Source organism: Heptranchias perlo, chromosome 2 (assembly GCF_035084215.1).
Source record: "Heptranchias perlo isolate sHepPer1 chromosome 2, sHepPer1.hap1, whole genome shotgun sequence".
Classification (NCBI taxonomy): domain Eukaryota; kingdom Metazoa; phylum Chordata; class Chondrichthyes; order Hexanchiformes; family Hexanchidae; genus Heptranchias; species Heptranchias perlo.
The window spans coordinates 108,506,012-108,578,100 of record NC_090326.1 but is presented as its reverse complement, the minus strand read 5'-3'; the positions used below and the strand labels follow the sequence as shown (position 1 = coordinate 108,578,100).

General features: G+C 45.2%; 1 protein-coding gene across 1 annotated transcript; it reads left to right on the top strand.

Annotated features, from left to right (window-relative positions):
- The first annotated feature begins 29,022 nt into the window (after positions 1-29,022).
- Positions 29,023-64,418, top strand: LOC137334162 (uncharacterized). Its single transcript, XM_067998721.1, has 4 exons — positions 29,023-29,124; positions 56,599-56,684; positions 58,473-59,264; positions 62,556-64,418. Exons 1-4 carry the CDS (start codon positions 29,100-29,102, stop codon positions 62,607-62,609), a joined length of 957 nt encoding a protein of 318 aa, XP_067854822.1. The 5' UTR covers positions 29,023-29,099; the 3' UTR covers positions 62,610-64,418.
- The last annotated feature ends 7,671 nt before the right edge of the window (positions 64,419-72,089 follow it).

Genomic DNA, 72,089 nt, shown 5'->3' with positions numbered 1-72,089 from the left:
AGTACAGCTTTCATGATGGAGAAAATTGAATGAAAGTGAAATAATTGTCCAGATTATCATTAGCATAAATCTGTTGAGCCATGTTCAGCAAGATATCCAATTGAGCAAACTGAGCACGAAATCTCTTATTTTCATGTTATGGCAGTGCCAATATTTATATATTGTATTAAAATATACATTTTGTACGGGAAGTTTTCAGTACCTGTGAAACTTACCCTATACTTCTCAGTCAATGAGGCAAAAGATTAAGAAGACATAATTACAACAGAGGCAAATTATAAAATGAGTTCGTCAATCATCCTTGTCAACTGTATTTTGTAAAGGTGATTCCACGATCCGGTGCTCTTAGTGGGAAGCAGTGCTCACAGGGAGTGCATCTCAGGAAATTGTGAGATCACATAATTTTACATCCATTAAAATTTGACCTGACATTTTCTAGGATGGGCTTCTTTCAAGTACCATTCCCTATGGCAGCGTTGGATCACAGAATCACCCACAATGTTTTAAAACTGCTGCTAAGAGGCAGCTGCGAGTAATATCTGGGGTGATTTTAACCCTACCCACCCAGTGGAAACCAGGAGACTTACCCACCTACTTCCTGCACCATTCTCACTCTCTTCTCTTCTAACATCCTCTTCTGAGCAGGTGGCAAGGACACCATCTGAGGCCAGTGAGGTCCTTCTTTAAATATGCAGCTCAGAGTCCAATGACATCATTGGTTCCCTACTACAATTTTAACTGGCGGCCTAAGCTGGGAAGGAATTGTGTCTTTCCTGTCAAGTGAAGATACGGGATCAGAAGGGGCCCAGACAGGTGAGTTTATTTTTTACTTTCCTTCTGGGGCCAAGAATCCCCAAAACAGATTAACTGGTCATCCATTTCATTTGTTGCTGCATTTGTATTTCCCTACATAACAACAGTGAATTCACTTCAAAAGTAATTAATTGGTTGTGAAGTGTTTTAGGAAATCCTGAGGATGTGAAAGGTGCCATATAAATGCAAGTTCTTTCTTTACTGTTAATTTTTGAAAAGCCCATTTTAAAGGATATGTCAAAAATGAGACACAATGCATGGAAATCCATAGGTGGTTAGTACAGGCTATAAGGTATGATTTTTTTTGAAGCTGGAGCTTTGCTTTTCAAATCCACCAGCACGGGTGTCACTGTTGCTGAAGCCTGGTACTTTATCCCCGTTGCATTCTATATCAGGTGCAATGGTTTGTAAGGGTTTTGATGGAATAAGCTCAGAACTTCCTGTAACTGCGAGATGGGCAACGTAGGGCGTAAATTTTGCCGACTGGCACGCTGATCTCGGCAATGATAACTGATATTTTCCTGCATTTCTAATTCGAATACACCGCAGCAGGAAAAGCAGCGACTCAGTCAATATCCAGTGCCAAATGTTTTCTATCAATTCCGATTTCGATCACATGAACAGTATCGCAGTGTTCACCCACGTTTTATGCTGGTTTATAAAAGCGTGTGTTTGACCTGTGATTTCCCATTTGGAGAACTTACCACAAATCTGTTGATGTGGAGATGCCGGTGATGGACTGTGGTGGACAAATGTAAGGAATCTTACAACACCAGGTTATAGTCCAACAGTTTTATTTGAAAATCACAAGCTTTTGGAGCTTGTGATTTTCAAATAAAACTGTTGGACTATAACCTGGTGTTGTAAGATTCCTTACACAAATCTGTTAGTCAGGTTATTGAAGTTGTGGAAATATAATTCCTGGGTGTAATATGGGCAGCTCGTGTGGCTGTAGGTACCTGAGCTAATTAAAGGCTTCGAAATTATAATCGTTTTCAGATGGTGGGCAAATTCATTTCAAAGCACGGGTCTTGTGTTTTGCAAGGAGGAGAAGTATATTAGAAACTCAATGCAAGATCTGTAGGTAGTAATTATTTAATAATTTATTTTTCAGACATCACTGCCTTTAAAATCAGAGCAGCTACACGGTCTCTAATAGCGTTTAAATAGACCTATTTCACATTTATTCCCCCAATAAATTATTTACTGATGCAGTATCCCATTGATGTGGGATTGAATGTATTTATCAATATAAATTTGAAAGTAACATGTATACGGATCGATATTCTCTGTTAAAATTAGCAATTGACACTGTTAAGGGACCAGAGATCAGCGAATCGATACAAACATTAAGTAGCTTTCAAAAATTCAATTCCATTTAACAGGGAACTTTCCAGCCAGCTAGTATATCCGAAAGCCAATTATTTTTCCATTAGTTAAATAAATCGGCAAAGATTGGTAAAAAGACATCGGACCAGATTTTGCTGTCAAAATAACAGTGAGGCGATTGGTGCTCGCTGTTATTTATGCATAAATGGTGCAACTGCGCAGTTAAATTGTTTTTTCAAAAAATATACTTTATTCATAAAATTTGCAACAAAACATACAATGCAGTTGTCATATCTTATTCCAAACATACACAATACAGATTATACAATTTGCAGGTTACATCAAGTACAGTTCAATGAACACATTGGACATAATTACAGTTCATGATGCTCTAGGGTGCCTCATTGCATCACAATCAATACAGGTGATTCATTACAGGTACATTACAGGTGATTCATTACAGGTACATTACAGGTGATTCATTACAGGTACATTACATTTCATTACATCAATTTGAATTTTACATTCTGCCCGGGGGGGGTTTTCCCTGATTTCAGCCCCTCGGTATACAGTGGCGGGAAGGCTCTAATTGGTTGCCTTTCCCCACAGAGCCTTTGCGGTGGCCGCACCCATCCTCAGTGCATCCCTGAGCACGTAGTCCTGGACCTTGGAATGTGCCAGTCTGCAACACTCGGTCGAGGACAGCTTCTTGCACTGGAAGACCAGCAAGTTTCGGGCAGACCAAAGGGCGTCTTTCACCGAGTTGATGGTCTTCCAGCAGCAGTTGATGTCTGTCTCAGTGTGCGTCCCCGGGAACAGCCCGTAGAGCACAGAATCCTGTGTTACGGAACTGCTCGGGACGAACCTGGACAGATACCACTGCATCTCTCTCCAGACCTTCTTTGCAAAGGCACATTCCAGAAGGAAATGGGTGACAGTCTCGTCTCCACCGCAGCCTCCTCGGGGACAGCGCGTGGTGGCGCTGAGACTCTGGGAGTGTATGAAGGATCTGACGGGAAAGGCCCTTCTCACCATCAGCCAAGCTAAGTCTTGGTGCTTGTTTGAAAGCTCTGGCGATGAGGCGCTCTGCCAAATGACATTGACAGTCTGCTCGGGGAACCAACCAATAGGATCCACCATCTCCTTTTTCCGCAGGGTCTCGAGGACGTTACGTGCGGACCACTTGCTGATCGCCTTGTGGTCAAAGGTGTTTTTCTGCACAAACTTTTCCACGAAGGACAGGTGGGGCAGAACGGTCCAACTGGATGGAGCGTTCCGTGGCAGCGTGGCCAGGGCCATCCTTCTCAACACCAGGGACAGGTAGAACCTCAGCATGTAGTGACACTTTGTGTTTGCGTACCGAGGGTCTATGCACAGCTTGATGCAGCCGCACACAAAGGTGGCCGTCAGGATGAGCGCCACGTTGGGCACGTCTTTCCCCCCTTTCTCTGGAGATTTGTACATCATGTCCCTGCGGACAAGGTCCATTTTTGATCTCCAGATAAAGTGGAAGATGGCTCGGATGACTGTCACAGCGCAGGAGCGAGGTATGGGCCAGACCTGCGTCACGTACAGCAACACCGAGAGCACCTCGCACCTGATGACCAGGTTTTTGCCCACGATCGAGAGGGATCGTTGATCCCACAATCCCAGTTTCTGCTTGACCTTGGCAATACGCTCCTCCCAGTTTTTGATGCACGCCCCGGCCCCCCCGAACCAGATCCCCAGCACCTTCAGGTAATCCGACCTGACGGTGAAGGGGACAAAGGATCGGTTGGTCCAGTTCCCAAAGAACATGGCCTCGCTCTTGGTACGATTTACCCTGGCCCGAGGCCAGTTCGAACTGGTCACAGATGCTCATCAATCTGCGGACCAACAGCTGATCCGAGCAAAAGACGGCGATGTCGTCCATGTACAGGGAGGCCTTGACCTGAGTGCCTCCGCTGCCTGGGATCGTCACCCCTCTTACGCCCGCATCCCTCCTGATGGACTCGGCAAAGGGTTCAATGCAGCACACAAATAAGACGGAGGAGAGAGGACAGCCCTGCCTGACTCCAGATTTGATCGGAAAGCTTTCTGATTCCCACCCATTGATTGAAACGGCGCTACTGATGTCTGTGTAGAGCAGTTGGATCCAATTGCGGATTCCCTCCCCAAACCCCATTTTGGAGAGCACGTCCATCATGTACATGTGGGATATTCTGTCAAAGGCCTTCTCCTGGTCCAGGCTGATCAGGCAGGTGTTCACCCCCCTGTCCTGTACGTAGGCGATCGTATCCCTGACTAGCACCAGGCTATCAGAGATCGTCCTGCTGGGTACGGCGCAGGTCTGATCGGGGTGGATCACCACCTCCAGGGCTGACTTGACCCGATTGGTGATGACCTTGAACAGAATTTTGTAGTCCACGTTAAGTAGTGAGATGGGTTGCCAATTTTTGATTTCTTCCCTCTCCCCCTTCTGCTTGTAGATGAGGGTGATGATGCCTTTCCTAATGGAGTCTGACATGCTGCCTGCCAGAAGCATACCCCCGTACACTTCCAGCAGATCTGGGCCCATCCAGTCCCACAGAGCCGAGTACAACTCCACCGGTAAGCCATCGCTTCCGGGAGTCTTACTCTTCTGGAAGGAACAGACGGCCTTTGTCAGTTCGTCCAGAGTTAGCGGATGATCCAGACTCTCCCTCTTGCTGTCGTCTAGAACCTCCGTGATAGACGACAAGAAGGACTGGGAGGCTGCGCTGACTGTGGGCTTCGCGTCGTACAGTCTGGCATATAAGGATTTGCAGATCCTCAGTATGTCGGGCTGAGAGGATGTGACCGAGCCATCCTCTTCCTTCAGGCTGCTGATCACAGAGCTCTCTCTGTGCACCTTTTGGAAGAAGAAACGCAAGCAAATCTCGTCCTGCTCCCAGAGGGTCGTGAATCTGTGGAGCTGAGTTAGACAAATTTTTGATCAGCAAGGGAGTCAAAGGATATGGGGAAAAGACAGGAAAGTGCAGTTGAGGTAAAAATCAGATCAGTCATGGTCTCATTAAATGGCGGAGCAGGCTCGAAGGGCCAAATGGCCTACTCCTGCTCCTATCTCTTATGGTCTTATTACAAGCAGAGGCTCTAGATCGATGGAAGGCCTGTGCAGTTGAAAGTTGTTTCACTTATTATGAGTTGGGATGGGTGAGTGTATTGGTAAGTTGTTTGACTTTTGTTTCATAATTCTTGACTTTTTAATGTTATACATTTTACTTTTAGGGTATTTAGCAGGTTCAGTGGGGAAACAATCTGGTCACTGAAAGAAGTTGGAAAAACATTTGAGAAATGTAGGGGGGGTTTTTGGTGAATATTAATGTTTTGAGAGATAGGTAGATGAGTACTTTAAATTAGTGATATCAATCCATGAATTAATTTGCAGTTGACTAAATCCATTTGAAAGGAAAACACAGACATACATGCCAACCATTAGTATTTCAGGGGCCCTGTCATCATGTCAGCAATTGCTCACAAAAGTCAGTGCGAATCGGGCGCGCTCCCATTAGTCCCAGTCCTACCCAAGACTGGCTTCTAATAGATTGGACTGGCCCTCTCTCCCTTTAGCATTGCTCTTAATGCTAATGGCAGTGATTCCAGCCTCTGAATACTATAGGCAAAAATTCTCACAATAAGAGAATCATGGCCATTATCAGCAGGGTTGCTCTTGAGGGGGAAGGACCCGGTTCAGTCTATTAGGAGTTGGACTGAGATAGGGATGAGACACCGGAAGAGAAGGAATTGGATGGCAATCAAAGGGAAAGGGAACAGTGCAATGAAGAGGAGAGGGAAGGGCAGAAGCTGAAAGTGGTACTTTGGGACGAGGGCAGAATGAGAGTGCCAACTTTAAGGGCAAGGGAGTGTGGAGGAGAGGGCAAGCAGTAACTTAAGGGAGGGCAGAATGCCAGCTTGACCTGACCAGGTTGAAGTCAATAGAAAGGAATATCGGGAGAGATGTATAACGGACGGCCGATCCGATATCACTTGTTTGGCACAATCGTTGAAATTATCACTGCAGTGTGGACTAGAAGGAGGAGAGAGTATCTCTGTGAAAGGATGGGGAGTTGTTGGGGTACAGTGCACAAGGTCCTGAAGGGGTAAAATGCCTCTATTAGCTGGGCAGGGCTGGATGGTGACACTTGCAGTAACTTTTAGAAAAGTGATACTCTGGTTGGTCTGTTAAAAATCCAAATATTTCTTTTTTAGATTAATAAACTATAAATTTTGAAATATAAATGTACTTAAAATTAACTAGAATGCATAATTTTTAATGTGAAAATTAAAAAATTTTCAGGACAGAATGCCCACGGACATTTAGATTTCCCCTTCATACTTTCATGTACTTTTGTTCCCCGCTTCCCAATACATGTGAAGAAAACATGTATATATCCACAGCTTAAGTTTCAAAGCTCATGTAACTACTCTTTTCATCTTTTATAGGCTTATACTAAGGGCTGTTCTTTAGTTGTCAACTTTGTGGATGGAAGCTGTTGTTCAGTTTTTGCTAGTGTTCTAGGTTGGCATGTATCCTTTAAACACTTGGTGGTGCTGCAGCATCATAAAAAGCTAGGGATTATCCTGCTTTGGCTCTACAAGTAAACATTTGGAAAGTAATGTAAAAGTATTTTAAATAGTTGGAGTGAATAAAAATATAAATGATGTACCAGAAAATGGAACAGAATTATTCCATAGATATGGGTAAATAATCACAGCAACTGTAGGTAACTAAAAAACTTCAGGTCTGAGAGGAGCCTCGCACACAAGCAGATGAGTCTTCCTCACAGGAGTGCTTGAACACTAATTGGATGAGTAACCAATTGGCAATAATGTTTTAAATAAAAAATCTCTTGTTTCAAGACTGGTCTGTCATATATCATTTGTGATTTACATAATTGATTACAATTAATCTGCAATAATCATGATTCCATCTGATTGACATTTATTTCTTAATCACATTTCATAAATTATCCTCTCATCTGTATATATCACCTGGTAGTTTAGTGATTTTACAAACTATATATGAACCATAACTAAAATGGAGGAAACAATAGTTAATTCATTATTGTTGAGCAATGTAAAATTACTGGGCTGACTCCCCAGTTGCAGGGAAAAACCAGCCACAATTGCTGTGCTACCGCATAAGGAGAATGGCCTCCCGCCCTCGCTGGATTCGACGTTAATATAATATAAATAAGCTCTCTGTGCTTTTTCCTCATGCACACAGAGAGTTCTTACAGCTGGTGGATGGGAATGAGGAGGCTGCTGTCCTCTAAATACTGTGCTTGAAAGAACGTCAGTGGATGCTGCTGGAGGACATACAAAATGGTTATTCTCCAAACAGAGTCAATGTTCAGCAAGCATGGCAGGATGTGGCCAACAGAGTCAATACAGCCTGCTACAACCATTGGTGATTGGAACAAATGAGGAAGAAGTTCTCTGGACTAAGAAATAGTGCCATGGTACAGTTAACTAAAGAGGGCTTACAGAAAAGGAAAGGATGGCATGCACCAAGCACTCAGCCCACATTATGGTGCCACATCAGCAATGCAGCTTGCAAAGCACTGGCTCCAACCCTCATTACTGATACCTGTTGGGTTCAGGATACTCACTATCCTTCCCTTATGATACAGGCACGTGGACTCAGGAAATAGAAAGACATCTGATTAATAATATTTATTAATGAACACACTAATACAACCCATTACATACAGTGGTCATGAGATCAGTACCAAGAATACTCATGAACAGAGAACTCATCGGGATTCGTAAGCTCCATCCTCCAGACCTCTCACAGTAGCCCTATGCAAGACTAGGTAGAGTTCCTAAAGTGCTCCGGTGTGTAGTACCTTTATATGGTTAATCATATAAGGCAAGTGTGAAGTTAATATGTAAGCATGTTTCTACTTTGTGCATGGACCTCTTCTCCTTATACATGCATGCTCATTAGTATTTTTATCTGTTTATTGTTCCCTGGACATTCTCCATCCATGAATCACTGCATCTGTCTTCGACAGCCTTCACTTCCTTATCGCTCTTAGATATTTATTACAGAGAGTCTTGTTGTTCTTTCACATTCCCCTCCTGGTTTCTAGACACCCTGGCACCAGTCAATCAACTAGCATTCCATTACCGCACCAAACTTCACCTAACTGCTGTGTCCAGTATCTTTCTGTACTTCTCTGTGTCTGGACACTGCTTTAATTCCATTTAACCCTTACTGCTACTATAACCTAACCTCTACATAATGCTAGCTATTCTACCGGGTTTATCTGTTCTTAAAATACCCACTAACAACCATGTCTTTAAAGCTGCAGCTTCAACTTGGTGGGTGCCAAAGGGAAAGGTTTCCTCTGCCTCACATAACTGTTGCATATTTTGTCACTAAGTCACGATGACTCCACAAGCTACGTGCGTGCTTGTTACTCATCTTTTCACACCAGGTGGAATGTAGGCTGCTCATTGGGGTGCCAGTCACAACATGTCCAAATACTGAAAACATTTCTTTGATCTATTGTTAAAGGAGCAGGTTGACCACAAATCATCGAAAGAGAGCGCACAATGGAAGGCGAGCCAGCCACCCTGTGTCATCCCACTCAGCATGTGGAGCTCGCCTTCCACATCACTGGGGAATGTACTATTGAGGATCTGGATGAGCGAGAACTTGGTGGCCTTGTGGCAGCCAAAGAATATAAGTTTATGCTCAAAAACGTTGTTAACCCTTTAAACTCATTCAGTGAGTCACTTCTGCCCGTCAGCATCATGGCACCATATTGGCCTTGCTACTGCATGCATGCATAACCCATGCTAACACGTGCTCCTTTCTCTTTGTATAGCGTGCTCCCAAGGTGATACAGCTAGCACCAGGGATGAGCAAAAAGCTGGCCCATCACCAGAGCACCCATCAAGCACCAATACAAGGGTATCAGATAAAGAAAGTCAGGAACCAGCCCTTGGTGAAGCACCAGCACCAGTGAGGAGGAGCAAATGGAGGTGGTGGTAGATGAGCAGCAAGAAGAGGAAGGTGGGCGGGGGAGTGGAGGAGGGTTAGAGGTATCCGTCCAGTTTGCCTACTCCTTGAAATTTTGCCAGCAACATAGACTGGCACAAGATGAAGACATCATGGCTGCTCAGGGTCAAATAGGATGCCAAGGTTGCGAATAGTCTGGTTCAGCCTCAGACAATAGCCAGGGAGAGGGATGGAGTCGATGGCTGGGGAACGGAGTTTGTGGCGGAGACCGGAGACAATGGCTTCGGTCTTCCCAATATTTAATTGGAGGAAATTTCTGCTCATCCAATACTGGATGTCAGACAGCCAGCATGACAAATTATAGGCAGTGGAGGGGTCAAGAGAGGTGACGGTGAGAACTGGGTGTCATCAGCATACAGGTGGAACCTGGCATTGTGTTCCCGGATGATGTTGACGAGGGCAGCATGTAAATGAGAAACATGAGGGAGCCAAGGATAGATCCTTGGGGGACTCCGGCGGCAACAGTGTGGGAGTGGGAAGAGAAGCCATTGCAGGTGATTCTTTGGCTACAACTGGATAGATAGAACTGGAACCAGGCAAGGGCAGTCCCACCCAGCTGGACAATGGAGGAGAGGCATCGAAGGAGGATGGTGTGGTCAACCGTGTCAAAGGCAGCAGACAGATCGAGAAGGATGAGGAGGGATAGTTTACCATGGTCACAGTCACATAGGATGTCATTTGATAAAGGCCGTTTCAGTACAGTGGCAGGGGTGGAAATCTGATTGGAGGGATTCAAAATGGAGTTGTGGGAAAGATGGACAAAGATTTGGGAGGCAACAACAATTTCAAGAACTTTGGAGAGGAAAGGGAGGTTGGAGATGGGGCGGTAGTTTGCAAGGACATAGGGGTCAAGGGTGGGTCTTTTGAAGAGGGGGGTGATGACAGCACATTTGAAGGGGAGGGGAACCGTTAAGAATATCAGCTAACATGGGGCCAGGAAGGGAGGTTGAATTGTCAGCAATTTGGTGGGAATAGGGTCAAGGGAGCAGGAGGTGGGTTTAGGAACATAGGAACAGGAATAGGCCATTCAGCCCCTCGTACCTGCTCCGCCATTTGATAAGATCATGGCTGATCTGTGATCTAACTCCATATACCTGCCTTTGGCCCATATCCCTTAATACCTTTGGTTGCCAAAAAGCTATCTATCTCAGATTTAAATTTAGCAATTGAACTAGTATCAATTGCCGTTTGCGGAAGAGAGTTCCAAACTTCTACCACCCTTTGTGTGTAGAAATGTTTTCTAATCTCGCTCCTGAAAGGTCTGGCTCTAATTTTTAGACTGTGTCCCCTACTCCTAGAATCCCCAACCAGCGGAAATAGTTTCTCTCTATCCACCCTATCCATTCCCCTTAATATCTTATAAACTTCGATCAGATCACCCCTAAACCTTCGAAACTCTAGAGAATACAACCCCAATTTGTGTAATCTCTCATCGTAACTTAACCCTTGAAGTCCAGGTATCATTCTAGTAAACCTACGCTGCACTCCCTCCAAAGTCAGTATGTCCTTCCGAAGGTGCGGTGCCCAGAACTGCTCACAGTACTCCAGGTGCGGTCTAACCAAGGTTATGTATAGCTGCAGCATAACTTCTGCCCCCTTGTACTCTCGTCCTCTAGATATGAAGGCCAGCATTCCATTAGCCTTATTGATTATTTTCTGCACCTGTTCATGACACTTCAATGATCTATGTACCTGAACCCCTTGGTCCCTTTGGACATCCACTGTTTTTAACTTTTTACCATTTAGAAAGTACCCTGTTCTATCCTTTTTTGATCCAAAGTGGATGACCTCACATTTGTCTACATTGAATTCCACAGTTTTTCCCATTCACCTAATCTATCAATATTGCTTTGTAATTTTATGTTTTCATCTACACTGCTTACAATGCCACCAATCTTTGTGTCATCGGCAAACTTAGATATGAGTCTTTCTATGCCTTCATCTAAGTCGTTAATAAATGTTGTGAATAATTGAGGCCCCAAGACAGATCCCTGCGGGACTCCACTAGTCACATCCTGTCAATGTGAGTACCTACCCATTATCCCTACTCTCTGTCGCCTTTCGCTCAGCCAACTTCCTAACCAAGTCCGTACTTTTCCCTCGATTCCATGGGCTTCTATCTTAGCTAACAGTCTCTTATGTGGGATCTTATCAAATGCCTTCTGGAAGTCCATATAAATAACATCCATTGACATTCCCCTGTCCACTACTTTAGTCATCTCTTCAAAAAATTCAATCAGGTTTGTCAGGCACGACCTACCTTTCACAAATCCATGCTGGCTCTCTCTGATTAACTAAAAATTCTCAAGGTGTTCAGTCACCCTATCCTTAATTATAGACTCCAGCAATTTCCCCACAACAGATGTCAGGCTAACTGGTCTATAATTCCTTGGTTTCCCTCTCTCTCCTTTCTTAAAAAGCGGAGTGACATGTGCAATTTTCCAATCCAGAGGGACAGTTCCTGAATCTAGAGAACTTTGAAAGATTATAGTTAGGGCATCTGCAATGTGCTCACCTACTTCCTTTAAAACCCTGCCATGGAAACCATCTGGTCCTGGGGATTTGTCACTCTTTAGTGCTATTATTTTCTTCAAGACTGTTGCTTTACTTATACTAATTTTATCGAGTCCTTGTCCCCGATTCAATATTAGTTTTCTTGGGATTTCTGGAATGCTATCCTCTTTTTCTACAGTTTCATGGACAAGATGGGCTTGGAGAGGGCATTAGGAGAGAAACTAGGGCTAGGGCAGGGGGAACCGTAGGGGAAGTTTGACTTGTTGGGCTAGGGGAAGGGAGGGAAGCGGCAAAGACAGCTGAACGGGTGATCCCAATCTTAGTGACAAAGAAGTCCAGGAGCTCCTTGCACTTCTTGTTGAAGGTGGTGGCGGAGGGGGGGGGAGGGGGCAGGGGAGAAGGGTTTAAGAAGACAATTTGTAGTGAAGAGAAGCCAGGGGTTATCTTTGCATTCCAAGATGATCCTGGAATAGTGAGCAGTTTTGGTAGAGAAGAGCAGGACCCGATAGTGCTTTTTGTGGTCCAGCCAGATCTGGCAATGAATCTCTAAACCAATTGTCCACCATAAATGTTAAAATCTGCATCCCTTGGACTTAAGGGAGTGGAGATGGGAGTCATGCCAGGGGGGATGACCAGGGTAAGAGAGAGTAATGGTTGTAATTGGGACAAGGACATCAAAGGTGAAGGTGAGGGTGTGATTGAACAGATCGGTAGCTGCAGAATTGTTATGGTGATAGGAGGGCCAAAGGCTGGAAATTTGGGAATTTGCAAGTGCTGTTGTAAGTGACTTGGGGGAGTATTTTCTAGGGGCAGACACAGAAGGAAGTGGGGTTGGGAGGGGGAAGGGGGATGTGAGTGGAGAGGGATACAAGGAAGTGATCAGAGATGGCCTTGTCTGTGATTGACACGGTGGGAGGCTACGTGAGATGGCAAAGTTGAGAACAAATTACTTTATTGATTGAGCTATTTTATTATGGTTCTATTTCTACTCTTTGATAAATGGCCAGTGTAATATAAACTGTGGGTACAATATCAGGTTTTGTTTATGTATGTGGATTGTTACCTAGAAACAAATATTTTAGTCATGGCATGTACATCCTTGTATTTTTCTGCAGAGCTTTTTCTTTGTGTCAAACAATTTTGATTTTGTTGTAGTCTTATTTATTCTTATACAACATTTACTTTACAGATTTTGCTTCTGTTGCAAATCCAATTCTGTTTCACATATCCGAGCCAATCATGCAGATCTGTTGCTGTTCGGAAAATGTGGTTGAGGTATGATCTATATGCATTGATTTCTTCTGTTAAGAATGCTGATTCTCCTGCTTGACATTGTCTCTTCGCATCAACGGATGGCTAGGTACTGCACCCAAATTCTCATTCTAAAGTAACAGGTAATAGCCTTGACCTGTTAGTCTAACGTCTGTTGTGGGGAAGTTATTGGAATCTATAATTAAGAAAAGAATGACTGAGCACTTAGAGAAATTTGAGCTGATTAGAGAGAGCCAACATGGATTTGTAAAGGGCAGGTCATGTCTAATGAACCTAATTGAATTTTTTGAGAAAGTAGCTAAAGTCATGGGCAAGGGATTATCTATGGATGTAATTTAAATATACTTCCAGAAGGCATTCGATAAGGTTCCACATCAGAAATTGTTAGCTAAAATTAAAGCTTATGGAATTGAAGGCAAATTATTGACCTAGTTAGGAGATTGGTTAGGTGTTAAAAGACAGAGAATAAGGATAACGGGTATGTATTCAAATTGGAAACAAGTGACTAGTGGTGTCCCACGAGGGTCTGTACTGGGGCCTCAACTATTCACTATATTGAATACTAATGGCTAATGACTCGGAGAACACAATAGAGAGCCATATATCCAAGTTTGCCGAGGACACAAAGATTGGTGGTGTAGTAAGTAGTGTAGACGGGAGCATAAAATTACAAAGAGACATTGATAGATTAAGTGAGTGGGCAAAGCTGTGGCAGATGGATTTCGATGCAGGTAAATGTGTGGTCATCCATTTTGGACTAAAAAAGGATAGATCCAAGTATTTTTTAAATGGTGAAAAGCTAGGAACAGTGGAGGTCCAAAGAGATTTAGGGGTCTGTGTACATAGATCACTAAAATGTTGTAGCCAGGTACGAAAAAATAATCAAAAAGGCTAATGGAATGTTAGCCTTTATAACTAGAGGTCAAGAATATAAAGGGGAGGAAGTTTTGCTGCAGCTATACAAAGCCCTGGTTAGACCACATCTGGAGTACTGTGTACAGTTCTGGGTACCACACCTTAGAAAGGATATATTGGCCTTGGAAGGACTGAAACACAGATTCACCAGAATGTTACCAGGGCTCCAAGGATTCGATTATGAGGAGAGATTACATAAACTAAGCTTATATTCCTTGGAATATAGAAGGCTAAGGGGTGATTTGATTGAGTTTTTTAGGATTTTGAAAGGAATTGATAGGGTAGATAGAGAGAAACCTTTTGCGCTGGTGGGAAGTCTAGGTCAAGGGGACATAACCTTAAAATCAGAGCCAGGCAATTCAGGAGAGAAGTTAGGAGTCACTTCTTCACACAAAGGGTGGTAGAAGTGTGGAACACTATCCCACAAAAAGCAGTAGATGCCGGCTCAATGAATAATTTTAAATCTGAGATCGATAGATTTTTGCTAGCCAATGGTATTAAGGGATATGTAGCCAAGGCGGGTGGATGGAGTTAGGATACAGATCGGCCATGATCTCATTGAATGACGGAACAGGCTCGAGGGGCTGAATATCCTACTCCTGTTCCTATGTTCCTATGATGCTTTTGGGTCAAGACAATAAATGGGTAATTTTTCTACACAGCCCTTCGTCAGGATTTTATTTCAATTCAGCGGGCAATCTCATCCTAGGTTTTTTTTCCTTTCTATGCAGGCACGTTCTCAGTAGTGGCATATTGTCAGCCTGGCTTCCAGCCACATGACAACTAATACTGCCAAACTCCAACATTACCAGTCTAATAGCACTGAATGCCTGCAATCATTGTTACGTTGCTAAGCCTGATATACCAGAATGGCAACATTTCACAAGCTTTCTTGTCCATTCCCCAATCATTTGAATAAAACATTATAAATCTATGAAACCATTAGCTCAGTGTTTGGCTGCAATTAAAAGGCAAATAAGGTACTGGGTTGCATTAGCAAAGAGATAGACTGATGGATAAATTCACTGATGCCATGCTCCCAGTAGAGAACTGTGCTCTAAGAGTGCACCAGTTGGAGACATGTAGCACCAGCTCTCCAACCCAATATTTTGAAGGATCCAAGCGATCTGTTCACTTTGGTGCAAGGTTCAAACATCAAAAGACACAGTTAAAAATTAGAAAGCTAAGAGGAAGACAGGAAATCGGGGGAATTCTTTACACAATATTTAATAGAGCTGTGGACTAACTCAAGAAGAACCAGTGAAGTGGAAAGTATAAATGAATGTAATAAATAGGGAAAACTGCAAACTGGATTTTAATATGCATGAGATGCCTTTCTGAAGAGAGAAGGGATTTAGAAGTATGGTATGAAGGCAATTAAGTGGGGTTGAGTCTTATCTAAAGGAATAGGCTTCTTAAGCCTAATAAATGGTCTTCTTCTGTTTCTAAAATTATAAAGGCAAATTTTCTGTTCTGCACGGCTGATGGTGCCAGCAAGGAACAGATGAGTAAGGGCCAAATATCAGCGGGTCCCACCTGTTTTGTGCACTATATGATCTTACAGATGGCCTTTCAGGTTGGCCTAAAATGCTCACATACGAAATGTGTTAGAGCTTCATTTAATCCATTGTGACATGGGATGGCGGTGATTTTGAGAGCCACTGCCTGATGGGAACAGGGCAATAATGCCCTGATAATTGTGACAAACACATATCAATCCATTCCTGCTCCCGATCTGCCCCCGATCCGGCATTTTTGATGGGCCCTTCACATGATGTACATAGAACACCAATGCAATTTTGAGGTACCAATGAGTGGAGCATGCACCGTCCACATCTGTCCATTGGTACCAGACATTGAGTAGGATGTGTGCAGCTGGCTGGTGTTTGAAAATGTTAGTGAGAGAGTCTCACAGTGCTGTCAGATGCTGTCTTGCTCTGGGCTACTGGCAGGCTTCTCGACCAGATGTACAATGATGAAAAAGGAACAAATGTTGGAAAGCTGCCTCTAGGACACACCTTTAAACAGAGCTTGAAGTACAAGATACTGTGCTTAATGTTTGTGTAGTTGTCTGTATACCTGTGTGGGAGTGAGGAAAAAGTAAAAGCAAGAAGGCATTAGCCCTGAGCTTGGGTGAAGCTTGCCACTTGATTTTCCCCTACTTCCTCAATTCTCTTATATGTCCAATAAGGATCCAATGCAGTCAAGCCTCTATGATTTCTGAGCTCTCATCCAATTCAGGTCAATTCCATAGGGATAATTTTCTGACTTCACACTCCAGTGGGGGTAACCTCCCCCACCGGGAGCACATATTGTAAAATTAGCCCTTCTATATCACCTAGTTGTGCAAGCCGACAAGTAGTCTTCACATGTTGCTCTTCCTGCAGGCCATTCTGGATAACAGTAAGTAATCGCATATCATGCCATTACATTGTCTCCTTTGACAAGGCACCACAAGGGAAATTACTAGAGATGATTAAGGGGTATGAGATCACTGGGAGGATAGCAAACTGGATTAAAAATGAGTTAGAAGGGAGAAAACAGAGCGTACAAGTGCAGTTTTTCAGAGCAGTTGGAAGTGCTGTGGAAGAGCAGAAGGACTTGGGGGGTACTGTCCCACAAATAGCAATGAGATAATGACCAGATAATCTGTTTTAGTGATATTGGTTGAAGGATAAATATTGGCTAGGACACCGGGAGAACTCCCCTGCTCTTCTTCGAATAGTGCCATGGAATCCTTTACGTTCACCCGAGAGAACAGACAGGGCCTCAATTTAACATCTCATCTGAAAGAAGAACTGAGGGCAGGAGAACTTCTTCACAGAGAGTTGTGAGGCTGTTGAATTCACTTCCAGAGTTACTGGATGAGGCAAAAATAATGTCAACATTCAAGCTTAGATTGGATAGGTGTATAAAGCAAAAGGGGATGAAGGGATTTGGGAACAGGGTGCATAAATGTGACTAGAATATTTTCACGGGTAAACACCAACATGGACTGGTTGGGCCTAATGATCTGTTTCCGTGTTGTAACTTCTATGTATTTCTATGATGATTTGATGTGTGAAGCCCTTAGAAGATGAGTATATTCATTTGTATCTTGCAAATTGAATGTGTGCCCTGCTGTACGATGAGTATGCATGTGATGCATTGAAAGAACTACATGATTGTGTGAAAATGTGACATGGGCAAGCAGTAGATCTGACAGGATGATCCTATGTGATTTTGACAAGCTGTACGCTGATCATAAGAACATAAGAACATAAGAAATTGGAGCAGGAGTAGGCCAATCGGCCCCTCGAGCCTGCTCCGCCATTCAATAAGATCATGGCTGATCTGATCCCAACCACAAATCTAAAGAACACAAGAAGTCGGAGCAGGACCCGGCCACATTGCCCCTGGGCCCTCTCCGCCACCCACAGGGCATTGACCGATCCGAACTCAGCTTCATGTCCAATTTCCTGCCCGCTCCCCATAACCCCTAATTCCCTTTACTTCTAGGAAACTGTCTATTTCTGTTTTAAATTTATCTAATGATGTAGCTTCCACAGCTTCCTGGGGCAGCAAATTCCACAGACCTACCACCCTCTGAGTGAAGAAGTTTCTCCTCATCTCAGTTTTGAAGGAGCAGCCCCTTATTCTAAGATTATGCCCCCTAGTTCTAGTTTCACCCATCTTTGGGAACATCCTTACTGCATCCACCCGATCAAGACCCTTCACAATCTTATATGTCTCAATAAGATCGCCTCTCATTCTTCTGAACTCCAATGAGTAGAGTCCCAATCTACTCAACCTCTCCTCATATGTCCGCCCCCTCATCCCCGGGATTAACCGAGTGAACCTTCTTTGTACTGCCTCGAGAGCAAGTATGTCTTTTCTTAAGTATGGAGACCAAAACTGTATGCAGTATTCCAGGTGCGGTCTCACCAATACCTTATATAACTGCAGCAATACCTCCTTGTTTTTATATTCTATCCCCCTAGCAATAAAAGCCAACATTCCGTTGGCTTTCTTGATCACCTGCTGCACCTGCATACCAACTTTTTGATTTTCTTGCACTAGGACCCCCAGATCCCTTTGTACTGCAGTACTTTCCAGTCTCTCGCCATTAAGAAAATAACTTGCTCTCTGATTTTTCCTGCCAAAGTGCATAACCTCACATTTTCCAATATTATATTGCATCTGCCAAATCTCCGCCCACTCACCCAGCCTGTCTATATCCCCTTGCAGGTTTTTTATGTCCTCCTCACTCTCTACTTTCCCTCCCATCTTTGTATCATCTGCAAATTTTGATATGTTGCACTCGGTCCCCTCCTCCAAATCGTTAATATAGATTGTAAAGAGTTGGGGACCCAGCACCGACCCCTGTGGAACACCACTGGTTACTGGTTGCCAGTCCGAAAATGAACCATTTATCCCAACTCTCTGCTTCCTGTTCGATAACCAATCCTCCACCCATGCCAGAATATTACCCCCAATCCCGTGATTTTTTATCTTAAGTAATAATCTTTTATGTGGCACCTTGTCGAATGCCTTCTGGAAGTCTAAATACACTACGTCCACTGGTTCCCCTTTATCCACCCTATACGTTATATCCTCGAAGAACTCAAGCAAATTTGTCAGACATGACTTCCCCTTCATAAAGCCATGCTGACTTTGTCCTATTAAATTATGCTTATCTAAATGTTCCGTTACTGTCTCCTTAATAATAGACTCCAAAATTTTACCCACCACAGATGTTAAGCTAACTGGCCTATAATTTCCAGCCTTCTGCCTACTACCCTTTTTAAATAACGGTGTTACATTCGCAGTTTTCCAATCTGCCGGGACCTCTCCTGAGTCCAGGGAATTTTGGAAAACTATCACCAAAGCATCCACAATCCCTACTGCCACTTCCCTCAAGACCCTAGGATGGAAGCCATCAGGTCCAGGGGATTTATCCGCCTTGAGTCCCATTATTTTACTGAGTACCATCTCTTGAGTGATTTTAATCGTATTTAGCTCCTCCCCCCCGAGAGTCCCCTGTTTGTCCAGTGTTGGGATATTCTTAGTGTCCTCTACTGTAAAGACTGAAACAAAATATTTGTTCAGCATTTTTGCCATCTCCATGTTTCCCACCATTAATTTCCCGGTCTCATCCTCTAAGGGACCTATGTTTGCCTTAGCCACCCTTTTTCTTTTTATATAACTATAGAAACTCTTGCTATCTGTTTTTATATTTTTTGCTAATTTCTTTTCATAATCTAACTTCCCTTTCTTAATCAATCATTTAGTTACTTTTTGCTGTCTTTTGAAGAATTCCCAATCTTCTATCCTCCCACTAAGTTTGGCTACCTTATATGTCCTTGTTTTTAGTCGGATACTATCCTTGATTTCTTTACTTAGCCACGGGTGGCTGTCATTTCTTTTACACCCTTTTTTCCTCAGTGGAATATATTTATTTTGAAAGTTGTAAAATAACTCCCTAAATGAACACCACTGCTCATGTACCGTCTTACCCTTTAATCTATTTTCCCAGTCCACTTTAATCAATTCCGCTCTCATACCATCATAGTCTCCTTTATTCAAGCTCAGTACGCTTGTTTGAGAATCAACCTTCTCACCCTCTAATTGGATATGGAATTCAACCATGTTGTGGTCGCTCGTTCCAAGGGGATCCTTAACTAGGACATTATTAATTAATCCTGGCTCATTACACAGGACCAGGTCCAAGGTTGCCTGCCCCCTTGTAGGATCAGTTACATACTGCTCAAGAAATCCATCCCTGATGCACTCAATGAACTCGTCCTCAAGGCTGCTCTGCCCAATTTGATTTGTCCAGTTAATATGATAATTAAAATCCCCCATAATTATGGCTGTTCCCTTATTACATGCCCCGACTATCTCCTGATTAATACTTCTTCCAGCAGAGTTGCAACTATTAGGAGGCCTATATACTACGCCCACTAATGTTTTTTTTCCCTTATTATTCCTTATCTCCACCCAAACTGTTTCATTATCTTGATGCTTTGTCCCAATATCATTTCTCTGTATTACAGTGATTCCTTCCTTTATTAACATAGCCACCCCACCTCCCCTTCCTTCCTGCCTGTCCTTCCTGATTGTTAAATACCCTGGCATATTTAATTCCCAGTCGTTGTCACCCTGCAGCCATGTTTCTGTAATGGCCACAAGATCATACCCATACGTAGTTATTTGTGCCGTTAACTCGTCCATTTTATTACGAATGCTACGTGCATTCAGATAAAGAACTTTCAAATCTGTTTTGTGACGCTTAGTTCCTGCTTTTTCCTTTTTTAACACTTTACCTATTACTCCATACCTTCTGTCCCTTCCTGTTACGCTTTCCTCTCTCTCCCTGCTCAGGTTCCCAACCCCCTGCCACTTTAGTTTAAACCCTCCCCAACAGCACTAGCAAACACTCCTCCTAGGACAGCGGTCCCGGCCCTGCCCAGGTGCAGACCGTCCGGTTTGTACTGGTCCCACCTCCCCCAGAACCGTTTCCAGTGTCCCAGGAATTTGAATCCCTCCCCCTTGCACCATTCCTCTAGCCACGTATTCATTTGAAATATCCTCCTATTTCTACTCTGACTAGCACGTGGCACTGGCAGCAATCCTGAGATTACTACCTTTGAGGTCCTATTTTTTAATTTACCTCCTAACTCCCTATATTCTGCTTTTAGGACCTCATCCCCTTTTTTACCTATATCGTTGGTGCCTATGTGCACCACGACAGCTGGCTGTTCGCCCTCCCCCTCCAAAATGTTCTGTAGCCGCTCCGAGACATCCTTGATCCTTGATCCTGCCACTTCAATGGTGGGACCAAATAATATACTCTCTTATGTTGTAATACAAGGGCATATATTATAGGATCAAATTAAATAAATTCTGTAACAAATGCTGCAGTCCTTAAGACGAGTAGAAAGTTTTGAATGATTTTAAAGTTAAATTGAAGCTCCCAGCTCATTAATGGAAATTCACTCTACTATAAATCCCAAGTGACTGCCTGTTTTCGTGGGGACTATATCATTCCTTCTAATTGTTGCACTGGAAGTAGTTAGAGTGTAATTAGACAAATATAATCCAAGTTTAGCAACACATACATCCATTTCATTATCTTTAGTATATTCCAACCCATGTTTTCTGTTAGATGTTTTCAGAGAAGGTATGAGCTAGCAGCACAAACTGAGAGAGAGGAAGATGGTGTATTGAACAACATGTATAATATATCTGAACTGTTCAAACTTTTCATCCTGTGTCCTTTATTCACTTTATGCCAAATCCAATTCTTTCAACTCAAATCCAGTATATGCATTCTCCAAAATAAATCTTTTTGACTAGCCCTGTGGATTCACTAAGACCCTCGAGCTGCTCTTGATTACCAGTACAACGTTCCCAGATCCACGTGGATTCTCTCATTTAACAATAACCTTTTTCCATTACCAGTATAGGCAAAAAAATAGCAGAATCTGTTATTAATTGGAGCCAGCTGCCTGTTGTAAAATTTCTTTGTTCCAAGAGCGCTGTTTTTGGGTTTGGCCAGAAATCAGCATGGTTTAAAACTGCATTTTACAACAACTTTCCTTGCTCTAAAAAAACTGCCTCAAGATCAATGAGGTATAAATCTGTTTTGGGCAGTGGTGCAAAATGGGCAATAGTGAATCGGCCGCCCGTTTAGCACCCCGCCTGATTCTCGTTTTCATTGAAACCGGAGTGCAAAACAGGCAGCCGATTCGCTATCGCCCATTTGCACTACCATCCAAGACCGATTTATACCCCTGTGTCTGTTGTCATACTAAACTGAGTCAGGCACTGACAAGGAAACTAACTAGTCAACAGATGAAATTGCATGTAAATAAAACTGTAGGGCCCCAATATTACCAGGGAGGGGGTTAGCAGCAGGGGGGCGACTGGGCTCGTGGGTAACCAGCCCAGCAAAATCCGTCCGTTCCCCACGCGATCGCGGGTAAACCACTTAACGTTGGCTTCCAGGTTTCCCGTTGGAAACCTGCGCAGCGGCGGACTGCACTCCCGCATCACAGGCTGTCAGCTGGAGGAGCCCTAGTTAAAGGGGCAGTCCTGCAATGACTGATCCTGCAGCAAAGAACCACACAGTCCAGGGGAAAGGCTGCCCCCAGGTTTAACGATGCCTCACTCCAGGTCTTACTGGATGGGGTGAGGAGGAGGAGGAAGTTCTTTTCCCGGCGGACTGGAGGAAGTGGCCTGCCTCTGCCACCAAGAAGGCGTGGCTCGAGGTGGCAGAGGAGGTCAGCAGCAGCAGCAACGTCTCCCGCACCTGGATACAGTGCAGGAAGCAGTTCAATGACCTAACTAGTTCAGCCAAAGTGAGTACACTTACTCATTCTCCTACACTCCGTCTTCCACATCACCGCCCCCACCACACAACTCCTTCGGCACTGCCAACACATCACTCCTCACACCCACTCAAATCTCATCCTCAACTTACCTGCACTTACTCACCTCCCCAGTACTCATCCCACCACTACCACTCAACCCAATCCTCATACAATGTCATGGCTTTGTCTCATACTCACCCTCTGATGCATCTCTTTCACGGTCAGCCTCACCCAAACCAATGCATTCAGCGGTTGGCCACATCACCATCCCTCACTCACGCCTCTCTACTTTCTCCCCTTATAAGAGAGAGCACAGAATGCAAGGAAGAGGGTGAAGACCGGAGAGGGGCCGCAACATCAGGTCGTCCTCACGGACGCGAAGCAGGAGGCCCTTGAAGTGAGCCGCACCCTCGACTGCCTGTCCGTCGGGGACGCCGAGACTGCCACCCGACAAAATGCTGGTGACAGAACTTTAGCATTCAGCACTCACAATAGCAAATGATGTAAACATGCCTTGCCATCTTCAGCACCTCAACATCTGTCATCATGCTTAATATTGCCTTCTGTTCTCTTACAGGGCCTTCAGCGACTGCTGTGACGGCGGAGGGCGATTCCTCAGAGGACCTGCTGGCCTCTGAGTGTGCACCGTCACATCTGAGAGAGCCATCCACCAGCAGAGATACACACACCTCGGTGGGTCCCCGTCCTCACTTAGTTGGGGTTGCACATGGTGAGTCACCGCACACGTGAGCACGAGCAGACACTGGTGGCAGGGGCGTCTGTGGAGAGTCCGCGTCGGTGGGAGCACTCCTCTCCAGGCTCTGCTCAGCTGGACACAGATGCTGAACCCTGGGAGCCATCCTTTAAAAGGAGAGTGATTGAGGAGTAGCAGCACATTTGCGAGGTGCTGGAACTGGTGCCACGCACACTCTCCACAATCGCGCAGAGGATGGAGGAGTCCAACTCCTGCATGAGTGGAATGGTGGCACAGGTACAGGAGGGCATCTCTGAGAGAGTGTCACGGGTAAGTGCAGGAATGTCTGCGATGGAGGGAAGGCTAGCCTCCATCGAGCTTCAAGCACAGCTCACCAATGAATCCATTCAGGCCCTGACAACGGCCCTTCAGACTCAGGGTGAGCAGCTTTCTGCCGCCTTAAACAGGCAGGCAGATACACTAGCACTGGCCTTACAAGGCTTCACACATGTCCTCCAAACAGCAGGGTGGTAGGAGTGATGTGGGCCTGGCCCAGGAGAGGGATGATGGTGAAAAGGGACATGGAAGTGGAGGCACCACTCAAAGCCACTCCATAAGAACACAAAAGATCGGAGCAGGAGTAGGCCATTCGGCCCCTCGAGCCTGCTCTGCCATTTAATGAGATTATGGTTGATCTGATTTTTACCTCAACTCCACTTTCCCGCCTTTCCCCCATATCCTTTGACTCCCTTGCTGATCAAAAATTTGTCTAACTCAGCCTTGAATCTATTCAATGACTCAGCCTCCACAGCTTTTTGGGGTAAAGAATTCCAAAGATACACGACCCTCTGGGAGAAGAAATTCCTCCTCATTTCCATCTTAAATGGGTGACCCCTTATTCTAAGGCTATGCCCCCTAGTTTTAGATTCCCCCATGAGGGGTAACATCCTCTCAGCCTCTACCCTATCGAGTCCCCTCAGAATCTTGTATGTTTCAATAAGATCTCCTCTCATTCTTCTAAACTCCAATGAGTATAGACCCAACCTGTTCAATCTTTCCTCATAAGACAACCCTTTCATACCCGGAATCAACCTAGTGAACCTTCTCTGAACTGCCTCCAATGCAAGTATGTCCTTCCACGTCTCACCCGTTGACCCCCCTCTCAACCAGTACCCGCAATGCTGCCTCCTCTCCAGGTGGTCGAGTCTGCCCCTGCACAGGTTCAGGTGGAGCAGTCTTTGGAGGGGCCCTCACGGGCACCGAAACCCAGAGGGCATCGGCCCAAAGCATCTAGTTGGTCAGGGCATGAACAAGAGCAACCTGCCACTACATCTGCTGCAGCCACAGAGGAAGCACCATGTAGGAGTAGTCGGAAGAGTAAAGCAAAGGTTTTGTGAGCACAAAGGGGATGCACAAGGGTGTTTGACATGTTTTTTATTTATATTTGATTTTTTTTCAACTCACATTAAATATTATTATTGTCACCACTACTCCACATCTTAGCCATTCTTGACTGGCTTGTGCAATAAGTCCCTTTCATGAGGTTCACCATGAACACCCACACTTGATGCCACCCATTGGGTCACTGTACAGTGGGTGTATTGTGTAGTTGCATGACTATTTTGTGCAGGGGGAGGGGGCTGGTGTGGCCGCTCCTCTGTCCAGGTGGTGAAGACTGGACTCTTCACACTGTCTGATATTAGGAGAACCGTTCACATATCAGTGACTCCCTGGCCTCAGAAGCAGCCAGGTGAGCCGCTGTTCTGCCCATGGGTTGCTCCTCCTCCTCTGCCTCCTCCTCCTCCTCCACTTCCTCCTCCATATGGATGGCAGATGTGGATGGGGCCTCCTCCAGCAGCACCCCTCCCTTTTGTGCCATGTTGTGCAGGGCAAAATGCATAATGCGTCCCACTCTGTCTGGTACGTATTGAAGTGCTCCCCCAGAACGATCAAGGCACCTGAAGCGCATCTTGAGCAGCCCTATAGCATGCTCAATTGTAGACCTGGTAGAGATGTGGCTGTCATTATATCGACGCTGTTGCTCGGTAGTGGGGTTCCTCAGAGGTGTCATGAGCTATGTGTGCAGGGGGTATCCCTTGTCCCCGAGGATCCAACCCTTGCCGGTGTTCAGTGCGTGGAAGAGGGGTGGGATGTTGGACTCCCGGAGGATGAAGGAACCGTGGCAGCTGCCAGGGTATCTGGCGCACACGTGAAGGAATCTCTTGCGGTAGTCACAGATGAGCTGAGTGTTGATGGAGTGATAGCCCTTCCTGTTGATGAACAGTCCTGGCTCATGTGGAGGTGCTTGTATTGCTATATGGGTGCAATCGATTACACCCTGCACCCGTGGGAAGCCAGCCACAGCGTAGAATCCCACTGCCCTCTCCGTCTGGCTGAGGTCATCCATGGCGAAGTTGATATAGTGTGAGGCCCTGCGAAACAAGCTGTCGGTGACCTGCCTTATGCACTTGTGTACAGATGACTGAGAGACCCCAGCGATGTCCCCGGTGGCACCCTGGAATGATCTAGAGGCGTAAAAGTTGAGGACAGTGGTGACTTTGACAGCGACAGGTAAGAAGATGCTGCTCGGGCCAGCCGGGAGCAGCTCGGCATGAAGGAGGCTGCAGAGTTTGCACTGCTCCCAGAGAGGTCCAGAAAGCTGAGCCTCGGTCTGAAGACCCTGTGGCGAGGGTAGTGCCTCCTGCGATGCCACTCTCTCTGTTGTTGCCCTCCCTGTTGTTGTGCAGGTGCCTGTGGTACAGCACTGGGTTGTGAAGCTCCACGTGGTGGAGGTGGACAGCGTGCCTGACGAGGCTGGTGATCTTGCTCATCCTCGGATGAAGTGATGAATGCAGCCATGGCACCCCCCATCCTGACGGTGTGAGTTTGAGGAGGTCCACAAAGTAAATGTGTTTGCACAGCAGAGTTTAGGGTATAAATTAATAATTTTGAGTGCAAAGACAAAGGTGTTGCAGCCAAAACTTTGTCTGAAGTGACAGAGTGCCCTGCTGCAATAAATGAGGTATTCCCCCCAACTTTCAAAAAATCCTTTGCATCTCCCACTGGCTGCTGGCTGAAACACGTCTGCTCCAACAGGGAGTGTTTCCCACAGCACGGGAAACATGCTGAGGATCCTTCAAAATTGCACCCCTGCCAAAATCTCCAGTTAATGAGGTATGTCAAGTACCACAACTACCTAAATAAGTATCTAAATTATCATCCCGCTGCCTTTAATTGCCAGTGGGAGTCCCGCATGTGGGAGCTGCGCGCGCACCCGAACGCGTCATTCGGGAACCCGGAAGTGAGCGGGTTGGAGTCAGGCTCTGAACCCACCCCGGGATTCTGCGATTTTCGGAGCCCCCCCGCCCTCAACGCATCCGCTCGGCCATCCAAAAATCGGCCCCTAAGTGTTAGTTCGGGATACTTACTTCTGGTTTCTGTTTCGGCATCATAAAATGAAGCAGCAACAGCTCTCTGAGTTCCACCAGTTATGGCAACCTCGTCATCAGCTGTCCAAGCGAAAGAGAACAGCAGGGACAATAGCCAGCAGCATGCCTCCAATTTTTCAGAGATCCTGTTGGAAAAGATGACGCTATGCATGGAGTGCTTGCTGGGGACTCACAGCAGGAAGCCAGTCAGCAGTGGTGCAAACTGTGTGGTGGGAGTTGGCAGTGGCTGTGAGTGCCACCTCAGTGACCCCTTAGAATGGCTGTGCGTTGCTGGAAGAAGTTTAATGATTTAATGAAGATAGGCAAGGTAAAAGCACGATCCTCCTTTTCCAATTCACTATAGCACCATAGACCATCATCCATTCTTCGCCCTCACAGTTTTAATGGATTGCAACAGAGTCATGCAGTGTGCATTGTTGTTCTCTGGCACTCTTACTCTTCCAGTTGGTACGTGTGCATGAACCTCCCCTCATAAGCCTCATGCATGAAGCCCCTTCCAACTCTAACCTCACATCCCCATGTAGCTTTCCAGCACATCCTCCCTGTAACATTTCCAGCCTTTTGTCACCAGGGATGCATTGAATATCTTGAGAAGCACAGCCCTTGCATACTGTCTACATTCTTCTTGAAGGAGAAGATGGCACACAATGCCTGGGAAAGACAGGCCACTGGGATGACAACAGACACTGGCCTCCCTCTAAGGAGAAAGTGGTGGATCACCCAAGGAGGCACTCTGTGTTGCCATTCGGGGACGAAGAAGCTGGAGGGCCTGTGCCAGCTGTAAGTGCATATTCTCAGAGTCTTGTTTTTCCATCTTCTGCAGCAGGAGCTAAAGTTACCTTCCAGCACACCAATTCTTGTTACTCCTTCTATTGCAATTCCGCCTTACTCTGGGTGTGCACCACCTATTCTAACCTCTCGTCTTTTTCTTCTGCAGATCAATCACAGCAAGAGGAAGCAGAGGAGGAGGAAGAAGATGAGCAGGAGTTGGCTCATGTGATGCTGTTCTGGGTTGTGAACTGGTTGTGGTGTTCATCGATGTTCTTTGATTATTGTCGTATTGGTAGGGTGAGGTGGCTTCTTGTGTTCTCTTGGTTTTAATTCTGAAGGTTGCACACTAAGCGCTTGGATCTGCTGCACAAGCACTGGGAAATTCAGAAGTGTGTAAGTAAGATTGCTGGATAAGATCTCCCTGATGATCTGTCTACATATTTCTCTGGCAGCTGGGGCTGCAGGCTCCTTTGATTCCAAATCTTGTTTCTGCAGGACTTAGTGTCCTTCTACCACACCAGGCTGGCTTTCCTCCTCTGGGGCCCCAGTTCCAGTCCTGTTTGGAGAGTGAAGTTGTGCAGTGCACACCAACCACCACATGCATGAAACCCGCACTGAAGTGTACCAATGTGCACCTCCAGACTGATCCAGGCACCTGAAGCGACCCTCAATTGTCATCTCTATGAACACTCAGGTAGCTGCATGTTTTTATTAATACCGAAGTTCTGATGCAGGGGTAGTCATTCCCAGCCAAGAGAGCATGGGGTAGCCTCTGTTGCCGAGAAGCCATCTGGACATCTGCACGTCTTTACCCAAAATAGCTGGCAGGCTGGACTGCTGCAAAGACAAAGACATTATAACAGCTAGCAGCAAAGTGGGCATTGGTATGCAGGATTCATTGCTGCTGGTCACATACCAGCTGGACACTGATGGACTGGAATTGCTTCCTCCTAAATAAATTCAAGAGCTTTACAGACGCTGCTTGTGAGGCAAAGTGGAGCCTATCTACAGCTCCCTGATCCCATCCAGCTATGTTATATCACCCTTTTATGCTGTTGGCTTGCAGTCATGACAAAGATTATGGAGTTCCCTACTATGCGAAGAAGAGCATCCATGACCTGGCAGAAGCAGGAACAGACTACACCCTGAATAATATTGCTTAGGTTCCCAGTTGCAGCCTGGAACAAGCCAGTGGCAAAATTAATTAATTTTATGTAATAGTTTTGATTGCCAATGGCTAAGCCATGTATGCATTGGATCTGGACTGCAGGTCTCAATCCAGAAGGTAGCATAGGGCATCTAGGGTTTCCGCACTGAAGTGCAGACTCCTGAGGCTGCTCCTCATTATGTCTTCATATGAGCTCCAGGGTCTGTAACACTGATATAGCGGGGTAATGTTTGGAGCCTCCCAACCTCCTGCGATGCTGTGGACATGGCATTGCTCCCTGCAATATAATCTTCTTTCTTCTTCTCCAATGAGGATGGTAAACAGAGGGATTTAGAATAGTGAAACATTTTAATACATTTATTTGTGATGGAGTTAGCAGAAATAAATTTGTTTTCAATCCCAAAACTCGTTGGAATTACATTGAATTCATTTGTACCCCAACAAATTTATAACGCATAACCTCTATAGTTTCAAAAAAACAATGGAACTTGTTTACTGTCAAAGAAATAAGTCCTCTCGTGGACAAGATTGTCACAACAATATGAAACTGATTTGGTCTAATAAATGTTGTTATAATAATGATTGTTGAAGATAAGGAATGATGCGGTGGTTTCTAATGGTGTCATTTGTTGTGGACAATCCTCTATCCCTCCCACTTTCTCATGACGAGGTGCCGATCTTCTGCTTTGAACCACTCCAGGTTCGGAAGCCAATCCATTCTCCAGGTAACCAGCCCGGCTGCAGCTTGTGGGCCACGGTCAGTCCATCCGAAATGGCGGAGTTTGAGAAAACGAGAGGTATGGAAGTGAGTGAGGGGGAGTGTGATCAGTCTGTGACCGTTTCGTGTGAATGTGAATTTGTTTCCAACAAACTAGATTTGAACTTCCTTCACCCAAACTTTGTTTGAACAAAGTCGATGATATGAAATGCTTCTTCAATTTGTTGGAGGGAGTGGGGTATTTAATATCTCAGTTCTGAAACCTAAATGTTGCCATTCGATGTATAAAAACTAAAATCGTGATTTTTAAAAAATAGTTTCGCAATTGACAAATTGTTTAGAAAATCTGCGCGTTTTATTATTTATCTCTGTTTTAAAGTATGGTATGTTTGTATACATCTCTTTCCTGACGAATTTAAGCCAGAAAAAATGATACGTTTCCTGGGTCAGATTTATTTTCTTAAGATACATTCCGCCTGCTTTATTGTTTAACCAGTGTAAAGACTAGGACTGATTACTCTTTTAGTTTCATTCTTACTTTAAATATAATCTAAGTTCCTCATATGGATCTGTGGATGGAATGCACCCTGTGGCGTGATAACCAATCATAGGACCTGGGTTGGGATCCTTGGTCTGTGGTGAGTTAGCTGTTCTTGCACGGCAATGTCGACACTACAGTAAGGTTCAGTGCTCCTCAGTGGAGAGGGGAAAATCAAAGGGGATCCCAAATCTGCTGGAGAGTGGATTCTGAAAGAAGATGCCCAGTTGATTGAGGCACAGGAGGATTGCCATCATATGTCACAACCTCTAAGAGGAAAACATGGGGGGGGGGGGAGGGTAAAGTTATTTGGATTCTTTCATATGAAGTAGTTTAACAAAAATACATATTGTAGAAGAGCAAATGAAACAAACTTCCAAAGTGTATTTAAAATCTAACCACTTTGTTACGTTATTAGGAGGTGGGTGAACAGTAGGCGAGACTGCACCAATAACTGGTGGGACGAGCTTATTTGGGCTGAATGTCACTTCTCGCCCTATATCATAGTTCACAACTAGTCACAGTGTGACTTAAGAAGGCTCCTTGATACTGATAGTCATAAGCCTTCTGCAGCTTTAATTTATTGTCTTAATCATGCCAAGCAGCTACATAATTTGAGCTGCTGCGAGTTGGGCTCACACACCCTCACATGAGCACTGGTACCCCTACATCCAGATCCGGATATCTTCCACACTTGGGCCAATCATATTTTTGTTAAGCATATGGTATAGCCTACACTTTCCAAGTCCATGCCAGCAGGTGAGGTACCTCGTCACTGGTATGGACTTAGAAAATTTACCCCATGTGTGTCCTTATCAGCTGTACAGGAGAGTGGAGTTGGGAGAGATCATCAGGCAAAAAAGCAGCAGTTGGAGATCATTGGAGGAAGAGGATGCAGTTGAGAGAAATCCCTGAAGTAGTAGAGCAAGCACCAAATGCATTCGGAGCAAAAAGCAGAGAAAGAGTAGAGTGACATAAACACAGAGAGTAACAAAGAAACACAAAAAGAAGTAATAGAGACATCTGGAGAGAGTAATAAAGAGGGAGAAAATTATAGACAGAGGGAAAGTAACAGGTAGGAAGAGAGTAACAGAGAAATATGCAGAGAAAGTGAGAGAGACATGAGAGGGACTGAAATTTTTTACATTCATAGGGGAAGCAAAACATCTTATTTTGCTAAAATTAACAGAAATAGGAACTTAAACACCAGGGAGATAGTAACAGAGATGTAAGAAAAGAGTAGCTTTTATTGGCCTCATAAAAGCCGGAACTGAGGAACCCCTGCCTTGAATGTTAAATTTTACCCTTGGGAAATAAAACATGAATAAATAGAATAACAACTGCTCTGCTCACTGCTTCTCGAAGGGAAGAACTTTGTCTTTCTGGATAACCTGTTTATGAACTTACTAAAACTAATTTACAGAGGAAAGTATTGGCAGAAATCCTTGATTATCGGGTGGTGACGTTTTCAGTAGAAAGATTAAAAAGTTGGAGGGAAATATTGTATTGCTGGCATCTTCATTGTTGGTTTTATTCAAGGAGTTACTTCATCCTGCTCATAATCTTCTTGATTTTACAATAATTCACAGAAACACTAAATGGAGCTGTTGATTTTCTGAATGGGGAACAGTTTCTGAATCAAATGCTGCAATAGTTTTACATAATAATCTTGTAGTTAAATGACGGTAGAGATAAAAATCATAGTTCACAACTACGCCTGAAAATGTATCAGATCGCATTATTTTACATGTAACTATGTGAATGTTCCAGAAAATGAATGCTCCAGTCCACCTCCCGTCAGCACCTGGATAATAGCCCATTGCTTCAGTGTTTGATCTGCAGTCCTGGAAAGGGGGAGGAGGCATAAACAGGGGTGGAGCTGTGGTCAAAAGATTGTGGGCGGGGGGGGGGGGGGGGGGTGAAGTCCCAGATTTGGCCGACTTGGCCGCCAGTGGCTAAAATTCAGGCGAGGGCTTTAGGCCTCCAGAATCCACCTCCTGTCCCCACCCATCCCAACAGGCCATAACTACCGGCCGTTGCGTGCAGTAGCTCCTGAACAGACACCGCGGTGCAATGCCTGTTTGATATCCGCAGCTCTTTGCAAAAATGTTAGAGGCCCGAACCTGAAAGTGGTTCAGACCTCCCAGCTGACACATTGGGCAGGCATCACAGGTGCATCGCCTATCTTGATGCTAAAGGGATCAAGGGATATGGGGAAAAAGCAGGAACAGGATACTGAGTTAGACGATCAGCCATGATCATTATGAATGGTGGAGCAGGCCTGAAGGGCCGAATGGCCTACTCTTGCTCCTATTTTGTATGTTTCTATCTTGCGTCCATTTGGCGCCCAACCTGAAAATCTCCCCCAATGCTTTGTGGCTGCATGCAAAATGAACCTCCCCGATCCCTCACTGGCTCCATGCTTGGGCACAAACAGCTCTGCAGTGGATCATCAATTTTCTTGAGCTGGTCTTGCACTTTTTCCTGGGTTTGATATGTAATGTCAGCTGCCACTTTAGGAACTGACATTGCTTGCTGTTAAGTCAGGAAACAGAAATGTTTGTGTAGTGCGGATGGGACAGAAGAGTCAATAACACAGCACCAGTGCAGCAACAACACTGGTACTGTTCAGGTGCTACATGTGCCTGTGCAGCAAGGACCTGACCATACCTGATAACACGAGGTCATCTTATTTGAATAATTTCCTACATCCCAGGTGTGTTAATCATGATGTGCCATAAACACCAGGCCTGGAATTTCTGGTGGGGGGGGGGGGGGGAGAAGCCTGGGGAAAAAGTGGCACAGGAGTAAGAGCGAACTGGATAGAGATGCCCAGGTTTTATTTTAATTCAAGATTCTCCTTCGTCGCCTTGTTACAAGTATTTTTAGGGGCCTAAAGAGCCTTGTGCACAGACTCCTAGCTCCTTCCATGCTGGCCACCCACATTGGGGTGCACTTTCAGTGCAGTACCGAGGGAGTGCTGTACTATCAGAGGTGCTTTCGTACAGATGAGACATTGGGCTTGATTTTCAAGCTGAAGTGCAGGTGCGTTAGGGACGGGTGGGCTCCGAAAACTGGGGAAATCCCAAGTGGGTGAGGAAGCCGGCTCCAACCCACCGACTTCCGGGTTCCCCACTGTGTGTGCATGCCTCACGAATGCAGAAGTCCCACCGGCAATTAAAGCTGGCAGGATGATACTTAAACTATCTAAACAACTGTGTTAACAATTTGAAGTAGTTAATTTCATGGTGATTGAGGCAGGGGACCGATTTTCATTCAGCCTCTGTGATTCCCGTACTGTGGAAAACACTCTATGTTTTAGGAGATGTGTTTCAGCCAGTTGGACATTGTAATGCTTGTTTGACAGATGGGGATAAAAGCAGGGCACTCTGTTCTTTCAGACAAATTTTTGGCTGGAAGATCCTTGTGTTTACACTGAAAATTCTTAGTTTCCACTCTCAATTCTTCTATTCACACATATTTACCAACATTTTGGGCACCTCAAACTGACACCATCAGGATGGAGGGGGCACATGGCTGCATTCACCACTACATCCGAGGATGAACAACACCATCAGGCACGGCATGCACTTCTGCCACTTGGAGCTCCACAACATAGTGCTGCACAAGGGCACAGAGGACAACAACAGAGCGACGTCGCAGGAGGCACTTCCCTCGCCACAGGATCTACAGACCAAGGCTCAGCTTCCTGGACACCTCTGAGGAGCAGTGCATACGGAGGCTGAGAGTGAGTCGCCAGGTCGACGCAGACATCTGCTGCCTCCTTCATGCCGAGCTGCTCCCAGCTGGGCCAAGCGGCATCTCATTACCTGTCGCTGTCAAAGTCACCACTGCCCTCAACTTCTTCGCCTCCTGATCATTCCAGGGTGCCACCGCGGACATAGGGGTCTCTCAGTCGTCTGCACACAAATGCATAAGGCAGGTCACTGACGGCTTGTTCTGCACGGCCTCACAATACGTCAACTTCCCCATGGACAACCTCAGTCAGACGGAGAGGGCAGTAGGATTCCACTCTGTGACTGGTTTCCTACGGGTGCAATCGATTGCACCCATATAGCAATCAGAGCACCTCCTGACGAGACAGGACTGTTCATCAACAGAAAGGGGTATCACTCCATCATCGCTCAGCTCGTTTGTGACCACCACAAAAGATTCCTTCACGTGCGCCAGATTCCCTGGCAGCTGCCACAATTCCTTCGTTGAGGGAATCCAACATCCCGAGGCTCTTCCACGTACCGAACACCCTTAAGGGCTGGCTCCTCGGGGACAAGGGATACCCCCTGCACACGTGGCTCATGACACCTCTGAGGAACCCCATCACCGATCAACAGCGTCGATACAACGACAGCCACATCACCACCAGGTCTACAATTGAGCATGCTGTAGGGCTATTCAAGATGTGATTCAGGTGCCTTGATCAATCTGGGAGAGCGCTTCAATACACATCAGAGTAGGATGCATTATATGTTGTGTCCTGCACAACATGGCACAACAGAGAGGGGTGCCACTTGAGGGGGCCCCATTCACATCTGCCATCCACATTGAGGAGGAGGAGAACGAACCCATGGCCAGAACAGCAGCTCACCTGGCTGCTCGTGAGGCTAGGGAATCACTGATATGTGAACGGTTCTCCCAACATCAGAAAGTGTGAAGAGTCTAGGCCTCAGACCACCTGGAAAGAGCAGCGCCAACATTGGCAGAATGTTGTTCACCCCGAGTCCGAATGACCATTGTCAGGGCCTGAATGGACTCATTTGTGAGCCGTGCTTGAAGCTCAACGGAGGCTGCCGTTCCCTCCATCGCAGACATTCCCGCACTTACCTGTGCCGCCATTCCACCAATGCAGGAGTTGGACTCCTCTATTCTCTTCACTATGGTGGACACTGCGCGTGGTACCTGTTCTAGTACCTCGCAAATGTGCAGCCGCCCCCAATCATTCTCCTTTTAAAGGGTGGCCCTAGGGGTTCAGCACTGCATCCAGCTGAGCAGAACACCCGACATGGACTCTCCACAGCTGTCCCTGCCACCAGTGTCTGCTCGTGCTCACGTGTATGGTGACTCACCAGATGCCAACCCAACTAACTGCCTACTAGGACCCACTGAGGTGTGAGTATCTGCACTGGTGGATGGCTCACTATAATGTGACGATGCACCCTCAGATGCCAGGAGCTCCTGTGAGGAAACACCCCCTCCTGTCACTTCGGTCGTTGAAGGGCCTGTAAGAGAACAGATGGCAATATTAAGCGTCATCACAGATGTGTCATGTTGCGATGAGCATACTGAGGTGTTGAACATGCCAAGAATTGTTAACATCAATTCATGTGTGTAATGAATTTTAAAGTTGTGTCACCAGACGTTTATGGGGTGCCAGTCTCGGCGTCCCCAACGGACCGGCACTCGAGGGTGCGGCTGATCTCCAGCGCCTCTTGCTCTGCATCTGTGAGGACCACTATTTGTTGTGGCCCCTCGCCAGTCCTCGCCCTCTCGTGTGCATTTTGCGCTCCCTTCTAGAAGGGGAGAAAGTACAGACGTGTGAGTGAGTGATGGTGAAGTAGCCAACCAATGAATGCATTGCTTTGGGTGAGGCTGACCGTGAAAGAGATGCATCAGAGGGTGAGTATGAGACAGAGCCATGACATTGGATGAGGATTGGGATGAGTGATGGTGGTGGGGTGACTAATGGGGAGGTGAGGAAGAGCTGGAACGTTGAGGATGAGCCTTAAGTGGGTGTGAGGAGTGATGTGATAGAGTAGACTAGGCAGAGCAGAATGAGTTCGGGGGTGGGGGCAGTGATGTGGAACACGGAATGCAGGAGAATCAATAAGTGTACTCACTTTTGCTGACCATTTAGGTCATTGAGACGCTTCCTGCATTGGACCCAGGTGCGGGAGATGCTGCTGCTGGTGACCTCCTCTGCCACCTCGAGCCAGGCCTTCTTGGTGGCAGAGGCAGTGCACTTCCTTCCGTCCACAGGGTACAACACTTTCCCCCCCCCCCCCCCACCTCCTCCTCACCCCAGCCAGTAGCTGCTGCAGTGAGGCATCATTAAATCTTGGAGCAGCCTTGCCCTTGTGCTGCTCCACTGTGCCTTTTTGGTGTTTGCTGCAGCAAAAGCCTTTGGAGCAATGGCCCTTTAAATAGAACCGCTCCAGCTGACAGCCTGTCATGCGGGTGTGCAGTCCACCCACTGTGCAGCTTTCGGATAACAAACCCGGAAGCCACATTAAGGACCACCAATTAACTCGCGATCGCGTGGGAAACAGTAAGATTTTATTAGTCCGGTTATCCACGTGCTCATTGACCCCCCACCCCCATCCTGCCGCCCTTTGAAAATCGAGCCCATTAAACCAAAATCGCATCTGCCCTCTCAGGTGGACGTAAAAGATCCCATGGCACTATTTGAAGAAGAGCAGGTGAGTTATCCCTGGTGACCTGGCTAATATTTATCCCTCAACCAACACCTAAAACACTGATCTGGTCACTTATTTCATTGCTGTGTACAAATTGGCTGCCACATTTCCCTACATTATAACAGTGACTACACTTCAAAAGTACTTCATTGACTGAAGCACTTTGGGACGCCCTAAGGTTGTGAAAGGTGCTATATAAATGCAAGTCCAGTCCTTTTTGTTTTCCCTTCACTGAGCATCTTGGAAGCATTTCAGGCCTCAATACTTTGCGTCCAATATTCTGAGGAATGGGAGTGGGGTGGGGGGGTCTGATACAGAGAGGTGCTTTTCACCATTCAAATTAAACTAGTTTAGCTAAACAACAACAGTCTGACTGAGTTTTTCTTCAGACATACTTGTAGTTGTAAACCAGCTGTATCTCGCACATCTGGACTTGTTTTAAAGTCACTTATAACTTTGGAGCATGCACAGCTATCCATTATTGCTGAGTTTGCCCTGCAGTACAAATGGGCAGATTTGGGAACAAGAGAACTGGCCTGTATCAGAGCACCACTTCCATTGGTAGCAGGTCTGTGATATGAACATGCTAAAAGATGCTGTTCCGTGGCCTCTGCCTGGTGCCCTATTCCCCAACCATTGACACCTCATTAAATCTCATGTTATTCAAAACTAACTTGAAAATAAAACTCAAAAGAATTTTCTATATGCTGGAGTTGTGGGGTGGGGAGAATAAACTTATTTTTTCTTGTGGTCTAATTTTCAAATTTTTTCCATTTTTAACTCTGGACATCCATATAAGTGGCAGTTGATTGTCACTTATGGCCATTTTACATTTATGTTAAATCAGTGCCGTTGTGGAGCCAAAAAATAGCAGTCAGGGGATTGCTTCAGTACTTCTTTTCCTTTTTTAAGATTGCATCTGGCCTGCAGCTACAAGCTGGGCCAGATATTGCTTTTTCCCCTGCACATCAGCAATGTCTTTTATTTCAAGCATAAAAATGCATGGATAGAACTAGCAACAACTCCGAAAATTCGAGCTGCAAGAAAGCACAGACATCAAGTTTTTACAGAGCTGCAAGAAAGCAGACAAGATCCCAAAAGGACTACACAGACATCGAAAATTAAAATAGACACTGGGATCAGAAAATGCTCACTTCAGATGCCGGGGAGGGGTAACTCCACTGCAAGTCCACCTAGAACTTTGCAGCTCCCATGAATTAAAGCGATATTGTCCAAAACCAGTTAACCTGCTGTTATGTTTGTGGAATGCACTTTATAATCAGTAATGTTATCATGCCCTTGCCTCACCAGTTGTGTGAGTTCTACTAAATTTTAAAAATTAGTAAAATCACAAAAGGTTGTGCTGCGACAGGTGGAGCATCTGCTGAACATGAACTTCCCCTGTGACCGATAGGCAACAGATTGTGGTTCAGCCTGTTCCAGGAACTGATTCTATCTGCAAATATTCCCCAACCATTGACACCTCATTAAATCTCATGTTATTCAAAACTAACTTGAAAATAAAACTCAAAAGAATTTTCTATATGCTGGAGTTGTGGGGTGGGGAGAATAAACTTATTTTTTCTTGTGGTCTAATTTTCAAATTTTTTCCATTTTTACCCCTCCCCCCCATTCTTACCGCCCAAAATGTTGCTGGGGTTGGCTGTCATTTGGTACCTCCTCTAAGTGGTCATTCCTCATCTATCAAATAGTGAATGTCAGGAGTCTAATCAACCTAGGAGGCCTTCACAACCGTCACCTGATATTCACACACACACTTTCCAGAAAGGACACTGGATGGCGATCAGGAGTGGGAGCCCTAGCTGATTTCTAACAATGAGAGTGGAGGCCAATTGTACTACTTCCCAGACTGATGATTAAACCTGCCATTACTTGTCTGTATGGCTCAGTACTACACCAGACAGTGCATTCCCCCTCCCCCCCCCCCCCCCAAGCCTTTTGGGGAGCATGCAATTTCTTTTCATAAAACACAGATTTTTGATTATCAAATCATGGAATCACTTCCAAGACTTTTATGCATAGGTTACCTGTTCTTCTGATTAAACTGATAGCTAGACTCTCAATGCTGTGACTTATCTTTAAAAATTGTAAACAATTTTACAACACCAAGTTATAGTCCAGCAATTTTATTTTAAATTCATAAGCTTTCGGAGACTTCCTCCTTCCTCAGGTAAATGTTATCTTTAAAAGGTGAAGTCTAACCTGTAGGTTTTTGTCACCTCACGAGGAGCAGGAGAAGCAATGCAAATGCTATTCAGGCTAATCCAGACTGAGTTTGCTGTTGTGCCACTGTATTCGTGGCACATTGTTCTTGCAACAGGAACTAATTTGAAAGAGATATAATCAGTCAACTTCCACTTTGTATAGGGTAGCAGGTGTGGTATGAAAATTCAAGGAGAGTCACGTGGGGTGATCTTGCACACTATCCTGTACAATCTGCCTCCACACATCACCTGAATCCTATTTGTGCCTGTCAGTTTCCACTGATTCAGATACAAGCCTGAGCCAGAAAATTTGTTGGCTTTATTCCAAATTCTTTGTTAAAGCTGTAATTGAACAATAAAATAACCAACGGTGGTGTCATATGTGGAGGCAAATTGTGCCAGGATAGTGTGCAAGAACAGCCCACGTGACTCTTTGAATTTTACTCCAGTCCAGTGAGGATTCATCCAACCTCCCACAACATCTCCCGAGGGCGCAGCTGCAATCAGCAACTCAGTGTGTGGGGAAATCACAAGCGTCAACCACTAACGTACTGGAGCACTACAGCGCTAAAGCTATTTAACATCTAATATCGTGGGTATCAGCATGTACCTTGCAAGCTGCAATTTCCATGGGAATGACACTTTAGTATCTGCTGTGTGAACTGTATTTTATCTGATAGCATGCAACTCAAAAGCATTAACCTACAACTAGGAAGAGACCCCATCTGCCTTCTCAGGTGGAAAGAAAAGATTCCATGGCACTATTTGAAGATGGTGCCCTGGCCAGTATTTATCCCTCAACTAAGATCACTAAAAAAATTATCTGGTCATTATCTTGTTGCTGTTTGTGGGACTTTGTTATGTGTAAATTGGGTGCTGTGTTTCCCTACATTATGTGGAGATGCCGGTGATGGACTGGGGTTGACAATTGTAAACAATTTTACAACACCAAGTTATAGTCCAGCAATTTTATTTTAAATTCACAAGCTTTCGGAGGCTTCCTCCTTCGTCAGGTAAACATTTACCTGACGAAGGAGGAAGCCTCCGAAAGCTTGTGAATTTAAAATAAAATTGCTGGACTATAACTTGGTGTTGTAAAATTGTTTACAATTTCCCTACATTACAACAGCTACTACACTTCAAAAGTACTTCATTGGCTGTAAATGATTTGGGATGTCCTGAAAGGTGCTATATGAATGCAAGTTCTCTTTTTTAAAAACCAATGCACCAGCATAATCCTAGAATTTGATTTATTCAATCACTGTGCGCCGTGACAAAAGTCTATGCTGAATGTTTAACTTGTATAGTTTTATTACAACAAAAAGTCCATATAGAGTTATTGTGGTTTTCTATGAGCTGGGGTCTGCAAAGCATGGGAAATGCACAAAGTGTTGTGGCAGAGCAGGTCATTTAATATGCATGGGGATGGTGGTCTCTGTAAAACAAAGGTGTTCTCATGTGTTAATGAAGGCTAGATGCAGAGACATTTGGTAGACTTTCTTCCGCAATATCATAGGAACAGGAGTAGGCCATTTAGCCCCTTGAACCTGTTAGAATCATAGAAAGGTTACAGCACGGAAGGAGGCAATTCGGCCCGACGAGTCCGCGCCGGCTCTATGCACGAGCAATCCAGTTAGTCCCACTCCTCCACCCTATCCCCGTAGCCCTGCACATTTTTTCGTTTCAAGTACTTATCCATTTCCCCTTTGAAGGCCATGATTGAATCTGCCTCCACCACTCCCTCAGGCAGTGCATTCCAGATCCCAACCACATGCTGTGTAAACAAGTTTTTCCTCATTCAATGAGATCATGGCTGATCTGTGATCTAACCCCATATACCTGCCTTAGCCCCATATCCCTTAATGCCTTTGGTTAGCAAAAATCTATCAATCCCAGATTTAAAATTAACAATTGAGCTAGCATCAACTGCCGTTTGCGGAAGAGTTCCAAACTTCTACCACCTTTTGCGTGTAGAAGTGTTTCCTAACTTCACCCCTGAAAATTCTGGCTCTAATTTTTAGGCCATGTTCCCTAGTCCTAGACTCCCCAACCAGCAGAAATAGTTTCTCTCTATCCACCCTTTCAGTTCCCTTTAATATTCGATCAAATCACCCCTTAATCTTCTAAATTTCAGGGAATACAACCCTAGTTTGTGTAATCTCTCCTCATAATTTAACCCTTGGAGTCCAGGTATCATTCTAGTAAATCTATGCTGCACTCCCTCAAAGGCCAATATATCCTTCCGATGGTGCGATGTCCAGAACTGAACACAGTACTCCAGTTGCGGTCTAACCAGGGCTTTGTATAGCTGTAGCATAACTTCTACCCCTTGTATTCTAGATATAAGGGCCAGCATTCCATCACCCCAAATCAGACTGTATAGCAGCAGATAATGAAGGAAAATTGGGCTGGGAAGCCAGCGGCCACACCCCACCCTTCCCTCCCACGCCACAGGGAAGTGGGCTCCTTGAGCCCAGATCAGTCTGCTGCATGAAGGCAAAGAGGCGGGGCCCAGGTACCCACCCAATTTCTCTCTCTACTGGTGCTGCCACCGCTGACTCCCAGGAGAGCAGGTGTGGATAAGCAGTAATTGCACTCAAGAGAATGTTGGAGGGAGGGAGTCTGGTAATGGGCTTCTCTCCCTCTCTTCAGGCCCCTCTTACCATTTTTTAGCAATCCTACAGCTACTGTCAAATTTTTTAAAAATGTCTTTCCAGCTCTCTTACCTCTTTTAAGACTCCTCCTCCTCATTTTGCTGTTATAGTGGGTGCCTTGTACAGTGTTTTTTATTTCATTCTGTTGACCGCTCCTTCTTGGCAGCAGAGATCACACAGCCTTGCCATTGTCATGATGTGGAGATGCCGGTGATGGACTGGGGTTGACAATTGTAAACAATTTTACAACACCAAGTTATAGTCCAGCAATTTTATTTTAAATTCACAAGCTTTCGGAGGCTACCTCCTTCCTCAGGTGAACGATGTGGAAGGAGGTAGCCTCCGAAAGCTTGTGAATTTAAAATAAAATTGCTGGACTATAACTTGGTGTTGTAAAATTGTTTACAATTGCCATTGTCAAACATTGGTGATCCATTTAACACTGATAAGGAAGCTATAGCCTTCTCCTTCAAAATAACTTCCAAGGGGTTGAGTTTATATTCCTGTGGGTAAACATGGGAGTAATTTGAAGGGGCGGTGAAGTTTAAAATTACTCACCATTTCTACAGAGTTCAGCCACCTTGCAACAGATCAAAGAATTAGGCCAGCCTCAGGTAGTGGGTTTCATTGACAGCTGTGTCTGAGACCTTTGAGAAGGGGAGGGGGTTACTGATTGGCTACAGTTAGTCTTTGATCAACAGAGATCTCCAATTACAGGATTATAACGGGCTGCAGATGTTTAGTTCGACGGGCAGTCAGTTTCAGTTTTGCAGCCAGCAACCAGAGAGCTCTGAGTTTACATTTTGTGCCAACCAGCAGAAGAGCTGGATCAGTTCCAGGTCTGTGTTAAGTTCCACAAGGCAATAATTGAGTTTGGGACCGATTTTTTTGTTTTCAGCAAACATGGGGCAGTCAATGGGGGGGGCAGTCAATGGGGGGGCGGGGGCGGGGGCGGGGGCGGGGGCGGGGGCGGGGGGCCTGCCGCTCGTCTGATATCATTGGTGACAGGCTCTACCAATTTTCATGTTCAGGCCCTGGAACACAGACAGGCAGCTCGCTGATCAGGCGGAGGGTTGGGAAATCTGGTGGCTTCTCCACGGAGCCAAGCCAGCAGAATTTAGTTAAGGGGAGCAGGTGTCTGCAGGAGGGAGGCCCCAGAGTGATCGGCAGTGGATGGAACAATTATTTTGGGGCCAGTAGGAATATTTGTGCTCCATAAAAATCCTTACAGGAACTTAACCTGCAGTTCTTTCAGAGTGGCCTGCAGGAGTCTCTTTAAGAACCGATGGTTGGGCTGCTCTATGCCAAGTACGTTCCACCCAGCAGCTACCATGCAGCTTAGAGCTTGCCCATGTGCAGGGACAGTAATGGTTAGCTGTGGCCCAAAACTTGGCTGCAGTGCTAACCTATAGGATGGTGCTGTAGAGTGGCACAGCGGACAACCCTCCTTCCAAGCATCTCATGCACATTGGAAGGAACATTGGAACAGGAGTAGGCCATTCAGCTCCTCGAGCCTGTTCCGCCATTTAATTAGATCATGGCTGACCTGTATCTTAACTCCATCTACATGCCTTGGTTCCATAACCTTTAATACCCTTGTCTAACAAAAATCTATCAATCTAAGTTCTGAAATTTTCAATTGACCTGGCCTCAACAGCTTTTTGGAGGGAGAGAGTTCCAGATTTCCACTACCCTTTTCACGAAGAAGTGCTTTCTGACATCACCCCTGAATGGCCTAGCTCTAATTTTAAAGTTATGCCCCCTTGTTCTGGACTCTCCCACCAGAGGAAATAGTTTCTCTCTATTTATCCTATCAAATCCTTTAATCATTGTAAACACTTCAATTAGATCATCCCTTAATCATTTATATTCAAGGGAAGACAAGCCTAGTTTATGCAACCTGTCCTCATAACTCAACTGGTATTATTCTGGTGAATCTGCACTGCACCCCCTCCAATGCCAATATATCCTTCCTGAGGTGCAGTGCCTAGAACTGAATGCAGTATCCCGATGGGGTCTAACCAGAGCTTTCTACAGCTGTAAGACAATTTCTACCCTTTGTACTCCAGCCCTCTTGAGATAAAGGCCAACATTCCATGAACCTTTTTAATAATTTTTTGTACTGGTCCACCAACTATTAGTGATTTATGTACTTGGACCCCTAAATTTCTCCATCCACAATTCCTAGCATCTTGGTATTTAGAAAATACTCTGATCCATCTTTCTTAGGTCCAAAGTGGATGACCTCACACTTTTCCGCATTGAATTCCATCTGCCACAACCTTGAGCTCAGCAGCTATCAAAGAGGAGGCCAAGTGCTGGGCTGTATCATCATATGTCTGTAGAATCATCCCTGCACCTTTGGGTCCCTTTTCCCTTCATTCTGGTTGGCCATTTCTTAATCATATGCCCCTTCTGCCTTGGTAAAGGTTGAGATGCCTTTTAATGGTCTGCAGAAGCTTTCTAAATTTGTGACACTCCCCTTTAATTGTCCCCATCCCTTGAAATTTGACTCACACACAATTTTCATCTCCTACCAGTGGTGTCATCCCTAGAACCAGTAGAGTTTGCACCTGGAGTTGTGAATCATTATGCAAATAAAGTTAGACACAAAAATTGAATGCTATTAACACTTGGGATTCTGATGAGTCTTAAATCAATGGGATCTAGAATAGAACTGTTTTACACCTGAAGGTGCAAATCTCTCCCTCCCCATGTCTTGCTATCATTTAACTGGATATTGGCTAAAAAAGGTGCACTCTGGTTTGTAGGGGACATAAGGGCTGCTTATGGGAGTGGCTGATGATGTTGAACCTTACAAAATATCAAGCACAAAAAAACCCCAAAACATAACAGGTGCTGAAGAGAAACATTCTGCCAATTGGACTGGCAAAGTGCTGCTGATACATTTTGGGAAATTGTGCAGGATCATTTTCAGGTTGGCAGGTTGTAACTAGTGGGGTGCCGCAAGGATCGGTGCTTGGGCCTCAGCTATTTACAATCTATATTAATGACTTAGCTGAAGGGACCGAGTGTAATGTATCCAAGTTTGCTGACGATACAAAGCTAGGTGGGAAGGTAAGCTGTGTGGAGGACACAAAGCCTCTGCAAAGGTATAAAGACAGGTTAAGTGAGTGGGCAAGAAGCTGGCAGATGGAGTATAATGTGGGGAAATGTGAGGTTATTCACTTTGGTAGGAAGAATAGAAAAACAGAATTTTTTTAAATGGTGAAAAACTATTAAATGTTGTTGTTCAAAGAGACTTGGGTGTCCTTGTACAAGAAATTGTACTCCTGGAAGCACAATTTCGACGTAATTTCAGTGGATATTTTTTGAGGCAGATACAGGGCTATGAGGAGAGAGCAATTAGTTTTGGATTGCATTAACAAAGAGCCAGCACAGACACAATGGGCTGAGTGAGTCATCTTCAGCTGTGCTGTAAGATTTTATGGTTCTACGGAACAACTAAAGAGAAGCCTCACACTAGTAAAAAAAATACACTCTGGGACTTTGCAACTGCAAGGTGTACAATTTCTGAGCGAAATGGAGGGAGAGTGCAGAAGGTATGAAACAAGTTTTATCCATCAAAATCTCCAGATCACAGCAGACCACATGAGACCATGGCAATGCGCTCTTTATGGAGTGGAAGGATAAGCCACTATTGCCCACAGGGTGAAATCATCGAGGGAGGCTATCAAACAGAAAGCCAAGTGGGGGCATAAAAATGTTGAAAGGGATAGCTAGAAGAAAGTGTCAGACCTGACGAAAAGTGCCAAGGTGAGAAATGAGAATGTATGTGAATAGGTGTAGCCTCCTGTACATTTGTAGGTAGCTTCAGATATGGCATTGTGAATACTCCCTGGAAACTGTGCATTCACTTGCATGACGATTTAGTAGTGGTCACATACTATTTGGACGAATGTTCTTAGACTGGTATTCCTTTCTATTGCACAGGTGCTTGAAAGGCCACATGGCACAGTCAGTGGCACTCTGTAACCTGAGGATGCCATATTGCCAGCCAATCTCTCTCACTGCTGCAAGCCGCTGCGGATTTTTTCACCAGCATGATGCAACAGCATCTGTGGGTACCACAGTGGTTAACTACAAACTGATCTACCCTTGTCAGTCTCCTGTCGTTGTCAGAAAGAAGGCAGTGGCAAAAATGTTGAGTGCCATTGTCACTTTTACCGTGACTGTCAGTGTAGGCCTAATGTTGTTCCTTGGTTGCAGATCTGATTCCAGGTGCTGTTAAAATGCATCTGTAGTTTTCTTGGTGAAACTGTTTCTATGACTAGTCGTCCTCCTCTTAGCATATCCAGAAAAATGAGACTTACTGATGTAACTGTGCTGCTATGTGAAATCAAACAATTAAGTTGCTTTTTACAATGTTTTTTCCACTGCCGTGAGACTGTACTCCACTGTCTCTCTCTGCTGCTGTAACACCATGTTTATACTGAACATTATTAACACACTGTGGTCTGAAAGGCAAGCATGAGTAATTTTGCACATTAATGTTTAATTGGTGCTGTTAATGTCATGTCTATAGGTTGACGTGTTAAACCGGTTCAGTCCTGAGAAGAATTTTTTGGAGCTTTTGCGAATATGCACAAATGCTCCATTAATGCTAATGTTCTAAACTAGTATACAGTAACAAACACAATAATGCATGTTAGCTCTAACACACAAAGGAACTTGCTCCTTAAAAGATCAGCAGTAAAACATAACGGGGTGCAGTGACACATGTATTAAGATGAGATTGTGATCATAGATCCATAAGCATAAACTGCAGAAGCAGTTCTAGCACATGGCACTATCTACCAATAAACATGATGTAGAAATATGTAAATTCTAATCTGGAATGAAGGAGATTCTTTGACTGTGAAAAAAATATTGGATAAGGTACAAAGAAAACCATAAATTGTGGAAATCTGAATTGCAAATGGAAAGTGCTAGAGATGCACAGCAAATCGATCACCATCCAAAAAAGAAAGATAAGATATTGAATTGGATCAGTATTGCATAAATAATCAGAACTGAATTTCTGAAAATTCTGGCTTGGGAAACTTTGAAGTTGCAGTACTACATTCCTTGTTATGGTTTTAATGTTTAGAATGATAAAGGTCACATTTGTTAAGTAATTCATTCCCCCAAATTCATAAGGGGGAAGGAGGAGAGTCAAGGATTCAATTTGCCTACTATGTCCAAGTTATCCTGATATGGATTTTGAGGCTTTGCTAATCATGGAATCAGAAATTCTTGTTGCAGAATCCGTGATAACAATTTTTAGAGACTGTGATGCTCGGTTGAGAAATGTGATTTGAAAAAAATCTGAAGTGGCAAAAGACAGCTTCAAAATCAAAGTTATTGGGGTAGGTTTTGGTCTGGGCCCCTTTTCGGCATTTCCATTGATCTTCTGTGCTTTTGGTACGACAAGCACGCGCCCGAACCAAGAGGCCTGAGGCTCGATGGAAATTGGTCCTCAAGTCTCATCAACGCCTTCGGTATGAGCAGCTGGTACTGGTTGCGTCTCCACAGGCAGCTCATCCGAGTGAAGACATCAATTTCAGGCTACCTGCCTCGCCGGAAGTGGACTGCGGGCAAGTCCCAGGAGGGGGAATAGGTTTAGGCTGTGGCGGGGGGAGTGATTGTGACTCCAATGGAGTCAGAGAAGCACTTCTGCTCCTTCTGGTTTTTAAAAAAAATAATTTTTAAACTTGCCTGTCATTGGCGGCCACAGAGGCTGTTGAAGAATCCTGAGTGGGGCAGGCCTGAGGCCCTGTTCTGTTCCAGGTTAAAGCAGTTTCAAAACTCCATTAAGAGTCCCTGGGATAATTGTTAGCACAGTTCTCAGATTCCTCCCTTTCTGCCTTTTTAAAATAAAATTTTCCACAGCAGCTGTTTCTGAGTATTTCTTTAATATAAATGAATCCATAATGGATCAATAATAGTGAATGAAATAATTAGGTCCTGAATTTCCATGGGTAAGTAAGTTGACCAGAAGTGCAGAGGAGGGGCGGTAAATCGGACGAGACTCCGATATGCCCATCTATTTGGGGCAGCACCTTCATCTCCTTGGCCCCGGCCTCTCTAACACCGAGCAACAGGTCTGCTCAGCAACGGATATGGAGCCCACCTGAGGATCCAGGCCCTAGACCTGGCCTGGGCACCTCCAGCCCCCGCCCTCCATAAAAATGGTTCCGTTTTTAAAATTTACCTCCTTATCAGCACCACAACAAAAAAACTTTCATCCCCGGTGGGAGCCAGCACAACAGTGAAAGGCTTGCTAGCACTGCTTTACTCACCCTTTCGGCTGGTTGGTGCCCAAGGTGTGCCCCTATTGGCACAGGTACCTGCCACATATTCAAATGAAGTGACCTCCCCTGACTCTGGATACTGTAGTAAGGTCAGGAGCAGAGGCTGCTCTGCCACATTCCATCTGCAAATTGTCGGGGGCTTAATTTCTTTATAAACAATGAACTCTGAGAATTGTGTCCTTGTACGTAAAACCTTCTGAATAAACAGTTACTGTACTATGCAGAATGTTCTGAAACCCACATAAGGACCAATTGGGGGATCCAAGCCGGAACACTGGTCTGGACCTCTGAAGGCTTGGGTGGAATTTTTTTTTCAATTTCTAATTCTAATTCATCCGGGGTGGGGGGGGGGGCGCGCTGTGAGTCTTCTACTGGTCTTTCCAGCTGCTTCAGTGGTTGTGGGGGGAGCGGTGACATCCCCTGACCCTGCCAACTTTGGTGTAGTCAACAGCAGAAATTGGGGCGGATGCATTTAGACACTTCAGAGTTGCACTGCCCTGGGATTTCCATCCCCAAAATATCTAAAAAAACAAAGTGGTCCAGTAACAATAGTATGGTAGTAACTGGTTGGTTCTTGATTTCAATTTGGCCAACAGAACAACAGCAGAATAGAGATGAATCCAGATATGTAGGGTATGAAAATTGGACAACATGTCGAGCCATGCCACACTCACACCACCTTGTGGCAAGTGTGAGAGCGGATTGATTGGCAGGGAGGGAGATACCCAGAATTTGTAGTAAAATGGCTGTGATATTTTTCTCCTCCCTAGCTTGGGAACACTGAGACCAACTGTATTGTTGCCCCAACTGAGGTCAGCTAACTCAACACCTCATGAAAAATAATACTGGGGAATTGGGCGTTGGAGTGCAGTCCCCACTGTTTATAGCGGGCGCGTTCGTGCAATCGTGATTTGCCCACTATACGCGATGGATGGTATAACGTGGTAGGCTATTTCAGTAATCAACGACGAGGAGCTGAATAAGTTATTGGTAGGGATCACTATAGCTCAGGGCGGGGACCTGCCCACCATCCAGGCCGTGCTGCTGCCGAAGAAAACCAGCGCTCAGTGGACCGAGAGCAATTAAAGCGGTCAAGAATTAATCCAATAACCAAATTCTCACTTCAGAGCCACCCACTGTATCAATGAAAGGGCTGGTTACTGTCTGCAGAGAGGCGTCCAGTTTACCTTATTGAGCGGTTTGCCTTGCAGCGTTGCTCGGATCTCTGCTGAGTAAATAGGCATCTTTCATCCCCCTATCGGTTGTAAATGCTCATTAGCGGGTCCCCTCTGACTCTGGGAATCTTCCCATCACACCGACTCTGCTGTGACTTTGGGGCCAATTTTTCGATGGCCAAGCGGGTGTGTTGTGCGCGGTGGGGGGGGGGGGCTCCAAAAATGGCGGAATCCCAGAGCGGATTGACTGGAGATTTTGGCAGGGGTGCAATTTTAAAGGATCCTCGGTGTGTTTCCCGTGCTGTGGGAAAAACTCCCTGTTGGAGCAGACGTGTTTCAGCCAGCAGCCAGTGGGAGATGCAAAGGATTATTTGATAGTTGGGGGGAAAACCTCATTTATTGCAGCAGGGCACTCTGTCACTTCAGACAAAGTTTTGGCTGCAACACCTTTGTCTTTGCACTCAAAATTATTAATTTATACCCTAAACCCTGCTGTGCAAACACATTTACCTAATTTGCGCACCCACTCAAACTCACACCATCAGGATGGGGGGCGCCGGAGCTGCATTCATCACTTCATCTGAGGACAAGCAAGATCACCAGCCTCACCAGGCACGCTGTCCACCTCCACCACGTGGAGCTCCACAACACAGCGCTGCACCACAGGCACCTGCACAACAACAGGGAGGGCAACAACAGAGAGAGCGGTGTCGCAGGAGGCACTACCCTCGCCATAGGGTCTACAGACCGAGGCTCCGCTTCCTGGACCTCTCTGAGGAGCAGTGCATACGGAGGCTCAGAGTCAGTCACCAGGTAGTCGCGGACATCTGCAGCCTCCTTCATGCTGAGCTGCTCCCGGCTGGCCCGAGCAGTATCTTCTTACCTGTCGCTGTCAAAGCCACCACTACTCTCAGCTTCTTCGCCTCCTGATCGTTCCAGGGTGCCACCGGGGACATCACTGGGGTCTCTCAGTCATCTGCACACAAGTGCAGAAGGCAGGTCACCGACGGTTTGTTTCGCAGGGCCTTACACTACATCAACTTCCCCATGGATGACCTCAGCCAGACGGAGAGGGCAGTGGGATTCTACGCTGTGGCTGGCTTCCTATGGGTGCAGGGTGTAATCGATTGCACCCATATAGCAATACGAGCACCTCCACACGAGCCAGGACTGTTCATCAACAGGAAGGGCTATCACTCCATCAACACTCAGCTCATCTGTGGCCACCGCAAGAGATTCCTTCACGTGTGCGCCAGATACCCTGGCAGCCGCCACGATTCCTTCATCCTCCGGGAATCCAACATCCCGTCCCTCTTCCACGCACCGGTAACCCGCAAGGACTAGCTCCTCGGGGACAAATGATACCCCCTGCACACGTGGCTCATGAAACCTCTGAGGAACCCCATCACCGAGCAACAGCGTCAATATAACGAAAACCACATCGCTACTAGGTCTACAATTGAGCATGCTATAGGGCTGCTCAAGATGTGCTTCAGGTGCCTTGATCGTTCTGGGGGAGCACTTCAATACGCACCAGATAAAGTGGGATGCATTATAGGTGTCTGTTGTGCCCTGCACACGTGGCACAACAGAGATGGGTGCCGCTGGAGGAGGCCCCATCCACATCTGCCACCCATATTGAGGAGAAGGCGGCGCAACCCATGGGCAGGACAGTGGCTCACCTGGCTGTTCGTGAGGCCAGGGAGTCACTGATATGTGAACGGTTCTCCTAACATCAGACAGTGTGAAGAGTCCAGTCCTCACCACCTGGACAGAGGAGTGGCCACACCAGCCCCCTCCCCCGCCCCCTGCACAAAATAGTCATGCAACTACACATACACCCACTGTAGAGTAACCCAATGGGTGGCATCAAGTGTGGATGTTCATGGTGAACCTTATGAAAGGGACTTATTGCACAAGCCAGTCAAGAATGGCCAAAACTTGGCAGTAGTGGTGACAATAATAATATTTAATGTGCCATTAACAAAAATCAAATATAAATAAAAAACATGACCATCCATCAAACACCCTTGTGCATCCCCTTTGTGCTCTCAAAACCTTTGCCTTACGCTTCCGACTACTCCTATGTGGTGCTTCCCTTGTGGCTGCAGCAGAGGTAGTGGCAGGTTGCTCTTGTTCATGCCCTAACCATTAGATGCTTTGCGCCTACGCCCTCTGGGTTTCGATGCCCATGAGGGCCCCTCCAAAGACTGCCAAAGACTGCTCCACCCGCACCTGTGCAGTGGCAGACTCGACCACCTGGAGAGGAGGCAGCATTGTGGGTACTGGTTGAGAGGGGGGGCAATGGGTGAAATGTGGGAGCGCTTTGAGTGCCGTCCCCACTTCCATGTCCCCTTTCGCCATGATCCCTCTCCTGGGCCAGGCCCACATCACTCCTATCATCCTGCTGGACGATAGTTTGGAGGACATGTGTGAATCCTTGTAAGGCCAGTGCTAGTGTATCTGCCTGCCTGTTTAAAACAGCAGAAAGTTGCTCACCCGGAGTCCGACGGGCCTTTATCAGGGCCTCAATGGGGTCATTGGTGAGCTCGATGGAGGCTAGCCTTCCCTGCATCGCAAACATTCCCTCACTTACCCGTGACACTATCTCAGAGATGCCCTCCTGTACCTGTGCCACCATTCCACTCGTGCAGGAGTTGGACTCCTCCATCCTCTGCGCGATTGTGGAGAGTACGCATGGCACCTGTTCCAGCACCTCGCAAATGTGTTGCTGCCGCTCGATCGTTCTCCTTTTAAGGTATGGCCCCCAGGGTTCAGCATCTGTGTCCAGCTGAGCAGAGCCTGGAGAGGAGTGCTCCCACCGACGCGGACTCTCCACAGCTGCCCCTGCCATCAGTGTCTGCTCGTGCTCACGTGTGTGGTGACTCACCATGTGTGACCCCAACTAACTGAGGACAGGGACCCACCGAGGTGTGTGTATCTGTGCTGGTGGATGGCTCGCTCAGATATGACGGTGCACTCTCAGAGGCCAGCAGGTCCTCTGAGGGATTGCCCTGATGTTGCGGCCCCCCTCCGGTCTTCACCCTCTCCCGTGCATTCTGGGCTCTCTTCTATAAGGGGAGAAAGTAGAGAGGCATGAGTGAGGGATGGTGAGGTGACCAACCACTGAATGCATTGGTTTGGGTGAGGCTGACCGTGAAAGAGATGCATCAGAGGGTGAATATGAGACAGAGCCATGACATTGTATGAGGATTGGGTTGAGTGGTAGTGGTGGGATGAGTACTGGGGAGGTGAGTAAGTGCAGGTAAGTTGAGGTTGAGGTTTGAGTGGGTGTGAGGAGTGATGTGATAGAGTAGTGTTGGCAGTGCAGAATGAGTTATGGGATGGGGGCGGTGATGTGGAAGACGGAGTGTAGGAGAATGAGTAAGTGTACTCACTTTGGCTGACCTAATTAGGTGATTGAAGCGCTTCCTGCACTGGATCCAGGTGCAGGAGACATTGCTTCTGCTGGTGACCTCTTCTGCCACCTCGAGCCAGGCCTTCTTGGTGGCAGAGGCAGGCCACTTCCTCCTGTCTGCCCTTTAGAAAATCTCCCTCCTCCTCCTCACCCCATCCAGTAGGGTCTGCTCCCGATCTGCTCCATGCTGCACTTTTGGTCGGTTGATGCAGGAGCAGCATTGGAGGACTGCCCCTTTTAAAAAGGGCTCCTCTAAGGAGAACAATCCCAGCTTCTCCAATCTCTCCACATAACTGAAGTCCCTCGTTCCTGGTATCATCCTGGTAAACCTCCTCTGTACCCTCTCCAAGGCTTTGACATCTTTACTAAAGTGTGGTGCCCAAAATTGTACACAATACTCCAACTGAGATCTAATCAGTGATTTGTAAAGGTTTAACATGACTTCCTTGTTTTTGTATTCAGTTACCCTATTTACAAAGCCAAGTATTCCATAGGCTTTCTTAATTGCCTTATCAACTTGCCCTATCACCTTCAAAGATTTGTGAATATGTACCCCCAGGTCCCTCTGTTCTTGAACCCCCCTCAAAATAGTACCATTTAGATTATACTGCCTCTCCATGTTGTTCCTCCCAAAGTGCATCACTTCACACTAAACTGCATCTGCCATGTGTCTGCCCCTTTCACCAGTCTGTCAATGTCCTCCTAAAGTCTGCTACTATCTGCTCACTATTTACTACCTTGCCAAGATTTATATCCGCAAAGTTCGAAATTGTACCCCCTATACCCAAGTCCAAGTCATTTTTATATATAACAAGAAAAGCAATGGTCCTAACACCGACTCCTGGGGGACCCCACTGTGTACTTCTCTCCAGTCAGAAAAACATACGTTCACCACTACTCTCTGCCTCCTATCCCTTAGCCAATTACATACCCAAGTTACCACCATCCCTTTAATACCACGTGCTTCTGTTTTCCAAATAAGTCTATTATGTGGTACTTTTTTGAAAGTCCACATATATAAGGTCTACCGCACTACCTCTGTTACTTCATCAAAGAACTCAATCAAGTGAGTCAGAGACGATTTGCCTTTGACAAATCCGTGCTGGCTGTCCCTTATTAACCCATGCTTCTCCAAGTGAGAATTAATTTTGTCCGTGACAATGGTCTCTAGTAGTTTTCCCACCACTGACGTTGGACTGATTGGCCTGTAGTTACCAGGTTTATCACTCGCCCCATTTTTGAACAGAGGTGTAACATTTGCAATCCTCCAGTCCTCTGGCAACACTCCCATATTATCAGAAGATTGTGGCTAGAGCCTCTGCAATTTCTACCCTTACTTCCCTCAGTAACCTAGGATGTATCCCATCTGGACCTGGTGACTTGTTAACTTTGAGTGATGCCAACTTATTTAGCACCTCCTTTCTATCTATTTTTATCCTATCCAATATCTCTACTCCCCCTCCTCTACTGCGACATTAACGTCATCCTCTTTTGTGAAGACAGATGCAAAGTACTCGTTCAGTACCTCAATCATGCCTTTTGCCTCCGCAAGATTTCTGTTTTTGTCCCTAATCAGCCCCACCACTCCTTAAACAGATAAAAAGTAAAATAGTTAATAAAAGATTTTTGGGTTTCCTTTTATGTTAACCGCTAATCTTTTCTCATAGTCGCTCTTTGCCCTTCGTGTATCTTTTTTCAATTCCCCCCTGCACTCTCTGTATTTTGCCTGTTTTTGACTATTCTGTACCTGACATTTGTCATAAACCTCCTTTTTCTGTTTTATTTTAACCTCTATTTCCTTTGTTATCCAGAGAGCTCTAGCTTTGGATGCCCCATCTTTCCTCATTATGGGAATATGTTTGGTTTGTACCCAAACTATCACTGCCTTGAAGGCCTGCATTTACTGTTTTTCTGGCCAATCTTTGTTTCCAGTCCACTTGTGCTAGATCCCTTCTGAAATCACTAAAATTGGCTCTCTTCCAGTTGGGTATTTTCAGCATTGATTTTTCTTTGTCCGTTTCCATAACTACTTTAAACTTAATTATATTGTGATCACTATTACCCAGATGTTCTCCCACTGAAACACACACCACTTGCCATTCTTCATTCCCCATTATGAGGCAACATTCAAATTCAAACAACTATTTGAAAGGAATAGCTCATATACAACAATGCATTATACTACCACACAATAGCAACCACACAGCTATCAAAGAAAGAAAAATATATATTAATGATAAAGCACCAAAAGTCTCCCTCTGAGCATAGAGATGCAAACACAAAATAATCCATTTAAAAAGATCCTTCATGCAAAACTAATGATGTCATATCCACTGCCATTTGCTTACAGCCACTGCACTTCAAAACTAGTTCCTTGTGTGAAGCAGTTTGAAATGTTTCGATATGATTGAGCTCATGCATATAAATGCAAGTATTATTATTTTAATACCATTTGATCCCCATGGCATTTCACACAGGTAATCAAGACCAATTGTAATCTTCAGCTGAAGCAGGGTTAGGTGACGGGTAATAATTAGACCAGGTATGCAAACATAATTCAGTCCCCATTTTAAAGCAATATGTTCTGCCTTTATTTTTAAATTTCCATAATAAATTCCTACGTCTACATTTATAATGGTAACTGCCTATGTAAATTCGACCCTCCTGTCAGTGGTGGAATTGCAGCACCTCTACTGGGCTAAGGTGTAATTACAGTGTGACAAGTTTACATAGGCAGTTTCCATTCTAAATTTGCATGCCAGAAATCCTACATAATAGGAATGAACCTTGGCTGCTGAGTTTTCAGTCTGATTGTGTCTACAAGATGGCTTATGCCCTCCGTCACCCCACACACTGAGATGGAAAGTGGGCCTTGGGCCAACTAAATTATTTTCCACTCTCCCTCTACTAAGGTAGGTCATTGAGCTCGCTCTGGGGGGCAGGCATGTTTAGTTCATCACAACCACCCAACCCCACCTGCTGAGCTGAAAATCCAGCCTGTCCCTACTGTTGATGTAGTTTCTATGCCTTTGCTTTCGTTGTTCCCCCATCCCCCATTGCATTTTAAGAACATAAGAAATAGGAGCAGAAGTAGGCCATACGGCCCCTTGAGACTGCTGTGCCAGTCAATCATATCATGGCTGATCTTCGACCTCAACTCCACTTTCCTGCCCGATCCCCATATCCCTTGATTCCCCTAGAGTCCAAAGATCTATCTATCTCAGCCTTGAATAGACTCAGCATTCACAGCCCTCTGGAGTAGAGAATCCCAAAGATTCACAACCCTCTGAGTGAAGAAATTCCTCCTCGTCTCAGTCCTAAATGGCCGACCCCTTATCCTGTGACCATGTCCCCTAGTTCTAGACTCTCCAGCCAGGGGAAACAATCTCTCAGCTGCTACCCTATCAAGCCCCCTCAGAATCTTGTATGTTTCAATGAGATCACCTTTCATTCTTCTTAATTCCAGAGAGTATGGGCCCATTCTACTCAATCTCTCCTCATAGGACAACCCTCTCATCCCAGGAACCTTTGTTGCACCGCTTCCAAGACAAGATAAGGAGACCAAAACTGTGCGCAGTACGCCAGGTGTGGTCTCATCAAAGCCAATTGTACAATTGTAGTAAGACTTCCTTACTCTTGTACTCCAATCCCCTTGCAATAAAGGCCACCATGCCATTTGCCTTCCTAATTGCTTGCTGTAACTGCATGCTATCTTTCTGTGTTTCTTGTACGAGGACACCCAAATCTCTCTGAACACCAACTTTTAATAGCTGCTCTCCATTTAAAAAATATTCTGTTTTTCTATTCTTCCTACCAAAGTGAATAACTTCAGCTATCCCTACATTATACTTCACCTGCCACCTTCTTGCCCACTCACTTAACCTGTCTATATCTCTTTGCATACTTTTTGTGTCCTCCTCACAGCTTATTTTCCCACCTAGCTTTGTATCATCAGCAAACTTGGATCCATTACACTCTGTCCCTTCATCTAAGTCATTAGTATAGATTGTAAATAGCTGAGGCCCAAGCACCAATCCTTGCGGCACCCCACTAGTTACAGCCTGCCAACCTGAAAATGACCCGTTTATCCCTGCTCTCTGTTTTCTGTCCGTTAACCAATCCTCCATCCATGCTAATATATAACCCATGTGGCACCTTATCGAATGCCTTTTCTCCTCCTACCCATGCTTCTCCCTGTTCCTTGTCCTCCTGCCCAACTTCCCCATTCCCCTTCCCACACCACCTCCTGTCCCTTTCCTCTCTCCCTTGCATAGGTCCAATTATTCCCCACCTTCTACCTTTACTTGACTTGAATACTGCACTTGATCTTGACTCCCTGTGTGCGATGCCACAGGAGGTCAACTAGTTAATCCCTAACAAGGCAGGATTGCAGCCCGCTCCTGAGACTCCACCAATTCTGCTCTGTAACTATCAACTTAAAGTACACAAAAATTTCTCTGGTAAACTTGAGCTCTGCTTATTTTCACATTAGCCTTTCCTCCATGTATCGGAGTGATTTGCCTCTAATTGCCACTTCCTTCAGATACTGTCAATGAGATTGGGAATACCCTTTAATGGAATTGTGAGGTAAATCCTAAAGCTGTCACTCCATGGTATAAAGTTTGTTGCATTACCCCCCTCCTCTCTCCCCTTTTGCTCCTTGTGGAACACTTCCTACACAATGAATGCACTCGTATAAAATAATAATGTATTATTAGGAGCAATAATTTATGCATTTTTTAAATGGAATTTTGTTATGTATTTACATTTATTTTAATGTTTTGGATCTACTGTTTAGATGGTTACACTGCGGCAGGTGCTGGACTTTATGAAAACTCTCCTCAACCACCCTCATATTGTTTGAACCCACCACTTTACTCTGAGGTACTGCATCAAAAATCTATTTCTACTGTTTCAGTTTTATTATAATATATTAAATAAAGCATAAGGAAAGGAAAACTAATTTATGGGTTCTTGCAAAATAGACAATGCCAGGCAGCATCTAAAAATATATTGAAAGTTTGATTTCATAAAAACAAAGATATACATTCCCATTATTTAACTCAGGGAGCAATTATCTCAGGGTTTCACCACTCAACTTCACCTATTGTTTAAAATGCATAATTGTGCAGTGAATTCTTTGAAGTTTATGTATGAAAATTATTTTAAGAAAGAAGAACAAGGAGGTATAGATCATGCAAAGAATGATCCCTATCTAGAATTGCTTTTTAGGTGAGGTAAAGACATAAAAGGACAGTAGAAAGTGATCTCCAATGTCCCCCAGACATTCTTCTAAACATATGTATGTAGAGCAATGATGGGTCTAAATTTAACATAGCTGTGTCTGTTTTAGGTGTAACAGTAACCAATTTAGCAAGCAAGAAGCCCATGCCTGATCCGCATGGACAATTGGGCCACTGCTAAATTTGTCTGGGCCTTTTTTTAAGCAGCCCTGGTGTCCGCCTGAAATGAGCGCAAGCCTCATTTCAACATTTCAGACCATGTTTGGTAAATTGACTTTGCGATGCAGAAGCTCCGATAGACATTTCTGGGACTTTAACAGCCTAACTAGTCATCCTTAAAGGGCCACTGGAGGCCATTCAAAAAGGCTCAAAAACTTTGAACATTTTTTTTATTTTGTGGAGTTGGAAGAAACAGCAATGCTCCTCCTGGCTCCACAAAACAACTGCAGGCCACTGCCAGCCCGCCCTTGACCCCCTCACAATCTCCTCCCCCCAACCCCTCTCCTCCACCCCCCCCCCCACCCCCGGATTTATCTCTGGGCCTTGGCGCGGTACAAAATTAGTAAATCCCCGACGTGCAGCTTACCTGATTTATTCTGATGAGACTCGAGGACGAATTTACTTTGATCCTTGGTCCTCTAAGTTCCGGCGTGCCACCGGAATCGCACCCAGTTTGGGACATTAAGGAAGTTAGGCCCCAGAGTGTTTCTAATAATAACCAATGATGATCTAAGTCAGCAACTGCAACGGAGCTTTACCTTCCATTGCTTTATCTCCATGGAACCTTCTTAAATACCTATTTTCCCCTTCACTTCCCCATGGTAGCAAGAGCTACAACTCCACCTTCCTACAGCCCAGTCCCCTCAAGCTCATTCAGTGGGATTGTGGAAGCAAAAACTCTGATCAATCAGGGAGCAGTTAGATACTGTGATGGAAGGGCAGTCAGTTTATATGAATGCATGATCTAGATGCATCGAATGGCACCCCTTTACATTGCCCCAGAATTTTGGGCTTCCCCGAGGGACAGAGCTGGGCCCACGCCCGCATTAGGTGCAGGCTGATGATGCTTCATCGGTATTCATCTTGTGATCTCAGGTAGCCTTGTTATGAATATCAGCCAAAGCTGAAGATTTAAAGCCAGGAGTTCCAGGTGCAATGCATTAATCTTTTGCAACACCAGGTCATCCTGGAGCCTTATCTTGGTGATTTTTATGAGTTTGCTTTGGCTCTGCTTCAGCAGTTGATTCTTAAACCTTAACTCTGTTCAATATTAGTTAAGCTTGCTGTATCATTCACCTTGTCTTGTTACTGAAGTTAATAATATTCATTTTTCCATGCATGGCCACCACCAAATTAATTTAATATGATACAGCACATTGTTTCCAATGACAGAAAATTATCAATCTTTCTCTGTGATTTAATTTTGTAGGCTTCTCCCCCTTACCCCTCTGTACTCCAGAGAGATGGAACATATGCTCCTACTGGATATCAATCCACCTACCCATCATGCCCATCAGGACCACCATATATGCCACATCCACCAGGTCCACAATATCGAACACACCCAACAAAACCACAACTACCAGATCTTCCTCCACAGTATGCTGGCTACCAGAAGGCACCTGCTGCTTCATCAATGGTTTTTACCCCCCAAAATACCGTTGCTGCCGCTCTTCCTCCAAATTTACCTTACTTTGGCAACCAGCAGCATCCTACTTCAACATATGTTGTCAACCAGCAGTATGCTCCTTCAACATATGTTGTCAACCAGCAGCGTCCTACTTCAACATATGTTATCAACCAGCAGCGTCCTACTTCAACATATGTTGTCAACCAGCAGCATCCTACTTCAACATATATTGTCAACCAGCAGCGTCCTACTTCAACATATGTTATCAACCAGCAGCATCCTACTTCAACATATATTGTCAACCAGCAGTATGCTCCTTCAACATATGTTGTCAACCAGCAGCGTCCTACTTCAACATATGTTATCAACCAGCAGCGTCCTACCTCAACATATGTTGTCAACAAACAGTATCCTGCAACGCAGATGGTTCTGATGCAGTCTGGCAGGGCTGCAACAGGAAATTATATAACCAGTGGTTATCCAACTGCAACCATCATCCAACAATCTCCAGCAACCCCCACTGAACAGTTTGAAACTTCTGTCTTGTCTAATGTTGTACAGCATGCAATTGACCCAAAACCAGGAGATAAGGTATAAAAAGTTGTATTTTATTTTAATATCTATTGTTACTTATCAAACACTTCCTGACTGAGTCCTGTGTTTCAAAAAATGAATTTAAATTTCAAAGCAGTTTACATAAATAAACAGTTTTTAACCTTCCATAGCCTTCTATGCTATCCTCCTTCAAACTAAAAGGTGGACTGGTTCGGCCATGGTCATCTCTTTGATTGCTGTCTTGTGACTGGAACTTCAGCAACATCAACAACAATTTCCATTTGTATAGCACCCTTAACATAGAAAAATGTCCCAAGCTGCTTCACAGACACAAAAATAGAAACTGAGTCAAAGAAGGATATATTAGGAGGGGTGGCTAAATGCTTGGTCAAAAAGGTGGATTTTAAAGAGGGTCTTAATGGAAGAGCGGGAGATGATGTGACAGAGGGTTTAAGGGAAACATTTCTAGTGCATGGGGCCTAATTGTTGAAGGCATAGGAACATAGGAACAGGAGTAGGCCATTCAGCCCCTCGAGCCCACTCCGCCATTTGATAAGATCATGGCTGATCTGTGATCTAACTCCATATACCTGCCTTTGGCCCATATCCCTTAATACCTTTGGTTGGCAAAAAGCTATCTCAGATTCAAAATTAGCAATTGAGCTAGCATCAATTGTCGTTTGCGGAAGAGAGTTCCAAACTTCTACCACCCTTTGTGTGTAGAAATGTTTTCTAATCTCACTCCTGAAAGGTCTGGCTCTAATTTTTAGACTGTGCCCCCTACTCCTAGAATCCCCAACCAGCGGAAATAGTTTCTCTCTATCCATCCTATCTGTTCCCCTTAATATCTTATAAACTTCGATCAGATCACCCCTTAACCTTCTAAACTCCAGAGAATACAACCCCAATTTGTGCAATCTCTCTTCATAACCCTTGAAGTCCGGGTATCATTCTAGTAAACCAAGTGGCTGCACTCCCACCAAGGCCAATATGTCCTTCCAAAGGTGCAGTGCCCAGAACTGCTCACAGTACTCCAGGTTCGGTCTAACCAGGGTTTTGTATAGCTGCAGCATAACTTCTGCCCCCTTGTACTCCAGTCCTTTAGATATAAAGGCCAACATTCCATTAGCCTTGTTAATTATTTTCTGCACCTGTTCATGACACTTCAATGATCGATGTACCTGAACCCCTAAGTCCCTTTGGTCATCCACTGTTTTTAACTTTTTACCATTTAGAAAGTACCCTGTTCTATCCTTTTTTGGTCCAAAGTGGATGACCTCACTTTTGCCTACATTGAATTCCATTTGCCACAGTTTTGCCCATTCACTAATCTATTAATACCCCTTTGTAACTTTATGTTTTCATCTACACTGCTTACAATGCCACCAATCTTTGTGTCATCGGCAAATTTAGATATGAGACTTTCTATGCCTTCATCTAAGTCGTTAATAAATATTGTGAATAATTGAGGCCCCAAGACAGATCCCTGCAGGACTCCACTAATCACATCCTGCCAATGTGAGTACTTACCCATTATCCCTACTCTCTGTCGCCTTTCGCTCAGCCAACTTCCTAACCAAGTCTGTACTTTGCCCCTGATTGCATTGGCTTCTATCTTAGCTAACAGTCTCTTATGTGGGACTTTATCAAATGCCTTCTAGAAGTCCATATAAATAACATCCATTGACATTCCCCTGTCCACTACTTTAGTCACCTCTTCAAAATGGTCGGTAATGGTGGGGTGAATGGAGAGTGTATGCAGTTGAGGCCACAGACAGAGGAATAATGGAGAGTTCGGGTTGGGGGATGGTTGTAGGGCTGGAGGAGGTTACGGAGATGGGGAGGATCAAGGCCATTAAGGGATTTAAACACAAGAATGAGAATGTTAAATTGATGGCATTGGGGAACCAGAAGCTAGTATAGGTCAGTGATTGGTGAGTGGCATTTGTTGTGGGTTGAATATGGACAGCAGAGTTTTGGATGAGCTGAGGTTCACAGAGCATGGGAGATGAGAGGCCGGCCAGGACATGCAATGGAATAAAGTCTGGAGGTGACAAATGCATGGATGAGGATTTCAGCAGCAGATGGGCTGAAGTAGGAGCAGAGATGGGCAATGTTATGGAGTTGGAAATAGGCGGCATTTGTGATGAAGAGAAAATGGAGTCAGCAGCACAGCTTAGGTTCAAATAGGACACTGAGGTTGTGAACAGTCTGAGCATGAGGCTAAGGCTGGGGAGGGCGATGAAAGCAATAACAAGGATATAGAGTTCATCAGTGTCCATGTGGAAACTGACCCCATGACTATAGATGATGTTACCAAGGGGTAGCATGAAGATGGGTGAGAGGAGGGAACCAAGGAAAGATCCTTGGGGGACTCCAGATGTAATGGGGGCAGGAAGAGAAGCCATTGCTGGTTATGCTCTAACTACGATTGGATAGGTAAGAGTGGAACCAAGCTTAAGGTGTCTGCCTTGGCTCAGTGATAGCACTGTTGCCTCCTAGATAGAAGGTTGTGGGCTCAAGCCCCATTTCAGAGACTTGAGCACATAATCTAAGCTAACACTTCGGTGCAATACTGAGGGAGTGCTGCAATGTCAGAGATACCATCCTTCAGGTGAGACGTTAAACGGAGGCCCAGTCTGCCCTCTCAGGTGGACACAAAAGATCCCATGGCACTTTTGAACAAGAGCAGAGGAGCTCTCCCTGTCCTGGCCAAGATATGTTTAAGTTTCCTTATAGGCCAGGAGGAACAGGAGTGCTCCCCGAAGCCTCACAAGGAAACCTTGGGCCTTCTCTGCCCTCGGCTTCCCTCCCCCTCCCATGATCCCTGTCGGACCCTCCCACTTGAAGACTTACCGTAGTGTTGGAGACCAGCCGTTTGGGTTGGGAAGTCTGCCAGCGACATGCTAACGAGAGCTGGCTGTTAAAATTGGCTGGTATCCGCACTACAGTTCCCAGACGGGATGAACGCTTGCTAGTCCGCATTCCTGCCCGAGACTGAACATTGACTCCCCTGTGTTGAAGCACCAACATTTTGGTAGGATGTGAATTTGTGCCCGTGGTTTCTCACTCTGTTAGATCCCAATCTCACATGGGGGGTGGGGAGCTGGCTCAAAACCAAGCACGTCCCTAAAGCAAGGGAAAACAAATCAGTCATCTCGGGGTGCTCTGCTAATGGCTGGTTGAGAGCAGGTTGAAGTTAACATCTCATTCTGTTGGCTGGGAAAGATTGTTTGACCCAGGAAGTGGAAAATGGATAAATATTGCCTTGTGATTTCCTGATTAACACTGTGTATGATATTAATACGTATCTCCATCTTATTTCAGGGCAAGCAAGTAACAATTATAACTGGAGGAAGCGATGTGATCATACACAAGTAGATGAAAATGGAATTAGCTGCAACAGGTGCATATATCCCATCTGTGAGATTGGGATCTTACTGAGTGAGAAACCACTGGCACAAATTCACATCCTACCAATCTGTGGCACAAAATGTTGGTGTTTCAATACAGGGGAGTCAATGTTCAGTCTCGGGCTGGAATGCGGACTAGCAAGCGTCCATCCCGTCTGGGAACTGTAGTGCGGATACCTAGCCAATTTTAACCGCCAGCTCTCATACAAAGAATGTTGCACGCTTCTATATCATATACCACAGCCTTCGTTGTAAACTCCTGTACTTATATAGTCAACAAATTCATAGTCTAAAATGCAAATTTCTTGAATTTTTATCTGAAGAATAGTGTATAAAAGAAAAAAATCTCAGTAGATCCTTAACCTGTAAGATTGTTGTGAGAGTATTTTTGCATTATTGTAACTTCTAACACAATACATGAAAAATATAACGTTTTTCATTTGTTGTAGATGATTTCTGATTCATCTAAAGAGCTACTCTGTGTCCCTCTAATAATCTGAACTATTGTAATGACACTTCGCAGTTTTTAAAAACCACATGGCATGTGCATCGATATCACGAAAAGCGAGTTGAAATGCAGAATTTGCAAGAAAAATGTACTGACTTGCTTTTATTGAGAAGAAACCAAAAATTTATATGATCTGTCTTAAACTATTTATAATAGCTAAAGATGCTTTAGAGTGAAACTGAGTAAAATGTTAAAGAATGCAGAATACATGACATGAAAATACTCCAGCCCTAAATGATCTATCAGTTACTAAGTATCCAGTATCTTCCTAGCACCGCTGTCTTTAATAGAGCAATGAAACTGATATTATTTACCAGGATTAGTGCCAGCTAAATTTAGTAGCTCATGCATCATTTGTCTCTGTCCAATGATTTAAAAAATCTACTGTACATAACTTTAGCTGTCCAATGTTACTTGCCTTACTTGTTTTGAATCTAAAAGCAGAAATGAAACACTGAACCAATTGTTACAGAAATTTACCAATAACATAAGCGATTTATTGACATAGCATTAGGGTATTGCCCTCTTTCCTACTAGTTAGGATAGTAAGGAAGCTTTCACCACAAAATGGATTTCAACAGAAGAAATGCAATAATAAAAAATAAGTTTTAGTACAATAATGAACAATAAAATTATAAAAATTATGTTCAAATTAGTCATATCTGGAAACATAGAATCACTGTAATTCATAGACTAGGTTCAGACAGAGGTTGGGAGAATATATTGAAAGGTCAAAGCTCATGTATTAGTACAGTCAATTCATAGCCTAATTTTGCTTTGTAATGGAAAGGTGTGCGCTAAACTCTGTTCTGGTCATAAGATGCCAATGCATTAACATTTGACAGTGCAGTACTATTGAGACTTGGGCTAAGTGTGCTATTACTACAATGTGTTTGCAGCTTTCATTCAACTAATCTGAGACTATTTAATATGACCATTTAATATGTTACATTAGAGTGAATCTACATATAAACAAATAGGTAATGATTTGGTTTCAAAATGTTACAAATGGTTGATGCTGTTAAACATTTAGCGGGTTAAATTGGTGAAGTTGATGGAAAAGAAAATCGGGCAAGGTTTAAAACGGGCTGCTGATTCACTATTACCCACTTTGTGCTATCGCTGAACACCAATTTCCCCCCCCCCCTCAATTAGTGCAAAAACAATGCACTATCACTGGGAAGGATATACAATAATGTACCTCATACAACAATGGTAAGAATGAAAGCATCCAACGCAATAATAAAAATTGTAACATTTTTGTTTCAATTGCAATTGAGTTTGACTTCAGACAGATGCCTTTTAACTCACTAATACGCTTCGCAATGAGGGTAGGATATGCACTCCCTGACATGACATAATGGGCCAGATTCTCCTTCATGATAGCACCCTAAATCGGGTGGGATCACAGTGGACAATGATGGAAAATTTGGGTGGTGTCTCACCGTCCAACCTGCATTCCTCTTTCCCACCCCTGCTGCTGGGCACTTCTTCAACACCCATCACATTGCAAATGGTGGCATGGAAGCAGAGCCTGGATCTCCAGTAGATTTCCTTCACATCAGTTACCACTGCTTCCTGGGGCCATCATGTGGAAGGTCGTGGTAGGCTCCGGGAAGCAGTGGCAACAGCCCTGACATGACCCAATGGAGGGAGAGGGCCTTGTAGCATCCTTCTCTCCCTCCATTTCACCTGCAGCACCTGCTGAATGTCCATGTCTCATCCAAGGCTTTCAGTGGGATATTTATTCTAATCTTTGGGGTGCTTCTGCCCCTTTAATACTGCTTCTGACACTGCAGTGACAGAATGTCCCTCTTTTGGAGTGGGCGAGGGGCTCCCTCTTGGTGGTGACGATCCTGCTGGTAGCCCGCCCTGCATACTTGGGTTGGGGAAATGGCTTGGCTATAACTGTGGGTAGAAGTCCCACCTCACCAGAACACTGGCCTGCTCCCCATCCAAAGAAAGCTGGATAGCCTCTTCATATGTGACTTTTCTGCGGTGCCTGTTGTCTGCTGCCTGACACTTCTGTTTCTCATTCACTTACAACTGCCACAATCTGGGCTGCATCTGTGCTCCATTTTTGGGTTTGGCCACTCCTGGACCTCAGCTCAGATCAGGACCTGAGTTATCAAGGCTCCATGTCTATATCCTGTATTGTTTCCAGTCTCACATCCCAGTACCTCCCAACACTCTTTCAACTTCCTCAGTGCTTTCAGAAACCATCTCACCCGCTTAGTGCTCCCACAATCCAGTCCACCCTCCAATACATCTCTCCCTACTACTTCTATGTCCCAATCCTCCCCATTCTTCCCATGCCAAAGCCAACCTTACTGATTCCACAACACAGCATCCAGTGCCCAACCTCCATTCCTGACCGCCCAAAACCTCCTGAATCCTTTGGGTCTCCAGACTTTCTCCTTGAGTGTACACTTCCTCTGTCTCCGCTCTCCTGAGTGCTCCCATCACCAGCGAGCTTCCCAAGGCCTCACATTCTATCAGATAGGTAGTTGAAGGTCCAACTGCTCTCCCAGCAGGTGACAGAACTCTTGGATGATCTCCCTACTGAACCAGAACCTCCGGAGGCATTGATCCTTACTATGGTCTGGGAATGGGGATCAGAGTTTATGAACCCATTCAGCGGGTATCTCTGAGTTGGTGCTCTCCTCCTCTGGTGCTGCCTTAGAATCACAGAATCATAGAAAATTTACGGCACAGAAGGAGGCCATTCAGCCCATTGTGCCTGCGTAAATTACATAAATGTGCCTTACTGCTTTTGCGTCAAAAAGAGCTTCTTGCTCATCCACTTCCTCCTCCAGATAGCATGAGTACAGGAAGATTCCAAAGGGGACTCCCATCATGCAGCTTTGACAGTTGCCCTCATTGCATCCAAAACTTTTGGGATATGCCACCTTTTTAAGGTTCTATAACAGCAACAAAGAAGTTTTATTAGTAACTAAAGTTCCTGTGCCTCAGAATGCTTGCTGGCTCCGACTTCATCGTACACAAAAAAAGCTCTTCTGTTTTTTGCTAACACCTTTTTATGTGGGCAGCTAGCACATCACCTGCAATCGACACTGGGACAGGAAATTGGGTTGCAGCTCATTCTGATGTCATAAACGTCACTTTCAGGTGCAGCGCTGCAGCAGCCTTCTCAGATGAGTGCAGAAAGTTCGTGGTTAGTCCGCTGGGAACAGAGACCTGACATTTCAGGTCTCCGTCAGTATTTCCAGTTGGCTGCGCCTCTCATTCAAGCACTCATGGGATGCTATACTCAGGAAAATTGGCACTTTTTTTTCATTTATGTGGAATGCCATAATAGAGAGAAAGGACCTTAGTTCTAAAGACCAAGATGTAGAATCAGTTTGGGTAGAGATAAGAAATAGTAAAGGTAAGAAGTCACTTGTGGGAGTAGCTTATAGGCTCCAATGTTCCAATGGAAAAAAAAATTCTGTACCCTTTCCATATCTCTAATATCCTTTCAATAATGGAGTGCCCAGAACTCGACCAGATTTTCCAAATGTGGCCAAATCCTGTCTTCTCCAAATTCAACATTATTTCTTTCCTTTGGTATTAAATGACCCATATATAAATTCCAAAAAATCCCATTTGCTTTTTATGTGGCCTTTTCTACTTGCAATCCCACATTTAAAGATCTATATATCTGCACCCCATATCTTTTTGCTCTTCTATTCTGCTCAGAATCTTAGCATTTAGTACATACTTCCTTTCATAGTTACTTTTCCTAAAATGTACTTTTCCCCATTTTTCTGTGTTGAACTGCATTTGCCACCAACCGCTCATCTAGGTTGACACTTCAGTGCAGTACTGAGGGAGTGCTACACTGCGGCGCCCTCTTTTGGATGAGACGTTAAACCGAGCCCCTGTCTGCCCTCCCAGGTGGACGTAAAAGATCCCACGGTACTATTCGAAGAAGAGCAGGGGAGTTCTCCCAGTGTCCTGGCCAACATTTATCCCTCAACCAACATCACTGAAACAGATGATCTAGCCATTTATTTCATTGCTGTTTATGGGACCTTTCTGTGTGCAAATTGGCTGCCGCGTTTCCTACGTTACAACTGTGACTACACTTAAAAAGTGCTTCATTGGTTGTAAAGCACTTTGGGATATCCTGAGGTTGTGAAAGGCATTATATAAATGTAATTCTTTATGATGGAGGGAGAGTCATTGATGAAACAGCTGAAGATGATTGGGCTAAGGACATTTCCCTGAGGAACTCCTGCGGTCCTGGAGCTGCAATGATTGACCTTCAACAATCGCAACCATCTTCATGTGTATCAGGTATGACTCTAGCCATTGGAGAATTTTCCCTTTGACCCCTTCACTGACCTCAATTACGCTAGAGCTCTTTGGTGCCATACTTGGTTAATTGTTGCCTTGATGTTGAGGGCAGCTACTCTCATTTCTCCTCTGGCAGTCAGCTCTTGCGTCCACATCTGGATCAAGGCTGTGATGTTGTCTGGAGTTGTGTGATTTTGCTTGAACTAGAACTGAACATCAGTGAGCAGGTTATTGGAGAGTAGGTGTCTCTTGGTGACACTATTAATTATGCCTTCTATCGCCTTACTGATGATTGGGAGGAGGTTGATGAGACTGTAATTGGCTGGTTTGGATTTATCCTTTTTTTGTGGATAAGGTATACTTGGGCAACCTCCCACATTGTCAAATAGATGCCAGTGTCATAGCTGTACTAGAATAGCTTGGCTGGGGGAGCAGCTAGCTCTGGTGCACAGGTCTTCAGCACTAAAGCTAGGATGTCACCTTTGCTGTGTTCAGTGCATTCAGCCACTTCTTAATGTCAAGTGGAGTGAACCAAATTGGCTGGGCACTGACACCTATGTTGGCGGAGACCTCGGGAGGAAGCTGAGTAGAATTGTTTACTTGGCACTTTTGGCTGAACAAACTTGCAAACACCAGCATTGTCTCTTTCACTCACATGATGGCCTTTACCATGTTTGAAGATGGGTATGTTCATGAAGCCTTCTCTTCTTAGTTGTCCGGTTGTGCACCACCATTCTCAACTGGATATGGTAGGGCTACCGTGCTTTTCTCTGATCTGATGGTTGTGGGACCACTTAGGTCTGTCTATAGTCTGCTGCTTTTGGTGTTGAGCATGGCGAGAGCCATGTGCAGTAGTTTCACTAGGTTGGTGCTTCATTCTAAGGTATGCCTGGCACAGTTCTCGGCATGCCCTTCTACACTACATTGAACCAGGGTGGGTCTACTGACTTGACAGTGATGGAGAAGTGAGGACTGTGCCAGGCCATGAGGTTACAGATTGTAGTGCTGTACAATTCTGCTACTGCTGACGGCCCACAGCACCCCATGGGTGCTCAGTGTTAGTCTGCCAGATCTGTCCTTAGATGAGACTTAGTCTTCACAAGGACTGTGTATTGGTCACTCCTACCAATACGATCATAGACAGACATGTCTGCATCAGGTAGGTTGAAGAAAATGAAGTCAAGTAGGTTACTTCATCATGTCGATTCTCTCCCGACATAATGCAGGTCCAATCTGGCAGCCGTGTTCTTCACAGTTCAGCCAGTTTGGTCAGTGGTGGTACTACCGAGCCACTCTTGGTGTTCAACATTGAAGTCCCCACCCACAGTACATTCTGTGTCCTTGCTTTTCTCAGAGCTTCCTCCAAGAGATGTTCAACATGGAGGAGTCCTGATTCGTCAGTTATGGGGTTGTGTGTCTCTATTTTCATGTTTTATTCCTTAAAACTGCTGGTCAAAGACTGTCCAGGAGCACAAGCCAGGACCTGTGTAGTCCTAATAGCTCAGTTCCACGCTACACGGTGCATTTATAATGAAGTCATTGGAGGAATCCTGAATGAGGGTAACATATATATCATTTTATTTTAAACATATTGTAGGATAATAATAAAACCATTACAATTATTACATTTACCAGAGCTTTCTCTTGGTCATAGGTTTTGAAATTGGGGAAGCTGGATACTAGGGGCCCACATAAGAATCTCAGGGACTCCACAAGTTTATCACACTACTATCCTTCACCATATTTTCTGACTTACTAGTATATTATTTCTGTTGCTCTATACTACAAAAGAAATATTTGCTGCAATATTAACATTGTTTTTCTTTGGGTAGCTGACACTGTCTCTTGAAACTTAGCAGGGGGAATCCTTGCGAGCATGTCAGTATTTCCAGAGCATCCCTGGGAATATGTTTATATTTGCTGGGGCTCCCAGAGTGTGCTGATATTCACAGTGGTTCCCAGATAGAAAAAGATGACAAACTATATACCTTCTGATTTAGGCAGTATGAAAAAGGTAAAATATGAAAGTTAAATATACAGAAAAAAATCACATAACTAAATCACTTATAACAGAAAACCCTTTATAGAGAACTTACTGCCATGTGCAATATTTTTCCTAACATTTTATCAAGAGAAAAAACCCTTAAAACAAAATCGATTAAGGCAAAATATTGCCCACAAAAGACTCAGTGATGTGACCCAAAGGCACTTTCAAGCCCCATGTAACAAATTTTGGCTGCTCTCAGATACTTAGAGATACTGGACGCTACGCAGCCTCTCCAACATCCAAAATGGCGTCTTGGCTGCGCACGCACGTATCCAGAGTGACGTGCGCCGGACGCCATCTTGGTACGGGGTTGGTGCATGAGCAAGTACCAAACGCCGGAAGCATATAAAGTAGGGAGAAAATGTGTGCAATCAGTGTGCAATGCTGATTTAAAGTGATAGACACCATTTTGAACCTTGACGCTCAACTCAACGCACAGTCTTAACCCCGACCACTTGAACGTGCCTTAGAGTGCCTGGAGGAACACTCACCAGAGCTATTTTAAAGGGACCATGCAGGTGTTGCAGGTTAATTGCTGGATTATTGCTTCTGGCTGCTGGTGGAATAGGAAGTGTTTTTTGAAGATCCCTATATTTACTGAGAGTTCCTGGAGTACATTTGAGAGTGGTTTGGCAGGTACTGCCTTACGGTTCAGAAAATTATAACCGTGTTTGAACAACATTCCTGGCAACCATGGGCGGTCTGCTTGGGCTCCCACTGGGCACTGAGCATGACTGGGAGCATGCAGAGAGCCCATGCACAGCAGGTCAAGCTGCGAGGAGAGGGAGGACGAGGAAGGGCAGGGCACTGAGCAGGAGGCCCTATCCAAGGAGGGCCTTCTGGGACCAATTCTCTTATCTCAACATGACTGAGGAGGATTGCATCCGACGTCTGAGGTTCACCAAGGAAGCCGTGACCGAGATTTGTCAACTGGTGAGACCACAACTGCAGCCTCAGAGCAGGGCAAGGACACCATTGCCTGTGGCTGTGAATGTCATCGTGGCGCTGAATTCCTATGACTCAGGATCATTTCAGGCCTCTGCTGGCGACATGAGGAATATCACGCAGTATGCAGTGCACTGCTGCATAAGGGAGATCACAGACACACAGTACCAAATGAGGAATAGGTTCATCACCTTCCCTCTTGACAGAGACAAGCAGAACGAGCGAGCAGGGGGGTTCGCTCGCATTGCTGACTTCCCCATGATGCAGGGTGCCACTGACTGCACGCACATTGCCCTGTGTGCCCCGCATATCAACTCGGCCATCTTCGTCAACCGAAAGAGCTTCCACACCCTCAACAGCAGCTGGTGTGCGACTACACACATTGAATCATGGAGGTCGATGCCCGCTACCCTGGGAGCAGTCATGACGCCTTCGTCGTGCGGCAGTCCAATATGCCAGCTATCTTTCACCTGGCTCGGCAAGTCAAAGGCTGGCTACTGGGCATCAAGGGCTATCCCCTGATGCCATGGCTCATAATGGTGGAGGACAATTAAACAACTAACGGGAGGAGGAGGCCCGGTGAACATCCCCATCCTCAATGGCAGAGCCCAGCACGTGAGTGCAAAAGACAAGGCTGAAGCGTTTGCAACCATCTTCAGCTGCTTCATCAATGACCTTCCCTCCATCATAAGGTCAGAAATGGGGATGTTCGCTGACGGTTGCACAGTGTTCAGTTCTATTCACAACCCCTCAGATAATGAAGCAGTCCGTGCCCGGATGCAGCAAGATGTGGACAACATTCAGGCTTGGGCTGATAAATGGCAAGTAACATTCGCACCAGACAAGTGCCAGGCAATGACCATCTCCAACAAGAGAGAGTCTAACCACCTTCCCTTGATGTTCAACGGCATTACCATTGTCGAATCCTCTACCATCAACATCCTGGGGGTCACCATTGACCAGAAACTTAACTGGACCAGCCACATAAATACTGTGGCTACAACAACAGGTCAGAGGCTGGGTATTCTGTGGCGAGTGACTCACCTCCTGACTCCCCAAAGCCTTTCCACCATCTACAAGGCACAAGTCAGGAGTGTGATAGAATATTATCCACTTGCCTGGATGAGTGCAGCTCCAACAACACTCAAGAATCTCAACACCATCCAGAACAAAGCAGCCCGCTTGATTGGCACCCCATCCACCACCCTAAACATTCACTCCCTTCACCACCGGCACACCGTGGCTGCAGTGTGTACCATCCACAGGATGCACTGCAGCAACTCGCCAAGGCTTCTTCGACAGCACCTCCCAAACCCACGATCTCTATCACCTAGAAGGACAAGGGCATCAGGCACATGGGAACAACGCCACCTGCACGTTCCCCTCCAAGTCACACTCCATCCTGCCTTGGAAATATATCGCCGTTCCTTCATTGTTGCTGGGTCAAAATCCTGGAACTCCCTTCCTAACAGCACTGTGGGAGAACCTTCACCACACGGACTGCAGCGGTTCAAGAAGGCGGCTCACCACCACCTTCTCAAGGGCAAATAGGTATGGGCAATAAATGCTGGCCTTGTCAGCGACACCCACATCCCATGAATGAATAAAAAAATAACTTTGGTCAGGAGCCCACGCACACGTGCACAGCA

Excerpts from the sequence above, each read along its gene's own strand:
- LOC137334162 (XM_067998721.1), top strand. The coding sequence starts at position 29,100 with ATGGCGGAGTTTGAGAAAACGAGAG. Across the intron at positions 29,125-56,598 it reads GGAGTTTGAGAAAACGAGAG|ATGGTTACACTGCGGCAGGT; the intron begins GTATGGAAGTGA and ends TCTACTGTTTAG. Across the intron at positions 59,265-62,555 it reads ACCCAAAACCAGGAGATAAG|GGCAAGCAAGTAACAATTAT; the intron begins GTATAAAAAGTT and ends ATCTTATTTCAG.